At 36.0% G+C, this 72089-nt stretch overlaps 1 long non-coding RNA gene across 1 annotated transcript; it reads right to left on the bottom strand.

Moving 5' to 3' along the window:
- Nucleotides 1-37991: 37991 nt before the first annotated feature.
- LOC119625805 (uncharacterized) lies at nucleotides 37992-53472 on the bottom strand. Its single transcript, XR_005241948.2, has 3 exons — nucleotides 53340-53472; nucleotides 42726-42763; nucleotides 37992-38098 (listed from the first exon to the last, which is right to left on the bottom strand). It is a non-coding gene; the product is annotated as an uncharacterized lncRNA (long non-coding RNA).
- Between the last annotated feature and the right edge of the window lie 18617 nt (nucleotides 53473-72089).

The raw sequence follows: 72089 nt of genomic DNA, 5'->3' as shown, positions 1-72089 counted from the left end.
ATTAATTTTCGTATAAGGAGTAAGGAAAGGATCCAGTTTCAGTTTTCTACTTATGGTTAGCCAACTTTCCCAGCACCATTTATTAAATAGGGAATCCTTTCCCCATTTCTTGTTTTTGTCAGGTTTGTCAAAGATCAGATGGTTGTAGATGTGTGGTATTATTTCTGAGGACTCTGGTATGTTCCATTGGTCTATATCTCTGTTTTGGTACCAGTACCATGCTGTTTTGGTTACTGTAGCCTTGTAGTATAGTTTGAAGTCAGGTAGCGTGATCCCTCCAGCTTTGTTCTTTTGACTTAGGATTGTCTTGGCAATGCACGCTCTATTTTGGTTCCATATGAACTTTAAAACAGTTTTTTCCAATTCTGTGAAGAAAGTCATTGGTAGCTTGATGGGGATGGCATTGAATCTATAAATTACCTTGGGCAGTATGTTTAATATAACATAACTGTTGACATTATCCTTAAAATCTATCCAATCTGACTATTGTTCATTATCCCAATTTCTATCACTCTAGTCTAAGTCACTAGTATATCTACTTTGATCCCTGTCATGCCTATCATTCCTGTCTCTGCTTGTATTGTGCTAAGTTGCATACCACACATAGGAGCTAAAATGATCCATTTAAAACATAAATCATGTCATGTTGCTTTCCTGCATAGACTTCAATGACATTTCACTGAACTTAGAATAAGGTGCAAACAATTATCATGGTCTACGAGAGACTATATAGTCAGACAACTACTCAAGACATTGCCTTTCTCTACTTCCACTCTTCTCTCATTCATTTGACTTCATTAGTACTGGACATGTTGGTATTCCTTGGAAATAACAATTCTGTCCTGGCTAAGGCCTTTTTGTGCTTGGTGTTTCTTCATCCTGGAGTATCCTTTGCCCACACCTTGGTCTGAATTGCTGCCTTTCTTCATTAAGGGATCTGTCCAAATATCTCAACAGAGAGAGTGTCCCTTAATGATCCTATTTAAAGTGGCATGAGACAAGTAGAAAGTAGTCTGTGTTGTTTAAAGTGCTAGAAAATGTTGAAACTTGGTATTTTGGGGAAAAATCACTGAAGATTTTTGCATGGTACTTTTTCTCATCAGCTAGAAAAGTGGGAGAAAATAATGTATCTTCACAGAGTGCGGCAAAAATCTGAGGAAATATCTGCAGGATAATGGCTCCTTAACTGCATAACACTGTAAATAATTGGGGGCCGTATTTTTTCTGACAGTGCTGATATGGGAAAACCATATACGCAGCACCTATATTTGTATGATGTTTGGATTTTACAGCTTCACAAATATTTGTATAGTTTTCTTCAAAGTCATCCTGTGACAATAAAAAATAGTACTACCTGTATTATCATCATTTATATATGAGAAACTGAGGCCCAAAATAGTGAAATGGCTTGCATTCACAGCCTACAAGTGTTAGATTTTGCACCTTATACCAACTTTTATCACTACAAATTTAGTATTTTTTCATAGCACTATATAACAGAAGGGGTAAATGCCAGAAAAAAATATATAAACCCAAATAGTCAATCTAATTAGACCCATGTTGAAAAATTATCTATTAATTATCTAGTAATTTTGATAAATTATCTATTAATGCATTTAAACAAATAATGAATCATTTCTCTTTGATAAATTATCTATTAACATGTTATACAAATACTAAACCATTTCTGCTTATGCAAGGAAAGATACTTTTTCTATTGCTACAGTTATAAAAGCAAAAAGAAATTACAAAATGGTTGGAGAGAGTTAACAGTAGTTGTTGAGTTCCTGAGTTTGTCACCACAATGGGAGGCTTTCATAGACCTTAAAATTAACTTCCTTCATTGCCAGTTGACCGACTGCACAAGGCAGCCTACAGATCTTCATTAATTGGATTAAACAAGCTTGCTATGTTTTTCTTTCTAGCAACACAAGCTATATAAAAATCTCCAAAGAGAATGCCCCTCTTGACAAGATTTATTCCTGACAAGCTGTCAAAGCAGCATAAAGCCAAGGCTCCAGTGAATGAATATAAATGAAGATCACCACCCTATGTACAATATCCAAGAAGGAGATGTCTCCAGGTCATAGATCCTGGAACTGTATGTTTAAGAAAGTTTTTAATCTGTTAGAATTCTAGGTATGGGAGGCATTGTGTGGCCACTCAAACCTTATTTTACAATTACAGAGGGAGCACCACACTTTAATTATGATGATTCTAGAATATCATTTTCATGACCACTGCTTCAAACTTTAACGTGTTATCATCAGAGAAATCAGCACAGAGCACAAAGCTTTCAGTTTAAAAATGTATGTTGTTTATTGTTTAAATTTTTATTAATTGCTACTATTTTCAATGTTCTGTGTTAAATTCCACAGAAGACACAGAGAAAATTATTGATTTTCTGCCCTATCATGGTTATTGTCTAGAGGATGGATGAGATGTTTATGCAGATGACCAGGGGATGAAGAAGAAAGTAATCATTTCTATAAAAAAATACTAAGTTTGGGAGTTTGGGAAAATGCTTATTCTTATCATAGAGTCTGGGTTTCAGAGCTGGGTAGTTAGAGATTGTTTAGTCTATTCTTCTCTTTTTATATATGAGGGAATCTAAGCTCTGGTTGGAAAAATTAGTTTTTTAGTTCATGTACCTACTTGGTAACAGATTCAGGAGCAAAATAAGCTATCTGAGTTCCCAGTCTTCTAATATTTATAGGAATGGACGCACACAATAGTTAAGAATAATAGTTAGCCTTGGAACTCAGGAGAATTGAACACCTGGATGTATTTTATACCAGGCAGCCAACTGGTGGCCACATTCACCATTTAGAATCCTGGCTAGCTTCTCACGCCATATCCAACTATGACTTTTCCAGTGAGAGCTCTTCAGGGAAATGGGCCAGGGCTTTAAGAAAAGAAACAAACAAACAACAACAACAACAACAACAAACAAGTCTAGCCTTCAACAATCTGTACAACATCTAACTCTTAAATTGCTCAAGATTCTGCCTCATCACAACTCTCTCTACAAGCTTTAACACCAGTGCCTTCAACTACTGTCACTGACACAATATCCTGACCGGTCTTCATCCAGAACCCAGGTTCATACTGCCTATTGGACAGTTACACCTTAATATCTAAATAACATATCTAAATGGAAATATAACTGTAATAAAATGGGAAATCTCTAAAGCTGAGGTCCTTACCTCTGTTGCTGTGGTGTATTTCTCCTGTTCTATGCTCCCTCTCTCCGTGCAATTAAACCTGCAAAATTTTAAAATCATTTGTCAATTGCGTTTCCACATTCATAAGTCATTTTCTTTCTTGCCTCCTGCTCTCTAAAAGCTTCCCTGGCTTTTCTTTTCTCTGTGCTCTACCGCTTACTAGAGCTGACAAATTTCTTAAAATCCCTGGGGGTTAGCATTTGCAATTGTAAAAGAAGGATGGTCATTTCAGTTACCTTAAAAAAGATTATTATGCTGGGATCATGGGGGTTATTGGATGACTTTTTCTGCTTATTTTTCTTTTGTGTTACTTTCTACATTTTCTGTAAAGAGCATTATTTACTTTAATAATAGCCAAATAAATGCACAAAATTAAAGCAAAAAAAAATGAATTTTTTGTGCCACTTTTGCATTTTTATTTGAAAATGATATTTTCCTCTTTTAAATTCAAACAATAATAACTAATTATACAATGAAAAATCCCTTCATCTGTGGCAAAAACTGGTAACTATCGAGCAAAATTTTTTGCCTCTTACCATGGCACGCAACCAAATTGCCGCATTGTCAGACTCACTGGCGCTTAGGTGTCACCACGTGATAGATTCCTAGCCAACAAGTAAAAGTAGTAATGTGCAACCTCCAAGCCTTCCCATAAAAATCTCCATCTGCAATTCTCCATGCTCCTTCTCCTTCTTCCAAATGAATTTTGCTATCTATGAGAACTTTGGAAGTCAGTGGGAAAAAATGTTACAAAGTCGGTCATCCTGGGTGACAACTGTACGACATAAGACACCCCCACCCTCATCATTACAATTAATGTAGAATCTCAACGAAGCGATATGTGAGCAAAAAGAGACTTCTATTGAATTGGAGCCATTATGTAATTTGGACTGTATATGTTACAGCAGTAAGCCAATTTTAAATATATTTGACTTCCCAAATTGACCACTTACAACAATCAGAATAGACTAGGTTTACTTGGTGGGAAACAAAACCCAAAATTCACAACAGTTTAAAACAGTAAAAGTTTATTTCTTGTTTCTGCAAACTTCTTGATAGTCCTGGTGACTGTCAGCCAGTTGTCCTTGTATATGAGTCAGCCATTCAAGCTGCTTTTACCCTGTGGCTCTACATTTTCAACACAAGACCCTGTGCATGCATACTGGCAGAATTTAAAAAGGGCTTTTCGTTTTTGTCAGCTCAAAAGTCAGTCGCACTCATTGTATTTGCCAGACCTAGTTTCCTGGCTTCAGTTAACTGCAAGAAGTATGGGAACTATAATCTTCTGTATGTCCAGGGAGAGAACTAGCTGTTAGTGAACACAGTCATGTCTACTACACAACTGTTATCTATTTCTAGAGAAATGAGGGTCTACTATATAGACAGTGTTTGAACTTTTGCTTTTTCATTTAACATATTTTGCAGATTAATATATAAATTATTCCTTTCTAATGGCAGAATTTATTCAATATGTCACTCATTGTCGGAAATTTGACTTATTTCCAGATATTATCTATTGCAAACAGTATTGCTGTGAACATTATTTGAGTATATACTAGAATATCTATGAGATAAATTCCTAAAAATAAAATTTCTAGGTCATATTTGCATTTTTAATTTTGATATATAGTTTTATGATACATATATGTAATTTTATCCAATGAGTTTGCATGAATTTACATCATTGGCAACAATTTAAAAAGGAAGTTGCTTCCTTTCAAGTTTGCAATGACAGTATATTATCAAAATCATGTGAGGGTATTAGGTGTAATCTGCATAGCAGCCTATCACATTCAGTCATGCGTTATTTAACAATAGGGGTGCCTTCTGCCAAATGTGTCCTTAGGTGATTTCCTCATTGTGTGAACATCACAGAGTATACACTTACACAAATGTAGATGGTCTAGTCTACTATGCAATTAGGCTAGAGGGCATAGCCTAGATGCTACAAAACTGTATAGCACATTATTGTGCTGAATAGTGTAGGCAGCTGTTGCACAATGTAAGCATCTGTGTATGTGATCGTAGAAAATGAACAGTAAAAATACAGTGTTATACTCTTATTGGCCTGTATATGTCACCTGTCTTGACTGAAACATCCTTATGTGGTACATGATTATATTTATATTTAACAGAGTAAACGTTACTGAATATTGATTTTGTTTCTAATACTCAAATTACATAAAACATTACACATAAATATGTACCCATATTTTAATTATGTTATTAGATTTTCCTTTTAGAAGTGGAATTACCATATCTACAAGTGTGAACTATTTTAATTTTCTTGATATTTTATCCAATTGCTTAACAAAAAGGTTTTACCAATTGATACTTCCTCCAGAGTTACGTGAAGGCCCCTCTCACTTCACCTCCACCAATATTAGGTTTTATCATTTTTTAATCTTTGTAAACTAGTAAGCTGCATAAGGGCAATACCGGAAATTGACAACGCCACCTCTGTAACAACTAACTTATGGGACATTAGCATGGCAAATTCCATTATCAAGAATATTCTAAGGGGTACGTTTTCGTTTTCTTAGCGTTGCATTTTTTTACAATGTAGCATCTTTTGAGAGGTAGAGTCACTATTTCCCAGTGGCATGTGGTTTTTGTGAACATTTCAGTCATGTTATCTTGTTACAGGAATTCTCTATTCCCCTGTTCCAACAAATATCCTAAGCTGTGCCAATTCAAGACCTTCCTTAATATTAATCTACAGAACCTGGAATAAATAAGCTGTTGCCCTTTAAGGGAAAGGGCAGTGTTGCTAAACTGAGAGGAAATACTACTGGAATGGCCAGGGGCTGTATCTTATTTAAAATATGAAGAAGGAAGCTAAGCACAGATAACAAAAGAGAGAGATAATATTTTAGCAATTCTGAGTGCATAATTCCTGCCCTAGGTGCTTTGTTTTTCTATATCTCTTGCTTTCAACTTTAAGCTGTTCTTTTCTTCCCAGTCAGTGAGTTTCTTTTGTATGAACTAATTTGAGCTGAATTCTTACCTTTTGCAACTGAAATAATTCCTACTAATACACACACTAAAGCAGTACCTTTACATACTTCTCTGCTACTTTGCATTCTGATAACCAGAATGTTAGTCATCATAGACAATGTAAATCTTATTAAATTTCATAAAGAAAGCAGTATTAGATCCACAAGTGTCTCCCAAATATTCAAAGATATTTTTCAGAACTTGATATAATTTTAATATTACTGTATTGATTTGATTACAATATATTATTATAAACTGGAGATCCTTTTCTCGATATGTAATAGATGAGTCCAAAACCTATTAGCTTCCAACCCTGCTGAGTACCTGTTACAGAATTTTACTCTTTCGTGTCCCTTGAAATAGGAGTCAAAGGCTATATTTTGGAGTAAGAGGCAGGTGCTTACATCTGGACATCTAGCCAACCTTTAAAGCTGAACTAATCTAGAGTAGCTAGTCTTACAAAATTGAATAGATTGTTTTAGTTCAGTTTCCTCACCTATAATAACCTCATTTGAATGACTGCTAGAATCCCTCCTTGTTCTCACATTCTAATGAATTTTATAGTAAAAATGAATCAATTTTATAGTAAATTTAACTTCAAAGTAGCAAGTCTGATCTTAATCCAGTCCAGTTTATGTTGAATAAATAAAACATTGCTTTCATTTATTCTCCTGTTGACGTAAAAATGAACTAGACACTTTACAAATCTTCTGCTTTTATTTCTTTTATACAGTCACAATGACTTAGGTGTTTCTGAATCAATTAGCCTAGATCAATTAAAGCATTATATATCATTTGACATTTCAAAATCATTAGTTAAAAAAAGTTACATTTCTGGTGGATTGATTATTCTGTGATTATATGAGGTCTATAAAATTTGTTCCTAGTTATATTAATAAATAATTATATTTGTAGGTTTATCATAAGAACTGTAGTTCTAAATACCTTTTATTTAAATAAACTCATGATTTTTCTGAATGGCAGTTAAATAGATATGGACATCTTTTTAGAAAACAATTAAATCAAGGTTCCCTTTGGGCATGCAATTGCTTGGCCTTGATATGGATTTTTAAGTAAGCATGCTAAAACTGTGGGATTCTCTTTCTTTTCTTTATTTTTTATCAAATCAAGAACCCGCGAAATGAAATGATGTTACAGCAGAAACTACATTTGGTAAATAGAATGAGAGTAACAGCTCCAATTTTTACTGTTTTTTTTTTCTTCCACATTAACACAATTCCATGAAGAATATCTACAGAGAATTTCTAGTGTGCAAGACCATACATCAGATATTGCAGAAGATAAAAGAAATGAAACAGAAGTAACTCTATTCGAAGGTGTATGCCTTCTCCAGCAAAATGAATAAAATGCACACATACAAAAAATTATCATCGTTACATATTTATTGGGCATCTTTTGTCTCCAGGAAACTTACATTTTAATGAGAGAGACATACATAAAATAACTTTAAATACTGCTATGAAGAAAGTAAAACATCACAATAAAATAGACAGTAACTGGGAAGTTACTTTACGTTAGATGATCAGAGAGCTTTCTGCAGCAGTAGAATATAAACTAAGACCTGGATAACAAGAAAAAGCCAGTCAGAAAGATCTGAAGAAAGTATTTCAGGATGAGTGAATAGTTCAAGGCCTTAAGGCATTAATATAACATATTACTAACAAAGGAGGCTTATGCTGAGGACAAGAGGCCAAGAGAATTCAGAGGTGTAAGAACATAAGTAAAAGCAGATATAGGAGATTTGTGAGAAACAAATTAAACCTACCTCAAATTTGAGCGGGTTTCATTAAATGGACATGTCAAGGTCAAGGAAGAGAACCCAAGATACGAGGAAAAGCATAAACTAGGAATTTCTAAGACACAGTTACAGTCTTAGATTATGTAGTGAGGTTTAATATTCACCAAAATGAAAGAGGAGCAGCAGGAGGTCTTTAGTGGACTTTTCCAAAACTATCATGAAAAAACAGATACTGACTTCTTTTAGAATCTCAGAGCAAATACTTCCCCATAATCCAAGGTATTAATACTTTAGGAAATAAATCTGATTTTAATTATTAAAACTTGAAATTACGTATTTTATTCTCCTGTCCTGTGATTTTTTAAATATTCATTTACAAAAATCCTTCTCTCAGAATTTTCCAGGGAATAATTATAATTGTTTGAGAAATGATCTGTATAGAAACTTTAAAGCTCAACTAACCCAAAACTCTAAACTTACAGATGAAGAAGAGATCCAGAGAAGTAAATCTTGCCCATTGTCACAAAAATAATTGAAGAGATAATCAAGATTTGAACCTAATTCTGCATTGATTCCCAATCCAATACTTTTTATTGTTTCCTTATTTTTCATTATGAGCATAATTACTTGTATAAACTTATAACAGTAAAATTGTATATATAATGTAAAACATAATATGTGTTACAATGTGTGTGTGGGATAATTAAATCAAGCTATTTAACATATATTTTTATGGTGTGAAGGTTGTTGGTCAAAGGACACAAAATTAGTCAAAGGGTACAAAGTCTCAGTGATGCAAGATAAGTAAGTCCTAGAGATTTACTATACAGTATAGTGCCTATAGTTTATTTTACATTGTATACTTTCCAATTTGCTAAAGGGTGTACCTTCTGTTATCCCTTCTTATGACAGAAAAGTAACAATAAATAAAGAGGGCAGGAGGAAACTTCTGGAGGTAATGGATATGTTTATGGCATATGTTGTGGTGATGATTTCCTGGGTGTACACTTATCTCCAAAATCTTCAAGTCATATGGATTAAATAGGGATAGCTTTTTTGTATGGTCAATCATATCTCAATAAAGTAACTTTTACAATATCTGAGAAAACTCAGGCAACTAAAACAGAGTAAGATATGAGGTATATCAGATATAATCTGCTTAAATGAAAATTTTAAATATCATGTCTTTGGATGCCTTTAATATTTTACAACTAGAGATGATCCAAGTTTTTTTTCTTTAATGTCACAATCCTTCACTTGCATGCAGGTATGATTTCTAAAGAGGTCAAAGGAAAGGGTGGAATTTGTAAGATATCTTTTTTTTTTTTTTTTGAGACAGTCTCGCTCTGTCGCCCAGGCTGGAGTGCAGTGGCTCGGTCTCGGCTCACTGCAAGCTCCGCCTCCCGGGTTCCCGCCATTCTCCTGCCTCAGTCTCCCGAGTAGCTGGGACTACAGGCGCCGCCACCTCCCCCGGCTACTTTTTTGTATTTTTAGCAGAGACGGGGTTTCACCGTGTTAGCCAGGATGGTCTCGATCTCCTGACCTCATGATCCACCCGCCTTGGCCTCCCAAAGTGCTGGGATTACAGGCGTGAGCCACCGTGCCCGGCCAAATTTGTAAGATTTCTTGACAGAAAGATTTCAATCTATCTGAAATATCACACTGTCCTATCACTCACTCAGCATTTTTGAAATTGAGCCTTCTTTTTATCTAAAACCACAATGTGAAAATTTGTTGATGCAGCTTCTGAATATTTTATACCAAATCCCTAAGTATTGTTCAGGAATTAGAGAAGAAACTGTAAGACCCTTGTATTTATCTTTACTAGATTAAGGATGATTACAGGCCAGGAGCAGTGGCTCACACCTGTAATCCCAGCACTTTGGGAGGCTGAGGCGGGCGAATCACCTGAGGTCAGAAGTTCGAGACCAGCCTGCCCAACATGATGAAACCCCATCTCTACTAAAAATACAAAAAATTAGCCAGGCATGGTGGTGCATGCCTGTAGTTCCAGCTACTTGGTAGTCTGAAGCTGGAGAATTGCTTGAACTCGGGAGGCGAAAGTTTCAGTCAGCTAGATCATGCCATTGCACTCCAGGCTGGGCAACAGGAGTGAAACTCCATCTCAAAACAAAAAAACAAAAAACAAAAAAACCAATGGTTTTTAATTAACTTTTAAATATAAAAATGTTTACATGAAAACACAGCAGGTGTATTCTCAAAAAAGGTTAAACTCTGTTTTTTTTTTAAAGTCTCTCTCTTAATGCTATTTGCATATGAAACTTGTACTCAGCTGCCTAATTTTTATCTTATTAAATGCAAAATAGATCTGTAAAATCCTACTGAAACTCAAAATGGACACACTGCATATACATACTTTTTAAAAACTCAATGTATTAGTTACCTTACAAACTGCAGTGTGTGTGTGAATCATCTCATTCATCACTTAACAATCAGTTATTTTTGGATAGAATGCCTAAGCCCAATAGTGACAACAACATCACAATCCAATTTAATGAGAATGGCTATTTCTGAGTGAAACAGAGAAAAGTGAGAACAGGAACAACATGACTAGTTCCTAAGAATGCATATAACTTCCAATTATGCCGGCTAATGGATTTTTAAAGATTGTCCTAGATCTTTCCTTTAATTCCATTGATTTGATTTTCCATTTCTTTCTCTGTTCTCTGTCAGATTCATTTTTGTTGTGAGCACAATCATAGCAGCACTCAAAGCCAAAAATGTTTTCTAGCAAGTTGGGCTAGGCTTCGATTGGCGCTGGTTGCTCAAATATAAAAAACAAATGAGAAGATGAGAGGTATATTAGTGAAGTGCAATAGCACCAAATGGGAAAAGGATAGACTTGTTGAATATGAAGGAGACACGTTAATTCTCTAACGTTCATTTGGCACAACTGTAAAAGTAGAATATTAGATTTACCCTTTATCCTCCAATATGGTTTTGATCTTATTACTACTGTATTAACTTTTAGAATTAGATGATCTCTAAGTTAACTTTAGCGATCACGTAAAGTAGTCCATACATCATTTGAGTTGGATGAAAACCTTCGTGCATTTATTTCTATGGAGTGGCTCCTTAGAAGTTTCTGGCAAATCAAAGAAATGTCCTGAATCACTCCTAATCTTTCAAGGGTTGGGAAATTCAGGACCTCATAAGAAACCTGACTTCTCTACTTCACATGCTCAGCATCAGTAATTGAGAAAACCTCACAACCTCAATCATAGGCTAATATTTTTTTATTTGACATCAGATGATATTTAGTTTTTCAACTAAAATTGTTGATAATACTCAGACTCTTCAATTCAATGTGGTTCAATGTCCCGGCACAGGATTTCTGGAAGATTTTGGGGGAAAAAAAAAACAAAAAACAAACAAACAAAAAATCTTATTATTAACTCAGCCTGTTTTCTCTCAGCACAGGTAATTTACTGGAGCTCAGAATAACAGTATTCTGAAACAGCTCGTATAGATGATATATGACTGCTGATGCTTCTGTCAGTAGCATTCCTTCCATACTTTCCCTGTACCCAGGTATCTGCCTACCTAATTATTTAACCAACAATAAACCCCAATATGTACAGTGAAGGTGAATTTTGAATGGTCTTGTGATTCTGAATTCAGTTTAAGTGAGGTTCTCACCAGCATGGAAGCTTGTCCTTAACATAATTTCCACGAAAATGTACAATATTAAACAGCTTTCTCTGTCTCTCCTTTACCTACTCACTAAGCTCTCTTGTGGATCAGACATAGTCACAAATTACTCACAAATTGTTCTGATTTATAAATATCTAACAGTTTTGCTTTATCAATCTTAATTAACTTGCTTTAGAAGTACTAACCAGAAAGGAGAAGCAAAGGGAAAGCGATTAGGAAAGAAGCTTATGTTGAATTTTAAAGAATGCATTGCTGGGAGGTCAAAATTAATACTGTATTCCTTTCAAATATGCTATTCCTCATGGGCATGAAAACACATTAGTAGTTAACACACACTCTCCTCAAGATAAAATAAAAGTTTCAAAAATCAAAATATTGATGACATTGTCCCAATAGTTTGTTTTTAAAGACAGGAAACAGTTTTCTAGTGACTTGGGCTAAGCTTGGGTTAGCACTGGTTGCTCAAATACAAAGAACAAATGAGAAGATGAGAGGTATATTAGTGAAGTGCAATAGCCCCAGATGGGAAAAGGATAGGCTTGTTGAATATGAAGGAGACACCTTAATTCTCTAACGTTCAGTTGGCACAACTGGAAAATTAGAATATTAGATTTACCCTTTATCTTCTAATATTGTTTTGATCTTATTACTGCTGTATAAACTTTTAGAATTAGATGATCTCTAAGTTAACTTAGGACAACTAACTTATCATCTGGGATCCATGGACCCACAGTAATCTATACATCATGTGAGTGGGATGAAAACCTTTGTGCATTTATTTATTTGGAGTAGCTCCTTAGATGTTTCTACCAAATACAAAGAAATTTCCAGAATCACTCCTAATCTTTCTATGGTTGGGAAATTCAGGACCACATAAGAAACATGACTTCTCTACTTCACATATTCAGCATCAGCCGTTGGAAACCTCATACCCTTAATCACAGGCTAATATTCTTTATTTGATATCAGACGTCTGTCAACTAAAACTGTTTCTTGATAATATTCAGACTCTTCAACTTCAATTCCGTGTGGTTCAATGTCCCAGCACAAGATTTCTGGCAGATTTTGGATAAAACAAAAACAAAAACAAAACACCCTTCTTATTATTAACTCAGCCCAGACGGTGATGTCTCACACATTGTCCTTGCTGGATTCAATAAATCTGACACTCGTCCTGCTGAGCTGATGTAATCCACATCTCGTCTCTCTTCAATTCGTTTGTATTTCTTTGATCACAATTGCCATGTATTCTGATGCTTTTATTCATATCTAAGCAAAACATTTTGGATACTGCCTTTGGCTTTCTTCCAAAAAGCCAACAAGATGACACCTTTTAATTCAACAGCCGACCCCTCTGTAGCCTAACCATTTCGAGTACATTCTAACATTGATTTTTATATATTTTTCCATTGATAATGATTTTCTATCTTTAAAAATAGGTACTCTCTTATTTCTTGCAATCAACTTGCCTGTCTTTTACTGTGCTTGTAATAAAGCAAGGTGGTCTAAAGCCAAGAAAGCCAAAGTAGCACTTCAGTCACACCGCATTGACCTACGAGATGCATTACCCTAAAACATGACTTTAGAAGATCCAGATAGCTCAGTTGAGGTCTTGGGGGGAATCTCCTACACCTCTTCTGTTCAGGCCGCAAGTTTTCTCTTAACTTTGTTCTTAATCTTTTAGATAGATATAGGGCCTTGAGATTCTGTAAGTTTCCTAGCTCTTGTTATTGAGAGAAAGATGTCTTCATAAATCTCTCACAGATAGATATGGAAGATTAAGCTGTCAGAACTGGAAATTGTGTGCTGCAAGTGATTTCTTGTATGACATTAGGTAAACTTCTTCACTTTTCTCGTTCTCATCTATTTTTTGTGTTTGTTTTGTTTATGTAGTGAATGTCAATTACACTTATGTTTTCCATTCTTTCACAGAACATATGACTGGGACAACATGAGAGAAACAGCTTTGTGGGTTTTTGCATACTACAATACTGTGACTATTAAAAAGGAAAATGCAATAGAAACATTAGAAATAACAAGTAGAACCTAAATGGTCTTCAACAGAGGTGCTAAACAATTTGACTGCAGTAATTGGACAGGCTTTAGCTAAGCGTAATGCGACTGATTATCAGCTTTAACACAAAACATTTTCAGGCTTTTCTTAGTTGATGTGACTGCATCAAGGTGGGCACCACCAACGTTAGCTCACAAAAGTTTTCACTGGCCGGGTGCAGTCACTCACACCTGTAATCCCAGCACTTTGGGAGGCCGAGGCGGGCAGATCACCTGAGGTCAGGAGTTCGAAACAAGCCTGGCCAACATGGCGAAAACCCATCTCTACTAAAAAAAAATATAAAAATTAGTTGAGGGAGGTGACAGGCACCTGTAATCCCAGCTACTAAATAGGCTAAGGCAGGAGAATTGCTTGAACCCGGGAGGCAGAGGTTGCAGTGAGCTGAGATCGCGCCATTGCACTCTGGCCCAGGTAACCAGAGCGAGATTCTGCATCAAAACAAACAAACAAAAAATACAGTTTTCATTTAGCATACATGGTTATTGTTTCTGCCTCGGGAATCATCATGTTCCAGGAAAATAAATAAGCCAGGTCTAAATATATCCTAAGAAATTTTGATAAGAAATAAGTAGCATCCTTAGTTCTGCTATGAAGATATTATTAATCTTATACTATATTTAATGAATAAAGTTATATATGAAGTTTTTGTGCCCTAGCATTGGTAGCATTGGTTGTGTTAATAATCAGAATAATTATTAGTGATAATTATCAAGATAATATGCCAGGAACATTTCTGAATTTTTTTAGTTTACTTTGAAAATAAAGGTGAATAAAGGACAAAACGGCCATTGTCATTGTGAAGAAATTTAGTAATGGTTTTCTCCGTCTGTAAAACGCACTAACCTGCATTTTATTGTACTAATTTCTTTAATAATTATATAAAAATTATATAACTTACATTTATATGATAGCACATAATATCTGACTTTGGTTGGTTAAAACAACCTATCCAAAGTCAGATGTTATGTGCCATTGTATAAATGTTTTTATCTAACTGTTACTACTTGTGTTGGTTATCCTTAAATACCACATATAGAGTATGCTCAACAATTTAAAAACTAAACATAGAAAAATACAAAGACTTCCATTATTTTGCAATATGGCAAACTAAACATTAATGGAATCACTTCCCATAACCATACAACTAATTTTGATGAATAAAATGTGAAAACAACAAAAATCCTATGTACAGAATAGGAGAGAATTCTGTGAGTGCTGGAGCTTACATTAACCTGGAGTCAACTGTCCATCACTGATAGCCTAAAGCCTCTATTACAATCAGTCAACTGCACTGGAGAGAGGAGGACAGTGACTATAGTGCTAGCAGAATGGCAGCTCAGTTAAGAAAAATTTGGAGAAAAACAAGGCTTCTGTACAATCATAAGTTAAAGTCAGTTAAAACCTGACTGGTGAGAGTTAGCAGAGATATGTTTAGCAGTCTCTGATTCCAAGTGAAGCTGAACAAAAAAGAAAATGTTTACTATGAAAATTCTTTAAGTATTATTTTGTTTATAATTGACACACGATAATTGCACATATTTATGTGGTGCAGTTCGATGTTTCATTGCATTATACATTGTATAATAAACAAATAAAGATAATTAGTATATGTGTCACTTTAATTTATCATTTCTTTATGGTGATAGTATTCAAAATCCTCTCTTCTAGTTACCTTGAAATATACAATACACTATTAGCTATAGTCACTCTACTGTGTAATAGAACACCATAACTTATTCTTCCTGTCTAACTGCAACTCTACACACTGAGCAACTGCCCCCTCTTCCCGCCAACCCTCTATCTCTGATAGCCTCTATTCTACTGTCTATACTTTGTTTTGTTTTGTTTTGTTTTTTGAGACAGAGTCTTGCTCAGTCACCCAGGTTGGAGTGCAATGGTGCGATCTCAGCTCACTTCAACCTCCCTGTCCCGGATTCAAGCGATTCTCCTGCCTCAGCCTCCCAAGTAGCTGGGATTTCAGGCATGCCCCACCGGGCCCACCTAATTTTTGTGTTCTTATTAGAGACGGGGTGTCACCATGTTAGCCAGGCTGCTTTCCAACTGCGGACCTCAGGTGATCCACCCGCCTCGACCTTCCAAAGTGCTGGAATTGCAGGAGTGAGCCACCGCGCCCGGCCTCTACTGTCTACACTTCTATGACAGTAACTTTTTTAGGTTCCACATATGAGTAATTTCATGCAGTGTTTTTGTCTATCCGGGCCTGGGTTATTTCGTTTAACATAATGTCCTCCAGTTACATTCATGTTGCTGCAAATTTCTTTGAGGATTCTTAACAGCAAGTTTGCATTTATATGAGTCTGGGGACAGATTTACCACCACCTTTGGGACAAAAATCTCCAAGCTGAAAATTTCTTTTAGAGTGGTTCTAGGTTGGTTTTACCCTCAGACTCCCAGAAAAGGTTAAAAAAAAAAATCCAGAAGAATGTGTATTTTCAAAACAAGTCTCAAAGAATTCACATAAAATTCTAAGTTGTATGATAAGCCTAAAATTAACATATATATACAAATAAGAGGAAAATATTTAAACATTTCCCTCCATATGAATTAGCAGAAAATAATGAAATGTTAAACCCATAAAGTCTGCAAGTATTAGAATTATCAGACAAGAATATAATGTCGATATGTTGAACATGATTTTTTTAAATGCTTTGAAAAGTAAGGCCAAGTAAATCTGAAAAATAATAAAATGTAAAATGCAGACATTAATGTAATAACAGGATTTAGAAACTCAATGCACAAAACATACAGTACAGTAGAAACATCAGATGTATCCTCCATGAATAAAATGGTGAATAGTAGTAAAGTAATTAAACCAACTGCAGAACAGAAACTACATGAAAAACAGGAGAGATTGGAAGATATATTGAATAAGGTAAGAAGATTTAACATAATCTATTTTTAGAGTACCTCTTGCTTTAGGAGGCTTAGGAAGGAGAATCCCTTGAGGCCAGGAGTGTGGAACCAGCCTGAGAAATATAGCGAGACCCTGTGTCTGCAAAAAGAAAAATAAAACATTCAGCAAGACATGGCACACACCTACATTTCCAGCTACTCAGGAAGCCGAGGCTGGAGGATCCCTTGAACCCAGAAATTTGAGGTTGTGTTGAGCTATGATTGCACCACTGCACCATTCCAGCTTGGGTGACAGAGCAAGGCCCTGTCTTTGGAAAAGAAAAAAAAGGTTGGGGGGAGTGGTGAGAATAAGTAATAATTAAAAAACATAGCAGAGAGTTTGAATACTGATGGAAAAAAATTATTCCTCAAATTGGTAACATAAATAATTCAAAAAGTAAATATTTTTAAAAAATCCAAATGAGAACATAGTAAAATACCAAAGACAAAATTAAAAGCAATCAGTGACAAAATATAGACTAACTGTAAAAGGTCTATGATTAGATATTGGCAACAATAAAATTTAGAATATAATGTAACTACATCATTACAGTGATTAGCTAAAAATATTTTAAAATAATCTTGGAAAATCTATGCCCAGTGAAATTATCTTTCAGTAATGAGGATAAAATAAGAGTATTTTTAGGCACACACAAAGTAAAAACATATTCTACCAATAAACTCTAAAAGAACTTCTAGAGAAATTCTTTATTTAAGAAAATCAATTCCAAAGGAAGGTCTGAGGTTCAAGAAAAAATACTGAACGAAGAAAATGATATTATATCAGTAAAACTAAAGGCAAAAATTAATTAAACAACAGTAATAGTTTAAAAATTAATCAATTAACATATATATAAATCCTGACCAAAAAGTAAAATAGTGGCAAGTGAGAGGAATTCTTATAGGAATAGATTCAATATAATTCTTCCTGTTAGCTTTAGAATTTATTAAAATGTATATATTAATTTTAAAAATTATAGAAAAATGACTAAAATATAGATTTGATATAAATTCTAAACCAGTAGGTGGAAAAATTGCAATGACTGAAAAAAAAGAGAAAGAAAAAATACCCTCAAATGGACGGACAGAATTTATAAACGAATCATAATCAACGTAGGGCTGAAGTAAATATTGTATTAAAATAAAAATAAAAATTGTCACACTGTATTTTAAGAATATATTTTTAAAAGTATTTCTATAAAGAAGAGAAAAAACACGAGGCAAATTCAAGCAAAATAAATATATTGGATGTGTCTATATTAATATCAGATAAAAGGTACTTTAAATCAAAATACAAATAAACAGAGTAATCAGACATTGAGAAAAGATTCAATTCACCAGAAAGATTATAAAATTGAATGCAATTAACAACAAAGTTTCAAAACTTATAAAAAAGAAAAATGGAATCCCAGGAAAATGAAAAATTTATCATCATGAGAGGTTTTAACATATCTCTGTCAGATATAATATCTCTGTCAGATATTAATGAAAAAATAAGAGATTAAATTAATAAGTGGAGGATCTGAAAAATTCAGTAGAATTTTCTGTGTCTTTTTTCCCCCCACTCCCTCTAGAAATCCAGTTACAATGATTCTAACAGAATAAATGGAATTAACCTATCACCCGAAAATAATGGGAGACATTACCTATAGTGGATGAGTTAATTTAACACATTTATGGAAGACAGAATGTGAAAGTGATAGGAGAGACAGAATCACAGAAGTAACAGACTAAACTATACATAAGGGAAAATGTAAAGGGAGAAAGGAGATCATTTTCCAGACAGAAACCCAAAGATGCCCTAGCATAAAAGTTCACAGGTACAGAGAAAGTCTAACAGAAAACAGGAAGTTACAGACTCTCTAAAAACCTGCCTCTGACTTAAAAATAAATTAAAAGTCTTTCATTATACTTTTGTAACTATAAATTTTCTCCATTTTTAGAAACAGTTCACCTAAAAAAGATATGCAGGAAAAGCATACTGTGAACAACATAATGATAATTTTTAAAAAGCATTTCATGAAAATAGAAAAAAAAGATACTGCTCACAAAACTGTAGCTCATACAACTGTCCTTTACCCTTTTGCTAGCTAGATATGCTGAGGCATAAAATTACAAATCCACATTTCCTTGCAACTAGTTATGTGAATATAAAATGGAATCTGTGAGCATTCTTTTTTCTGTGTGTCTTTAAAGTAATACTGCAGCCAGTGGCATCTTCTTGATCAGTTGTGGTTTTAGAAATAGTACTCCTATGTACTATCTTTTCAAAACTCAGAACAGTTTTGCCTTGTTCTGAGTGACAGCCCTGAAGGCCTAATCTACAACCTAAACCGGCAGTACTTTTAGTGATTTTCTGACTTGCCATATCCTTTAATCAAATTCCTTTCTTCTTAAAGTACTTGCAGAATTTTCTGTTCACTATATAGTTATTCCTGACTGATAAAGGTATCCACTATCATTGCTTCTCACTAACTTTTTTTATTTGAATAACTTAGCCAATACAATAAGATCAGAGAAAAGAAATAAAAAAATGAGTAACAGAAAGGAAGTAAACTATTAGGTGCAAATAATATGATTGTGTATATCTATGTCCATTAAACAACAACAGAGTGAGACTCCATCTCAAACTGAATAGACAACAACAAAACAACACTTTGTTTTTAATTGTCTGAGCTTTTTTTTTTTTTTTTTTTTGAGATGGAGTCTTGCTCAGTCTCGAAGGCTCGAGTGTATTGGTGCCATCTCTGCTCACTGCAACCTCTGCCTCCTGGGTGCAAGTGATTCTCCTGCCCCAGCCTCCCGAGTAGCTGGGATTACAGGAACCCGCCACAACATCTGGCTAATTTTTGTATTTTTGGTAGAGACGGAGTTTCACCATGTTGGCCAGGCTGGTCACAAACTCCTAACCTCAAGTGATCCACCCGCCTCAGCCTCCCAAAGTACTGGAATTACGGATCTGAGACACTGCTACTGGACTGTCTGAATATAAAAATTGGTCTTGGTACACCATTTTGATTTTTTTTTTTCTCAACATTTTGAAAATGTTATTCTATGTTTGGGTTTCCATTGTTTCTATTAAGAAGTCAACTAGCAGTCTATTATTTGTTAATAGCAATTTTTTTTTTCTCTCATAAGTCTTTTATGAACATTGCCTTTTTAATTATTTAGTTTTATTACAGTGTGACAATAGGAATTATATTTTATGTATCTTACTACGATTCATTTGGTTTCCTGAGTCTAATGATTGGTGTGTTGTAAAAAGTTATGGCAAATTTTTAGGCATCATTTGTTCAAATATAGCTCTCTTCATTTCTTCAATTTTTAAAATTCAGGTGATTCAATTACGTTAGATTTTCTGATTCTCTTCTTTATGTTTCCTAATGTTTCATGCTTTGTATTTCTTTGTTTTTCTGTTATATAGTCTGATTAAGTTCCTGAATATATTTTCCAGTGCATTCTTTCCTCAATTGAATTGAAACTACTGATAATGCCACATATTGAATTATTTAAATGATTTTATTTTTCACTTTCAGAAATCTTATTTAATATTTTTTCAAAGACATTTTGTCATTTTCATTGTCATATATTACTTTATGTTTTTAAACTGCATTAACAAATTTGATTTTATGTCTATCAAATATTGAAAATGTTTTCTCTTTCTATCCAATGTCAAGTTGAGACAGAAATTCCTCATACCTATTCTGGATATGAAATTTGTCCGTTGTCCTCTCTACTTCTTGAGGTCATTAAAATCTAAGCTCAGATGTCTTTGGTTTGGCAAATACCCTGAAGTAACCACCTGTTTCAGTTCTCTGCTTATAACTCTGAGTTTCTACTTTCAATTATTTTTTGGCATCTAAAAATTTCTGTCTTTCTTGCAAGATTGTCTGTGTTTTGAGAGGAATGGGTTTGTAAAAATATTTTATCTAGCAATTGCAATTGATTTCAACAAGAGTTTGTTCAGTTACTGAACTGTTTGTTCATACCATCTGAAACAAGAATTGATTTTTTCTTGTTTATTACTTATTTCCCCAAATGGAATGAGGTAAAAGGAAAGTCTGGTACTTGGCCTGTCTTAATCAGCATTATATCTTGTGCATATAAAACAGTTTCTGATATGTATTAATATTTATTGAGTAAATACAAATTATGAGTACCTCTAGTTCATTTATTTTAATATTTATTTGCATTTTATGATTTCAATAAAATACAGAAAATTATTAACAATTACTAAAACCTCTAAGTGTATTTACAATACTTTTATGTATTTCCTCATTTTTCAACTGTGAGTATGCATTAGTTTTTAGTAAGAAGATATTTTTTAAGAATGTTTAAATATGTCATATGATAAATACATTTTAAAATTGCTAACTACCCAAAGAAAAAAAGTTACAGGTAATAAAACTACAAGTTAACAGTAGCTATCTATGGGTGGTAAAGTATAGGTTGTTTGTTTTTTAAAATTTATTCCATCTTTAAAATGTTCTATAATTATATATTGTTTTCAATAAACAAAATGTTTATTTTAATTCAATAGACACTCTAGATGGCCTAGAGGCAATTATTTTCTTTAAAATTCTATGTAAAATTTAAACATCTATTTTTAAACTGAAATATATTAATTGATGAATATATGTCTGACTAATGCTAAGTACCTTATGTATATTGTATCCATTTTTACAAGCCAATAAAATCTTTTATGCATAATGAAATTAAACACAGTTAAGGAACTTTCCATGGACATACATGTGTGTAAAAGATTGTAATAGCAGATAAACGACAACTGCCAGGGAAGACATAGAGCTGAAACCCTTTGTCTGTGACTTTTATGGAATGTCAAAGCCATGTCTTTAAATATTGGCCTAAACTTCCTCACCCCCGGTGAAGAAGTAGTATTCCCATCTATGAAACATCAATGGAATTTCATTAAAGAAGCAGTACTCTGGCTGTATTAGTTTGCTAGGGCTGCTATAACAAACACAGGCGGGGTAACATAAGCAACAGAAATTTATGTCCTCACAGTTCTGGAGATTAGAAGTCTGAGCCCAAGGTGTAAGCAGGGTTGGTTTCTTCTGAGGCCTGTCTCCTTGGCTTGTAGATGGCCACCTTCTTGCTGTATCCTCACATGGTATTTCTTTTGCGATCATCATGCACCACAGCTGTCTCCCCGTTTGTCACTCTCCTCTAATAAGGACATCAGTCATAGTGAATTAGGACCTACCAGAATCACCTCATTTTAACTTAGTTACATGTGTAAAGCTCGTGTCTCCAAATATAGTCATATTTTGAGATACTGGGGGCTAGGACTTCAACATATAAATATTTAGAGTAAGATAATTCAGCCTATAACACAGCCATACTGAAAGAAGTGGGCAAAAATGTAGTTCTATGTTAATAATAGTGCTCTATAATAACTTGAAGCTAAAAAAGACAAAATCCTTGCAACTCTGTAGAATAGTCTCTGATTAATACATACGGATATTTCTGGCTTGATTATGTTAGCATTTTCCCAATATATGGTTATAATTTGTTGTCATGAACATTTGTTATAATTTAGTTAAATTCAACAAGGAGCTATTGTGTTCCAAGTACCATGGGACATTTCTAGTAAGAATCCTTGATGCAACACCAAAGAGGCTTACGATATTACCAGTGTGGGAAGAGGAACCAAAAAAGATGTATATTAACTATTGTAATAGCAGAGAAAGCACTCAATAAATGACAGCTGTCAAGTAAATTATATAGGAGAGATACACAGTACATTGGATTTTAAAAGAATAGATTTCATTTTAGGGGCAATATAATATCAGTATGCTTATTATTTTAATTGTGTGGTGGTTTGTGTGGACCCTTTTCCTCTTTGATTTAAGCATATGAGGTAAACATCAGCACAGCTTTTGGGAAGACCATTGTTTTGTTCAGACATTATTAAAATGTATTTGAAAACATTTAATGTTTTTGTGGTATCTGATCATGTGACAAAGAAGGAGATGCTTTATAAATTAATCTTATAGACTAGAGTAAGATTTCTTTTAGTATCTCTTGAAAAAAATAAATAAGAAGGAAAATTATTTCAGTCACATAAATAATATATCAATGCAAACAATTCAAGGGTAAGATGTTACGGTTTTTAGAGATACAAAAAAGCAACAAAAGCTAGATAAGTAAGTGCAAGACACGATATAAAAATAGAAGGGAAGGATTACAGATTAGTGTTTTAAACCAGGGTAATATTGTCTCTCAAAATTTGTCTCAAATGGTGTGCTTGACAATGTCTTAATCGCATAAATATCACACTAGTGCAATGCTAAAGCAATCGAAGATGCCAATAAATTCTAAATCTCAGGGAAATTTCTGAGATGCTGCCAGTGGAACTCTCATAATAAGGATAATCTATCTGAGATTTAGTCGGTTGACAGAAATCAACTGATATAGAGTGGTCTATTTTATTATACCTATATGCCTGCTTTCCTACCTTATGTCCTCCTTTGATTAATGCTATTGTGATTCTTATGCTTTAGAACAAAACAGAAGAAATCTATGTGTTTTTTTGTACTTTAAAAGCAGTGGTTCTTAAACTGAGTAAAAGTCCCCTTTAGGAATTTAACAAAAGCTTAGACTTAGAAATATTTATTCATTGACTTATTCCTTCAATACACATGTTGAATTCCTATTATGTGTTAGGTATTATTTGAAGTATTATGAATACAGCAACGAATTGAAAAGATAAGATATATTATAGTAATAGGAACAAGGCCAGTCAAAAATAAAATAAAAAGATTATTGCAGGTTGTAATAATGTAATGAAAGAAATAAGCAGAGTAATCAGAGATGAGACTAACTGCAGGATAACTGTTGTAGCTAGTGCTTCAAGGAAGCTAGTGCATGTCTGAGAATTTTATCTTTGAGCTGAAACCTGAAAGGTGAGGAGAACTCCAGGCAGAGGGAAGAACAACTTCAAGCACCCGGGGGTGAGAAGGACTGGATATATTCAAGAAACAGAAAAGACAGCTGCAGTCATAGAATAACAGGTAGAAGAAAAAGTACAGGTATGGAGCTTAAGTAGGGACCATAGTGTTTCAAGTCTTGAAGACAGCAGTAAGTAACCTGGGTTTCAACTAAAGCTTAATGAGGTGCTTCTGACAGTGTATAGGCATAATCCTATTAACATTTCAAAAACATAGCTCTCTTTGTTGTGTTGAGGGTCAATAGAAGCACCAAGAAGATCATTAAGTAAATGATTTTAACCCATCAGACACGGGAGGATTGTAGCTGGGGGGTAAAGTGGTGGCTGTAAAAATAAATATAACTATAAATAGAACTGGAAAGATTTAGAATAGCAGAGATAACCAGGTGATTTTCTGGATTTATTTGGAAGGTGAGACAAAGGAGTGATCAAGATAATGTCTAGTTTTTAGTCTGTAGCAAATATGTGATAGTGATGGTAGTTCCATATATAAAGATAAAACAACCTGGTAGAAAAGAGAATCAGGGATTTCTGTTTTGCATTTATTGAGACATATGGATACATAATAATATGTATGTACAAAAAAACCTCAATAGGTCTACAAAACAACTGCTAGAACTAATGAGTGAGTCTAACAAGGTTACAGGATAAAGGGTTAATATTAAAAATGCTTTGTACTTGTATATGTTGGCAGTAAATAACTAGAAAATAATAATTGTTCAAAATCCATTCACAATAGCACTAAAATTCATAAAATACTTAGACAAATACAACAGAAAAAATAAAGATCTCACACTAAATATAAATATTCTTGTGAGAAATTGAAGGTCTAAATAAATGGGATGATAAATTACATTCAAGAATTGAAAGTCTCAATATTGTTAAATGTCAATTACTCAAAAATTGTCTATGCTTTCAATGCAGTTCCAATCAAAATCCCACAGGTTTTTTTGGCAAACTCTATAAGCTGATTCTACAATTTATATGGAAGTTCAAAGAACTTAGCATTACCTTGCTAAGCACTTTCTTTAACAGAAGAACAAATTTAGAATAATTACCATACTTGATTTCAACACAAAATAAAGCTTACAGAAATCAAGACACGTTAGGAGTGGCAAAAGTTTAAAGATACAGAGGGATGAGACAAAGTCACAAGTTCAGAAATAGACCCACACATATTTAATTGATTTTTTTACAAAGGCGCTAAGACAATTCAATAATCAAAGAAAATACTTTTCAATAAATATGACTAGAACAATTAAATTTCTAAACGGAAGTAAGATAAGAGATTCGTATCTCATGCCATAAAATGGAAATTGATTACAGACTTAGATGTAAATCCTAAAGTTATAAAATTCCTGGAGAGGTTAAGAAATGTTTTCTTAGAACACGAATATTATTAACCATTACAAAAACATTAATCAATTGTTTAATCCAAATTTTTGCTCCTTGGAAGCACAGGTAACAAAATCAAAAGGCAACCCACAGACTGGGAGATAATATTCACAACACATATACCAGATGATCTAGAGGACCCTTAAAATTCAAAAATGAAAAATGGAAACACTGTATAAGAGGTTCTGTCAATTGAAATATGGAAAGTAAAAGCAATAAAACATACAAAGTTAGGAAATAGGAAGTAAAACTCTCCCTTAGGGAGATAAAACTTTGCATATGCAAAACATAAACCCAATAAGTTTACATATTCACCAACGCTTGATTTTTTTTCAGTCTTTAATCCTAGCCATTCTGAAAATGCATAGCGCCATTCATTATGGCTTTAATTTGCATTTCACTGATGACTAATGATGTTCAGAATCCTTTCAAGTGCTTAGTGGCCATTTGTATATCTTCTTGTCTGATGTGTCTGTTCAAATCTTTTGCCCTCTAATACACTGCTAGTGAGAATTACAGGTAATTGTAAAGGTGGGGTCACTGTAGAAAGAGAAAGTGTTCGAAGCATCCAGGGTTATTTTTCACAAAACAAAACCAAAAACAAAATTAAAACAGGTTAAGAAAAAAGAAATTCCTTTATACCCCAGCTCAAATATAATCTTTGTTTTCATTTCTTTGCCACTCATCTTTTCTGCAAAATTACAAAGTGCATTCCCTGTTCTATCTTTTAAATACCTACTATGTGTCATCATCTTGCTAATCAACATAGTTAAAAGCAGTAGCCAAGACAGTAGGTCCTGGCTGATTTGGGACTTAGAATCTGTATGTTTTCAAAATACATAGTTGATATTTCTATTAGAGCATATGTATGGTATTTTACATTTAGCATTTGTCTGTCTTCCCCATGAGGTTGCTCGTTGACTACTGAAAGGTTATATGTTAACTTGTTTTATTCTACAACACCCAGCATAGTTCTTTGCACACACTAGGTACAGGGAAAGAAGAAGGAGGAAGGAAGGGAGGGAAGAGGAAAGAGGAAAATGATAATCCATTTGGTTTACTCTTTTATTTATTTGAATACTTCTCAGAATCTGAGATAAACAATGTTTCTATAAGATTACGAAGCCAGCACTGTTTAAAGAAAAATGAATCTCCCCAAAATCTACTGTTGGACATTGAGTTCATATTGAGGTATAATTATCCAGTTAATTTGACATTTATCTGGAAGACTGGCTACCCAGCTGAAAGCCAGTTTAGACAATATTCGCAGCTATTTCATGGAGATTTGCACAAGTGCTCATTTGTGCCTGCATGTGTGAAATTCCTGCTGTGAAGCTGACTTCAGGACCAGATTTCAAGATCAATCTGTTCCATGTGCAACATCCCAGCTAGAGTACTGTCTTCTGAAGTCAGCCTTTCAGCCAAGTGCTTAAGTGAAGCAGGCTGACTGCTTTAGGTTGAATACCTGGCTTAGGCCCCTCTCAGCCTACAAAACCAGAGCTAGCAACATGGACTGCCTGTGAATTCCATACCATGATTACACACAAAACCCAACGCCTGAGTCTGCTTTGTGAACCCTTCTTAATATTCCCAGAAATATTCTCTTTCGAGGTGATACAGTTTGAGTATTTGCCCTGTCAAAATCTCATGTTGAAATTTGATCTCAGTATTAGAGGTGGGGCCTAGTGACAGGTGTTTGAGCCATGGGGCACATCCCTGATGAAGGGCTTGGTGTCCAGATCATGAGTTCTTGTTTTATGGGTTCCCCCGAGACCTGATTGTTAAAACAGTTTGGCGACTTTCTCCTCCTGCCTCTTTCTCAGGCTCCATCTCTCAATATGTGACATGCAGGCTCCTCATTTCTTGGGCCATGATTGGAAGTTTCCTGCAGTCCTCAGCAGAGGCAGACGCTGGCACCATGTTTCTTGTACAGGCTGTGGAAGCGTAAGCCAAATACACCTCTTTTATTTATAAATCACCGGCCTTCGGTATTCCTTTATGGTAAGGCAAAACGGACTAAGACATTTGGTGTTCTGGATTTAGTCAGAGAGAGAGGATCTGCTGCAGCACATTCCTGACCCCTGGTATTTGAGAGCTTTACAGTGTTGCCTCAAAATTAGAGTCATAACCGAAACAGAAAGAACCAGGTAGCCACAGCTTCAGAAATCAAAAAATACAGAGAAAATACTACTAATAATAAAAATAACAACAACAATTTTTTTTATTTTATAATGTTCTAATCATTCTATTTTTTATGCAAAGGAAGTGCTGCTAGGAGAGCAGAAAAGCATTTAAATCATAGTAGGGCAGCAGTTCAGAGCTAGAACAATCGTTTTTTTCCCGAGTTTAACTTCATTTTAAAGATGAAGAAGGAAGCTTGAAAGAGATTAGAAATTTTACTGTATTACATAAATCATTAAAAACACGATCTTTACTACAGAAACATTAATAGTGATTTCACCAGTAAAAGGGACAGGCTAAACTAGTTCTGCAGGAGAGGTTAACCTGGGTTATACTTTTTTTTCTCTAAAACCTTTTCCATTGCTGTTTCCTCTGCCTGGAAACATATTTTTTTACATGCGTACATAGCTCAATACCTCACCTCTTTTATGTTCCTGTTCACCAAATGTCACTTCACTGGGAGGACTTCTCTAATCATCTATTGTAAAATTGCAACCCCATCACTTTCTATTCCTTTTCTCCATTTTTCTCACTGTACAATGCCTATCACTTTCTAATATCATACTTTGCATGTATTTCCTTACCTGTTTATTTTCTGTTTCCTCCTCTAGTATGTAAATGTCGATGGCAGGAACTTTGTCTTCCTGGTGCCTTCTAACAGTGCCTGGCATGGATTAAACACTCAGTAATTGCATGGGGGATTGATGGATAGATGAGTTTTCTCAGAAGCTCATCAAAGTCAAGCTTCTCCTTGTACTCTATGACTATCTCCATATTGCCCCATGCAAACACACACACACACAGCACCTACATTAACACACATGCACATGCAACCACCACACACACACAAGAATTTTTGTCTTTACCAAATTCAGCAAGCTGCAAGCCGCAAGATCTCCACTAGGTTCTGCTAATTTGGGTGCAGTATGTTAAGGAAGGAAAATGGGCTCACGATTTGGTCATAGCCTTTAAAGAACCTATTGTCTGGTTATAATGAATTGGAGAAAAGTTCATCTGACACATTGACTGTTTACGATGTTTGAGGACACAGAAATATAAACTACTATATTTTGCTTTATGGCACCTTGAAAGTCTGGAAAGCTTTCAGGAAAAGGGAAATGAGCAGCATTCCAACCAGTAAACAAAGACGTATAAAGGCATTCCAGATAAAAGAATCTATGCAAAAAATGGCGTAAAGGAATGAGAAGGCAAGGCATTTACAGAAACAATGTCCAGCTTCCTAAACGACTGAATACAGCAGGGGCAAGTTCACTGAAAGAACATGTTGGTTCCAGTTTGTGGCATGATTTGAATGCCATTGGTAAACATTTGGAATTTATTCTCTTGGTGATGGGAAGCTATCTATGGTTTTGCTTGGGGGAGAAACGTTAAACAGCGATCTTAAAATCTTTATTTAATATCAGGCATCATGCTAAAATGTAATACTCATAATCTTGCTTAAACCTTGCAATAAGTCAGAGAATAAGATTGTAAAATTGAGGGAACAGATTTTCAAAAAAGATAAATAAAATGAAAAGGTAAAACAGCTTGAAAGTACAAGAAATCGTTTAAAAACAGGTATCCTAATTTTGGGTTCCTGGTTTATTCCAGTTCACCTACCCGATTAAATCTGCTATTTAAAATATTTCTTTGGGACCATTATTTATGAGATACTCTATTGAAACAAAAAATTCAGTTGTAGAGTTCATATAGGAGTTTTCTGCAAAAAAAGAAAAAAAAGAAACATGAAACAACAAGGGCCTGAACTAGAACACGGGATGGAAATAAAAGGGCAGATGGGATAGGTTGTGTGAAGTTATTACACAGACCACTGGACAACTGGGTATTTTCCCTCTGGGCTAGCCTAATTTTGAAGAAGAAAATAAAAACTAAATTGCATTTTATTATTATTTATTTATATGATCAACTAGCTTAAGGGAAGAAAAATTAAAATAGCAGTAGAATATAAAATCAAGTGCCAATAAGGCCTTTTAAAAGAATGGATACTACAATATCATTTCTTCTTTCTTTTCTGAAAACAAACGAGAAACAAAAGCTTTCAATATTTTTAGGTTTTCAAATCCACCCACTTACACCTGTTCAGAAACATCTGTTTTCCTATAAAATAGAGACCAGAAAAAAACAAAAGGCCAAATAGTAACAACATATGGAGAAGAGAAAAAACTTCTTTGTTAGTTTATTTAGTTTTTGTTGTTTGTTTGTTTTTGATTTTTAGAATATATCTTTAAAACTAAACTGCACATGATTGATTAGATATGAATATGGGAATCTCCCCCATTATACTTTGGATTCCTGGCACTCCCTTATTTGTTAATGTCATTAGTGCATCACTTATTTTCATATGGTTTTACAGATATGTGGTTATTCTGGGTATTTCATGGTGTTAATTTACTAAGATTTGGATATATAGAGAATACATTCCATTATCTTAGAATACAGCTAAAACTACTGACATCTTTTATTTTGGAACTGCAATGACCTTAAGCACGTCTGAATTAATTATAATCTAGCACAACAATGAATCTTAGCAAGGTACTGTCTGGCAAAGAAGATGATACATTTGACTTGAGAAATAAATAAAAGAGACAAGCCATACTTAAGATAGGGAAGAGACTATTCCAGACAAAGTTAACAATAAGGGAGAAGATTCTGAAACCAAAACAAGCCTGGAATTTTCAATGAATAGAAAAAAGTCCAGTGTGTCTGAAGCCAGAGAAGATGAAAGAAACAGGGAAAGAGGAGCTTGAAAAGAAGGCAGAAACAAGATCAGGTTTGCTTTGGAGGCCACGAAGAAAATATTCTTTCTATTTACAATGGGAATTCATTGGAGTGTTTTAATTAAGAGAGTAACAGATCCAATTTACATTTTAAAAAGTTTACACTGATGTCTCTAGATAATGAAAGTGGGAGTGCAGGGATTGAAGCAAGGACACCAGTTAAGCAACTTTAACAAATCCAGATAAGAAATAATTGAAGTCTTGGGCTGGAGCATTGGAGATGATAGGAAGTGTTCATAGTTGGGATACAGAGTAGAAGAATAACAGATTTGGGTATAAATGAGCACGGAGTTTATGTCACTGAATTTATATTCAATTAGTCTATGTTGTGTAGAATTTATTTTTAAAATCACAAAGAATAATCGATGATATTTTTAACAATGATTAAATGAATAAAGCTAAAAATTAGAATTTCTCTATTTGGTACACAATGGTTTTTAGAATCAGGCTATTAAGCCATTTAATTTAATTTAATTTAATTTAATTTAATTTTTTGAGACAGGGTCTTACTCTGTCACCCAGGCTAGAGTGCAGTGGCACAATCACGGCTCACTGCAGCTTTGACTTCCCAGGCTCAGGTGATTCTCCCACCTCAGCCCCAAGTAGCTGGGACTACAGGCATGTGCCACCACATCCAGCTAATTTTTATATTATTTGTAGGGTTAGGGTTTTGCCATGTTGCCCAGGCTGGAATAAAGCCATTTTAATTCATAAAAGGACACTGACAATATACCATTTATACCAAACACAATTGTTTATTCACATGATTTATTTTTTATAAAACTTCTGAATATCTTACTGTGTCATTTATCTGCTCTTAAACTTGTTAAATTATGTTATTACAGCAGAGGTGTTATTTAAGGAACGTGTCATACATAAAAATTTCAAGAAAAATAGGTAATTATGCAAAGAAATGTGTAAGAGTTAATTTTCAGTGTTTATGAGACTTTGGTTTTTCTGTACACTAGTAAAATATAACTGAATCATTTAATAGTAAACATGGCCAATACTTCCAAGCCTAATTTCAACCAGAGAAATGCCTATTTGGTTGGAATTGTGTGAACAGTTTACATTTTCTGCTAAAATATGTTCAAACTCAAGTAGTGTTTGTATAATGAGATAGTCTTCCTTAAGCACTAATAATGGTTTGCTGCATGATCATCATACTAACAATGTGTTGTCATTCATCACACCTGCCACTGACGGAACTCTAAGAATTTCACAAACAGCCCCTCATTAATCTATTCATCTAGCTCCTTTCTCCTTCAAAGCTTCTAAGCTATTTAAGAAATAATGTAGCAACTATGGGAAAGAGATTTTGGAACATTCAATGAAAAAGAAAGGACTGAAACAGGGTTTCAGGGTTGCAAAGATGTAAATTCCATGTGAAACAATCGGGAGAACTGACACAATTATATATAATTATATATTATATAAGATATATTATATAAATAAGATATATATAAGCTATATATTATATATAAGATATATATAGGCTATATACATATAATATATGTATATATTAATATATTATATATAAGATTATATATTATATATATAAATTCAGTGACATAAACTCCCTGCTCATTTATACCCAAATATATATATGTATATAATCAATTTCTGTTTTTTTAATGGGAAACACTCTAAATATTTAGATCAAGTTCTTCATTTTAAAAATTGAGCATCTCTGTCTAGTTTCTTACTTATCTGTTTTCCCTGGCAGTTTGGAGCTTACTGAAGACCTGGGGGTCTGTCACACTAAAACAAATTATGTATTGCACCAGTACTATATAATTATAGCTAAAGATTGTTTCCCATGAAACTAAATTTGATGCTATATTCATATACAATATACTCAGTATTCTAAAATATTCTGAAATATTATTTATACTGTTGAATAATAAAGCATAAAGTATACTCTGAATATCTTAAATAGGTATAAGTTCTGATTGCTTGGCATAAAATGTTAGACTAGTTAGAATGTTAGTAATTGTTCTTTAATTTTATAAGCTCTTTATGGATCTATTTATAACATTAGATTATTTATTTTTTAAGCACTTACAGAAGACCCTCATTTGATAGCTGTTATATAATTTTCCCAAAATACTAAACCTTAAGCAAATATTTTTTATAGATAATAAATAACGCTGAAAAATATTCTGCTGATAAAATGAGTTAACAGTCACCTGAATTTAAGGAATTGAAAAGTTTTAGAAAGATAATAGAGAGATAATTTATATTTACAAAGATTAATTCCCACAACAAAAAGATACTTCACTTTATAAAAACATTCACATTAGGATGTGTATAGACATCCCTTTAGATATCCCTGTGTAAACTGTATATTTTATGTTAAAATATTATTTAAAGCTCATACGATGGAAAACTATTTATACTGGGAAAATATTTAGGTTCTTAAAAGGTAATAGGTTTGGATATAGTTGAGAAGCTGCAAAGGTTCATGAGAATGTAGTAGCGAGAAAACCCACCCAATTAATTGTGTAAATGTTAAATCAAGCATTCATCTATAGGTGAAATAGGCAAGTCAAGATAAAACGTCTTCTTAATTAGAAAATGGCAGTCATATTTCCAAGTAGCATATATAGATGTAAATCTCCTTCTGAATAAATGGAATCAGGGTACCTAATTGGACTGAAAAATAATGTCACTTAAACCTGTCTCAGCTTAAGCACAAACCATGCCTTCCTTATTTTTAATGAAAATCAGAATTACCTGCGGAAGAAAGACTAAAAAAATGACTCAAAACTTAGTAATTATTGGTACTGGCTAGAAACCTGGGGATGTTTGATCCCAATTAATCTTAATTGTAGAAGGAATATTACAACAAACACCTATGTAGACACTGTCTCTGTTAAAATTCAGCCACTTTATCATTATGTTATCAAAAACTAATTTTTAAGTGTTACAAAATATATAGGTGGGGTTGAAGCCTCTCATGCTCATCTTGCATTCTATGACCCATCTGAAAAGTTATGAAATATGCTTAATTTTGCATTTTTTCAAAACCATTCATGGTTGTATATATTTACCTCCTATATTTGTCTTTATAGAGTAGGAACATTATTATTTTGTATGCTTTAGGCTTTATATAAGTGCTATGTCCTATACATATTTTTCTGCAACTTGCTTTTTGCCATGATCTTACATTCTTTAATATTTATCTTTGTTGATATGTATAAATATAGTCGATTCATTTAAAGTACCCTGTAGTATATCACATTATGGATATATTATAATTTATTCATCTATTCACCTGTTAATGAATATTCAGATTTTCTTCTATCATAATATAGCAATGTTCTCTTCTATTTATGTCTTTTTTTTTTTTTTTTTTTTTTTTTTTTTTTTTTTTTTTTTTTGAGACTGAGTCTTATTCTGTAGCCCAGCCTGGAGTGGTGCAGTGGCACGATCTCTGCTCACTGCCACCTCCGCCTCCCAGGTTCTCCTGCCTCAGCCCCCCAAGTAGCTGGGATTACAGGTGTATACCACTACGCCTGGCTAATTTTTTTGTATTTTTAGTAGAGACGGGGTTTCACTATGTTGGCCAGACTGGTCTCGAACTCCTGACCTCGTGATCCACACACCTCAGCCTCCCAAAGTGCTAGGATTACAAGCATGAGCCACTGCGCCCAGCCTATGTCTTTTTAATCACATGCATGTTTCTCTGAAAATTATTTTCACATCTTTAATTTTACTAGGTATCATCAAATTGATCTAATTGTATTTACCATTATCTGCTCCATCAAAGAGCAATCATTAGTGGTTTCATTCATAACTATACATATTATTGCCAGGGGTTTAATTTTTGTATCATATTGGTGATGTATTATTTTATAAAATATAAATGATCCTATTTCCTAGGAGGCATGAGCATCTTTCAGTGTTACCTGACCATTTATCTCCATTTTGTGCTGCTATGACAGAACACCACAGACTGGGTAATTTATAACAAACAAACAGAAATTTACTGGCTTATGTTTTTGGAGGCTGAAAAGTCAAAGATCAAGGGGCTGGAATCTGGTGAGGGTCTTCTTGCTGCACCATCCCATGGCAAAAGAGCAAAGAAAGGGCAAGAGTGAAAGACAGAGAGAGACAAAAGGGTGCCGAATCTGTCTTTTTATGAAAAACCCAATACCAAGATAACTAGCCCATTCTCATGATAATGATAATCCATTCACAAGGGCAGAGCTGATAGGGTTTGGCTGTGTCCCCACCCAAATCTCATCTTGAATTGTAATCCCCATAATCCCCTTATGTGAAGGGAGAGACCCAGTGGGAGGTGATTGGATCATGGGGGCAGTTTCCCCCATGCTGTTCTCATGATAGTGAGTGAGTTCTCATAACATTTGATGGCTTTATAAGTGTTTGACAGTTCCTCTTATATATACTCTTCTCTCTTTCCTAACAATATTCCTGCTTCCCCTTGCACCATGATTGTAAGTTTCCTGAGGCCTCCCCATCCAGCCATGTGGAGCTGTGAGTCAATTAAACCTCTTTTCTTTATAAATTACCCAGTTTTGGGTATTTCTTTATAACAGTGTGAAAACAGACTCATACACAAGAGCCTTCATAGCCTTATCACTGCTTAAATGTCCCATCTCCCAACAGTGCTACATTGGGGATCAAGCTTCTAGCACATAAACTTTGGGGGACACATTCAAACCACAGCACCATTTATTTATCCTCTGATATGAACCTTACCCATTTTATTTGAGATTGTTTTTAAATTTTAAAGATGTTTTAGTTAAGGATATGAATAATCACATCACAGAGAAAGATAATTAAGTAGTCAAGTAACATGTCAAAAAATGTTCATTCTAAAGAATGTTCCAGGATATAAAACCCATCTTCTTGGTATTTGGTATGAGTGTCTGTTTGGGTTTATTCCTGGTTACATATATTATTATTAAATTTTTATCTTTTACTTAAATTATATCCTGTTTAGTGAGCAGAAGCATCATTCAATTTTCATGAAACCCTAAAAGTTAAGAATAATAATATGACATTTCATTGACTTAGATCTGGAAAAGTCCATCAACTGGCTCAAATTCACCCAGTCAGAAATGAAAAATGTCATGTTTGAAACTGAGGGGTATGGTTCTATGCTGTTATTTGTTTAACCATTCCACTAATCCTTCTTTATCTTTTACTTCCAGACTCGTTAAGAAGATGATATAATGTTAATAGAAGCTCTGGTATTAAGAATATTAAGAAATTTTTATCTATTCCTACCTTTAAATGAAACACAATTAACATATCAGTTTTAGTAATAACATTTGTTTTTAAATTGATAGAGTAGCTCTATAGCATAGTGATTAAAGACAGTAGGACTAGAGCCAAACCACCTAAGATGCAAATCCAAGTGATATGGTTTGGCTGTGTCCCACCCAAATCTCAACTTGAATTGTAATAATCCCCACATGTCAAGGGCAGGGCCAGGTGGAGATAATTGAATCATGGGGGCAGTTTTCCCCATAATGTTCTCCTGATAGTGAATAAGTCTCACAAGATCTGATGGTTGTATCAATGGGAGATCCCCTGCACAAGCTCTCTTGCCTGCCACAATAGGAGCAGATAGGAAAAAACAGGCTGTTACCCAGGCACTTACCCACCCTCCATCCATTGACAAGAATAAAGTTTTCTTTTCCACATTGTGTGCTCTGGCCTGGGTTTTATTAGCTCCCACTGTAAAATAAAGGGGATGAAGTAGATAATTTATGGATCTTTCTAAAACAACATGTACATAGCAATTGATAAATGAAAGAGGCAGAAAAACCAGTCAGAAAGAAAATAGTTTTCTAATCAAATACTGATTCTGAATCAACTGACTCCCCCTAAGAAAAAACAAATATTTGCTATTTTACACTGTATACAACATAAATTTCAAAGTAAAATCTTGAAAAATAAAGCCTTAAAATTTTAAAGGAAAATATTTTGTATTACCTTAGTATACAAAAATAAATTTAAAAACAGGAATTGGAAAGTATAAAACTTAAAGAAAAATAGAATTAGAATTGACTATCTTAAAATTACGTATATGAAATACTAAAATATGAATATGTAAACATTAAAGTACAATTAAAATATATAAAATGTTAATACATACATTTACTCATAGTTATCCATAACATATATATAAATTATATAGATACATACACAACAAAGTGAAAACAATGTCTGTGATGAGCAGAATATAACTATACTAGTATCAGTAAGTTAAAGACAAAAAAAAAGAATGCAGAATGGGAGATTTTTGGTAGACTTTAAAAGACAAGTAGAATTTTCCACATGAAAATTATTTTAGGTCAGGCATATTGACTCATGCCTACAAATCCTAGCACTTTGGGAGGCTGAGGCAGGAGGATCATTTGAGCACAGGAGTTTGAGACCAGCCTGGGCAACATTGTGAAACCACATCTCTACAAGAAAAAAAAAAATAGCCAGGCATAGTAGTGCACGCCCATAGTCCCGGCTGCTTGGGAGGCTGAGCCCAGAAGATTGAGGCTGCAGTAAGCCATGGTCATGCCACTGCACTCCAGCCTGGGCAACAGAGTGAGACCTTATCTCAAAATTATACAATATTCTTTAAAATTCAAAGATGATAAGCAGTTACTCTGTTTAATTTCCTTCTGGGGTAACAAAAACATATTAGAGCTAGGTAGAGGTGGTTGTTGGACAATATTGTCAGTGTGCTAAATGCCACTGAACTGTTAACTTTAAAACGATTAATTTTTTGTTACATAACTTTTACCTTAATAAAATCAAAGACATTAGGTAAAAGGAATCTTGTTAATTTGATCACAGAACTTAAAATTAAGTTATTATGGTTCTCTTAAATTAAATTATATCATTAAACAGAGAACAATTTGATATATTTAAATATAGAATGTGGTTATTTTAATGTACTAAATATGGAATAAAAAGTTATGATTCTAAATTCCTGACAATATGAAGGACAAAGAAAAGTTAGAACACATCCTCTTTGCCAGATGTCTAGCACAGTAAGCCAAGGTGTTGCTTGAAACAATATTTTGCACACTGCAGAAAATGTTTTTGACTTTCACTGAGACTTATCAAACTGACTTATTCGTTCTCTGATGGCTGCATGTTCAAGGGGCAAAAATTATTCCCATTTTCTCTTCTTTTAATTCTTTTCCTTTCCTTTTAACATCAATTTACCAGTTTACAATTCCTAAGCCACAGATAACTACACGGATATTCCCATTATCTTATTTCTACTTCCTCCAGAGGACTAGCTGACACGGGAGTAAATCTGAGATCAGATTGTTCAGGATGAACGTCATTTAGAGAGTTGGTCTGGGAGTGGAAAAACACGATGGTTAGAATATGCTCTCAAGGTGCCAGACCCCCTGGCTTTAAATCACAGCTGGTAATTGATGCGGACTCCCCACATCAACTATGTGACCTTGGAGAGGTGACTTAAATCCCATGCACATTAGTTGCCTGACTTGTAAAATAAAAATGACGATAGTAATAGTACCTACCTCCAAGGGTATTTTTTTAAGAGTTAATATAGAACATTTAGAACAGTTTCTGTCACATGGTAAGAGCACAGTAAATTTTAGCTATTGTTATGATCATCATTAGTAGTACAGCTTGAAAGCAAAGTTTGTTTCTCATTAGGGCATCAAATTCTGCTCATAAGGAGTCTAATGGTTTTTGAATTATGAATCAATGAGTATTAAGAGAAGAAACTGCAGCACTAGGAGTCACACACCAACACTCCCTCTTTGATTGACTATAAGTATTTGATGGTATACAACTGTGGGAGCTGATTAAAAATACATGTAAGGCTGCTGTCCTTGTGTCTGGTACTGAGGCTGAGCTCAGAAAGGGAAATGAAGCAACAATAATATGCTTGTTACATGCAGTGGGGCGGGGGGTTAGACAGGGGTCCTACGCACTGTTGCAACATGCTCACATTGTCACTGGTAGCTGACTTACCTTGTTAGTGTGAGGTAGTAGACAGGCCAGTTGTTACTGAGGTTCCAACCAGATTCTTTTTTAGTTACTTTGATTTTTGTCACAAGTGCCATTTACAACTCTGATGAAGGACTCCAGCATTTCCTGCAGGACAACCAAGTCATTCAAGTTGGAGACTTGAACATATTGAAAGATCAATGTGAGTCTCAGTTCATCAGGGATCCAGACATTGATTATGGGTTTGTCCTCACTCTCACCACTGTATACCCATCTTACATATCTGACTGCCTTTTGACTCAGCAGACATTTCAAAGTTCATGCCAAACTCCTTTTGTTCCAAGTTTCTTCCAGTAACTTGGAACTCTTCAGTGAAGGGGTTTCTTAGAAATGTAGCCCCAGATTTGCTATTGAGAGAATACAAACCCATCACAGTCCACCCCTTTTTTAGCTGGCTTCCAATTACACCTCTTTGAGCCATACTGAATTTCTGAATAAAGACAGTAGCAAACCCATACCTTCACCTAACATAAGGCAATTATCCCTCACAAAACCAAAAACTTGCTAGCCCTCTCCCCAAAAGACTATATGAATTTTCTTCATCTATTTCAAACTGATGTTCATTTATCTTCTAGTTGAGTCACATTCCCCTTTTGATATGCTGAAATGTAAGTACTAAAATATGAAATTGACTGCTATTAATACACTGTATTGTAGACAGTAAGGAACTGGGAGAAGTAATGATAAAAAAATGCTACTATATACACAAATCTATTCATATCAAAGTAAGGAAGGTTTTGCATGACCAATGCAGTATTCATTTCTACAACTGGTTGTGTCAACTTAATTAGGATTTATTACTACTTTTTCCACCGCCCATTCTATAACCCCTTTACCCTCAGCAAATACCTCAGCTGGTTATGGTTTCTTGTTGTATAGAATGTCCCACATCATCATTCTTGAAGGATCTGGACCATTATCAGGTCTGCTTACTTCAGGCCATTGTAATTTTTTAAATTGATTTTAATATTGGGATATGTGAGTCGTGGGAGGCATTCCACGGGATCTCCCTAGATTATTACAGAAACATTTTCCCTATGATTTTGTATTGTATTTTCTATATGTATTATATTAAATGCATACATATGTATTTATATTTACATATATATCAAACAGGGTATTTAGTATAGATGTTTGACCTAATGCCATTGTGTGAGCTGTTTGTTTAGTCTCTGTGAAGCTGTTATATACAGCCTGAATTCCACAGACCAGTAAGTATAAAAGGGAAGATGGGTATGAAGTTGGTAAGAGCTAAGACAGACTGGAACTCACAACCACACGGTGGAACCCCTGAGGACAGAGAGGAACCCCCATCAGTCTTTACCACCTCTAAGCCTCCAACTTTGATGCTGCAAGTGTTCTGCAAGACATGCTGATGCCTTTCAACAAAGAGCTAAAAATGTGCCTCCCTGGAAGTCAGATAAGTCAAATAAAGTTTCAGATGAGCTACATTAACTAGGAATTATGCGTGGAAGGCATTCTGAAAAACACACTTTTAGCCTACCTAAATTGGTGCAACAGGGTACCACAATATATTCCAAGTCAGGCAAACAAACAAACACTCTGTATTAGAACGCAAGAGGTTTCTAATCTTCTAGAACTCATCCCCAGTGGTACTTTTGTTTGTTTTGTTTTGTTTTTTTCAAAATCAGAGATTAAGTTCTTACGTTAAAAATAAGAAACACTCTCCTAGAAGTTAATGTTCTACATTCCAGACTTGGTTTTGTAACTCAGTAAGTTTGTGACATTCAGGAACTTACTTTTCTAAACTAAGGCTTTGCCTCCCCACCTATAATTGGAACAAATAACCCAGCCTCTTCTTATTCAGCTATTCGTTGATATAAACAAAGGAAATAATGGATGTTGAAATGTTCTGTAGCTTATAAAAAGTAATATACAGACTACTAACAGAATTATTAAATTTGTTTTTGCTTTCGTGAACAACAAGACAAATGATGTCATCAACTATGGAGAATATAATTGATCTCGATTCCTTATGTGGCCTCAGCCCAGGTCCTTATGACAGTTTTTTCAACATTTCAACAAGCTGCCTGCTTTATGTGTGAGGCATTTTCCTTCCATGTGGCCAGCAGCAGGAAACGAAATCCATTACAGCCCCATGTAGGTGGTTAATTTGTTTGAATTTTCATTTAGCTAGATCTTCAGTATCTTCCTAATGATCTCCCTGGTGCAATGCAGTGTGAATCTTCCATGTTACTTGTCATCAAAGCAGCTGTTTTCAAAGACGCTATTTGCTTTTATTTTATGGATTAGTATCCTTTTTTACTTTAATGACAAACACATTATTATATACAGGGTACTTGGCCAAGCACTGGAGAGGAAGTTTGGGGAGGGGGTGATTTTTTTTTTTTTTTTTTTTTTTGAGACAGAGTCTCACTCTGTCACCCAGGCTGGAGTGCAATGGCATGATCTCAGCTCACTGTAACCTCCATCTCCTGGGTTCAAGCAATTCTCCTGCCTCAGCCTCCCAAGTAGCTGGGATTACAGGTGTATGTCACCATGTTCGGCTAATTTTTGTATTTTTTTTTTTTTTAGTGGAGATGAGGTTTCTCCATGTTGGCCACACTGATCTTGAACTCCTGACCTCAGGTGATCCACCTGCCTCGGCCTCCCAAAGTGCTGGGATTACAGGCGTGAGCCACCGTACCTGGCCACAAATCATTTTTCTACCTATAAAAATCTCCACCTACTCTAAAAGAAAGACCACATATAAGATGATAGAGAGAAATTTCTATTGGAGTCAAAAGAATGAGAGTTTGATTCAACTGAGGACAATTAGAATAATATCTTGAAGATTCATTGGAACCAGGCCTCAAACAATACTCCAGATTTCCTTACTTAGAGAGGGGTGTGTGCTTTTCGGAGGTATGGCAGAGGGAAAACTAGAGAGAAATGATTACGTCTGTAAGAAAAAGTTGTCATGAACCTGGTGAGTATAAAGTTGAATAACATAAGAAAATGATTTGTCCATGTCCCAGATAGCAAAGGCTACCTAATCAGTTAGAACCTACCCCAGGAGCAAAAGTAAGCCATGTGAATGGGCTCGTGATACAACCAGAGAAGTGCTTAGAGGGTTGCTCTGTTTTTCCACCTATAAAAACATAAATCTGGACTCAGAGTCGAAGTCTTGGAAAATACTTGGCTTATTTTTGTATTAGTGCTTGTATGGGGAAAAGATTCAATGAGGATAGAGATTTGGTTGAAAAAAAGAAAGGATATGAAATGCAGACAAAAAAATAATAAAGACATTGTGTTGTATCAAATCTCTGTCACTTAAAATTATTACCTTCTCTCCTTTGAAGTAAGACATTCTTTCTTCACACACAAAAAGTTATGGTGACAGGATTATCTAACACAACAACATATTTTGAAATAACACTACTGGAAAAAATCTTATAGGCAATCATGAGAGAATTAGGATTCTTCAAATTCCCCTATGACCCTTCTCCCCATCATTTCAGCTCTAAAAGATTTGGAGGATCACTTTGGGATACAGAGGTAATAATTGAATGCAGCTGTGCTCAGGGAATGGCTTCAGATTCTCCATGGGTGCGTTGGGCCATCAGCTCACCTCTACAGTCAACAGTAAACCTGGTGGCTTAATTGAAAGTGGAATAATTCACATTCCTTCCCCAAAACACAACATACAAAGATGTACTCACTGATGCGCATCATCGACTTTTCTAGCATCAGGTGAATGCAGCACAGGTGGCCAAAGGCCAGCTCCCGTTTTACCCCTATCACTTGCTTCTTCCATCACATGTTTATCTTTTTAATTTTGCAAACATCCATGCTGTATTAATTATGCATAATCTTGCACATGTCACATGCTTTTCTCTTTGCCTCGAGTACTGGAATCCTCCATTCACCCTGTCTGAACAGGGTGAATACTTTCTTACTCAGAAATTCAAGAAAAAATATCACTCTCTCTCTAACACTAAAAGTTTTGAGAAATATTTATTTACTCTCTTATCTGTTAAAATTGTACCATGTGCATGCCTCTAGTGTTACATTTAATCACACACTGAATTACATCAGTTCATATATAGTATATCCCTCAGCATGTATATACAGTTCCATAGCCTGCATTTTATGCAATAACCTATATCTAGCTGTATTTTATTGCCCTGTTCTTGATTATCCTTCCCCATAACTTTCTTACCTACTTCTAGCTTCTATTATTGTATAGTATACGGGGTTTTATAGATTACCTAAGTCATATTTGGTGCAAGATGAGGTATATATAAATGCATAAATGTGTGAATAAACAAAACAATAATCTCTCCTCGCTTACTGGCCTGTTCAATCCTTGAGGCATCCATTGCCTTTGGGGTGACCTTTGATGTTTCTGAAGGTGGCAGAATAAATGGCATTCAACAAGTGCTCACTGGAGTTTGGTTAAAGAAGCAAACGGTAACTTTAAACAAGTGAATTAGCATTTCCACCATAACTGATACTTTTGCTGAAAGAAAATGTGCATGCTTTAAAATGTGAATAAAAGGTTATTCTTGTTATGTGGATTAGTAAGATTTTTTTTTCAAGTGTCTTTCTCAGTGGCATCTACAGACCAACTTTAGGCATTCTATATAACAAGTCTATTATAGATCTACATGCTAAAGACAAAGGGTAAGAAAATCTGTCAGAGTCATTTTGTGTTAATCTAAACTGACTGCTTCCCGCTTTAATCACTTACTTGCATCCTGCTCATCTCGTGGCTTCACCTTTTTGACACTAAAAGAGAGGGGGAAAAAACAAATTTATTTGCATTGAAATACATAGAACACTGAAGTTAGATAAAGTGTAATTTTTTTTAACTGACTACTTGGCTTAACTAGGTTTTATTAGTTTTTTATAACTGGCTCCTTGTGCAAATGTATTTGATGGACTAAACAGTATATACCTGTACGAATGTGCATGGGAACTTTAAGAATGGTGGTAGATTAGATATTCATAAGGTTTAGTCACATTGTACACAGCTTTTAAATAAAATAACTTTAGTAATAACAGTTAAAATAAAGTAACTGTTTAATAGTCTAGTGAAGTTGGTAATCTACAAATGAACATGTAATAGATATGTAACAATGATATGATAAAGAATAAATTAATGTAAGGGAATGGAGTGAGCTGTTGCACTGCTGTAGATTTTTGTTGGCCAAGAAAAAGAGATCTCCCTGAAGAGGTAACACAGGAGAAGGGGAACATCTGGGAGGCAGGCTTATCTGGCAATGGAAAGGGCACTTTTACAATGCTGGACCAAAGATTCTCTGCAATCTATCTCAACTCAGTTGAATGGCAAAAATCGTCAAGAGTTGGTTGACAATACAGATAGCCTCCTCAACTTGTGAGAATCTCAATGTTCCTGAAAGAAATTCCTGCTTTTTACTAGTTTGTTGTAGCTGTTATTGTTTCTGTTAAATTAAAAGTCCCCAATGAGATGTTTGTTGAGATCAGTAATTTTATATTGTATGAGATTTGAAGATAGTAAATGCTTCTTTTTCGACATCTTGTTTACTTAGTCAGTTGGCATCATTTTCAATGAGAAAACAGGCGAAAGTAAAAGTGTAAATAGAATGACATGACAAAGTATGAAAGAATCAAATGCAATATGACGAAAAAGTTAGTGTTGGCCCCAAGCACTGATTACTGAAAGTTTTGAATGAGCAAGTATTTAAATGAGAAGTGAAACCAGTGAGTGGAAGTCAGACTACGAGTTATACGTCAGAATCAAGCCCCTCTGCCTACCTCCAGAGTCTGGCGAGCCTCATCTGTAACAGCTGATTCTAAAGGGGTCAGTGCTGAAAAAGGATTTATTGTTTGTGATGATGACTGTGAGGTTAAAGTAATGGAGAAATTCAAAGTTGCTTGCTTAATGGAAAAATATGCAGAATTGCAACTTAAAAAAAATACAACTGCCACCATATTAGGACAAACTGGAACCAAAATCATTTCAGAGATTGATGACATGTCATTACAAGCTTGAAATATCCATCTTATTCCTTTAAATTCATATTTTTATCAACCACTTAGGTCAGTGATATAATACAATCTATTAACCTCAGTTATTTTGTCCTCTAAGTAACATTGGATAGTGCAAGAACAGTATTAAAATTGAATGGATTTCTTTCTGCACTATAAGATATGCTGTTTGACCTTTTATGTTTTTCACAGAAATGCTTAGTTATTCTAAAAAGTGGTTTGATACACTATTATATTGGCCATAAAATATTTCTTCCTGTAATGTCTCTTTTGTCCTTTATTTCATATTAGCATCTATTTTATTCTTTTAGTTCAATGCCTGAGATCATTTCAATGGTGAAAGACTTCTAGACCATTTGTAAATTGAAATATTACACCCAGGACAAATGCATTGATAAGAAAAACATTTAAAAGCTTGAAACATCTTTTTATTGATCTTTCCTAGGCTCCAGATACAGATATAAATAATAAGAGAGATAGGAAAGGAAAAAGCTTTTGAGCCAGAGGGAAAACCTTGCTGAATGCCCAGTGAGTACAGAGGACAGTGAGAAGAGAGTCCTGGCAGGCACAGCTCAGCTTCAAGGGAAGAGGAAGTGAGTGAGGAGGCCAGAGTGCGCAAGAGGCAGGCAGCAGGGGCTGCTGTCCTTTTGAACGCTGTGAGCCTTCTGTGTATGTCTTACCAACTTAATAATGCCACGGTCAAATCAATTGATATGGCTTGGCTGTGTCCCTACCCAAATCACATCTTGAATTGTACCTCCCACAATTCCCATATGTTGTAGGAGAAACCTGGTGGGAGGTGATTGAATCACGGGGGTGGGTCTTTCCCATGCTATTCTTGTGATAGTGAATGAGTCTCATGAGATCTGATGTTTTTAAAAATGAGAGTTTTCCCTGCATAAGCTCTCTCTTTGCCTACTGCCACCCACGTAAGACATGATTTGCTCCTCCTTGCCTTCTGTCATGATTGTGAGGCCTCCCCAGCCACGTGAAACTGTAAATCCATTAAACCTCTTTTTTTTTTTTCCAGTCTCAGGTATGTCTTTATCAGCAGCATGAAAACAGACTAATACAGTAAATTGGTGCCAGCACAGTGGCGCACTGCTGAGAAGATACCCGAAAATGTGGAAGCAACTTTAGAACTGGGTAACAGGCAGAGGGTGGAACAGTTTGGAGGGTTCAGAAGAAGACAGGAAAATGTGGGACAGTTTGGAACTCCTCGGAGACTTGAATGAGGTTTGACCAATATGCTGATAATGATATGAACAATAAGGTCCAGGCTGAGGTGGTCTCAGATGGAGATGAGGAACTTGCTGGGAACTGGAGCAAAGGTGACTCTTGTTATGTTTTAGCAAAGTGACTGGTGGCATTTTGCCCCAGCCCTAGAGATTTGTGGAACTTTGAACTTGAGAGAGATGATTTAGGGTATGTGGTGGGAGACATTTCCAATCTGCAAAGCATTTAAGACATGACTTGGGTGCTGTTAAAAGCATTCAGTTTTAAAAGGGAAACAGCATGAAAGTTTGGAAAATTTGCAGCCTGACAATGTGGTAGAAAAGAAAATCCTATTTTCTGAGGAGAAATTCAAGCTATTTTTCTGGCTGCAGAAATTCGCATAAGTAACGAGGAGCTGAATGTTAAACCCCAAAACAACGGGGAAAATGTCTCCAGGGCATGACAGCCCCTCCCATCATAGGCCTGGAGCCTTAGGAAGAAAAAATGGTTTTGTGGGCCAGGCCCAGGGTCCCTGTGCTGTGTGCAGTCTAGGGACTTGGTGCCTGCATCTCAGCTACTCCGTGCCTGTACCCCAACTACTCCAGCTATGAGAAGAGTAGACCAAAGTGTAGCTCAGGCTATGGCTTCAAAGAGTGCAAGCCCCAAGCCCTGGCAGCTTCCACGTGGTGTCAAGCCTGCCGGCGCACAGAAGTGAAGAATTGAGGTTTGGGAACCTTCTCCTAGATTTCAGAGGATCTATAGAAACCCTTGGACATCCAGGCAGGAGTTTCCCGCAGGGGTGGGGCTCTCATGAAGAATCTCTGCTAGGCAGTGTGCAATGAAAATGTGGGATTGGAGCCCCCCCATACAGAATCCCTACTGGGGCACCGTCTAGTGGAGCTGTGAGAAGAGGGCCACCGTCCTCCAGACTCCAGAATGGTGGATCCACCAACAGCTTGCACCGTGCACCTGGAAAAGCCACAGACACTCAATGCCATCCCATCAAAGCAGCTGGGAGGGAGCCTGTACCCTGCAAAGCAACAGGGGTGGAGCTGCCCAGGACCATGGGATCCCACCTCTTGCATTAGTGTGACCTGGATGTGAGACATGAAGTCAAAGGAGATAATTTTAGAACTTTAAGATTTGACTGCCCTGCTGGATTTCAGACTTGCATGGGGGCTGTAGTCCCTTTTTGTGGCCAATATCTCCCATTTGGAATGGCTGTATTTACCCAATGCCTGCACTGTCATTGTATCTAGGAAGTAACTAACTTGCTTTTAATTTTATGGGCTCATAGGCAGAAGGGACTTGCCTTATCTCAGATGAGACACTGAATTGTAGACTTTTGAGTTAATGCTGACATGAGTTAAGATTTTGGGGGACTGTTGGGAAGGTATGAATGGTTTTGAAATTTGAGGACATGAGATTTGGGAGTGACCAGGGCCAGAATGATATGATTTGGCCATGTCCCTGCCCATATTTCATCTTGAATTGTACCTCCCACAATTCCCATATGTTGTGGGAGAAACCTGGTAGGAGGTGATTGAATCACGGGGGCAGTTCTTTTCCATGCTATTCTTGTGATAGTGAATGAGTCTCATGAGATCTGATGTTTTTAAAAATGAGAGTTTGCCCTGCACAAGCTCTTCCTTTGCCTGCTGCCATCCATGTAAGACATGACTTGCTCCTCCTTGCCTTCTGCCGTGATTGTGAGGCCTCCCCGGTCATGTGGAATTGTAAGTCCATTAAACTTCTTTTTCTTCCCAGCCTTAGGTATGTGTTTATCAGTAGTGTGAAAACAGACAAATACATAAGTGGATAATGGAAAATATGGCATATGTAAGATGTAATGTTACTCAGCCTCACAAAAGAAGGAGATTCGGCCATGTGCAACAACATGGATAGACCCTGAGGACATTACACTAAGAAAAATAAGCTAAACTTTTTTAAAACTACAGTAAAATACTGTATGATCTTACTTACATGAGGAATCTAAAATAGTCAAACTCATAGAAGCAGAGACTGGAATAGTGATTGCCAGGGGCTGGGGGAAAGAGAAATATGGCCAGGTGACAGTTAAAGGGTACAAAGTTTCACTTATGCAAGATAAGTTCTGAAGATCTATTCTACAGCATAATGCCTGTAGCTAATGTTATGTTAATAATATACTTACAAGTTTCTGAAAAGGTAGGTCTTATGTTAAGTGTTCTTCACACACACACACACACACACACACACACAAATAATAAGAGAAAGGGTGAGAAGGAACTTTGGGAGATTATGGGTATGTCTAAGGCCTTGAGGGTGATGATGGTTTTATGTATGTATACACATCCCCGAGCTCACTGAGTTGTATACATTAAAGATGTACAGCTTTTTACCTGTCAATCATACCTCAATAAAGTGGGTAAATAAATTATTTTTATTAAAAAATAATAGTCATGGCATCATATTACGTTGAAATAAAATTTTAAGTGTTTATGTTATGGGAAAATGAAGGATTTTTCTCTATCACCTTGGTACCTACACTAAAAGTTACTTCCGAAAGCAGGAGATCAACTTATGGGCCTTGAAAGCTATCAAATGTTATAAGAAGGAGAGAAATCAGTTTCTAACTAGTTCAAGAAACAAATGCCAAAGCCCTGAACAAAGGCAAAGATGAAGGAAAAGAAAAAAGTAAGACTGAAAAACCTTGGGTACATGCAGATAAAAAGTTTTAGAAAAAGCATCAGAAACTGAAGGTACTACTGGGAGCAGGAAGGTCACATGTATTGTGAGGGTGGCCTGGTGAACACACATCTCATCAAAACCTTCAGCTGATGGCTCCATTCAGAGACAGGGCAAAAGAAGTCAGAAAACTAAGGTTTATTTTAAAACTCCCCATTTTTTTTTTTTTTTTTTTTTTTTTTTTTGAGACGGAGTCTCGCTCTGTCGCCCAGGCTGGAGTGCAGAAAAACTCCCCATTTTTATAATGTTGACATTTTTCAAATCAATTTAAAATATTAGGTAGCCAAATTGAAATGGACCTGATGGTCACATCTGACTATGTTTTTGACTTCTGAGTTAAAGTCATATGAAAACAACTGAATTGCAAAGCTCTGCATAACTGTGAACTGACAGCTAACATGAGCTGTGCAGGTTAACATAAAGACAACTCAGGAAAATTCTTGAAAAAATTCCAGCATTTGGACTGACTGGCAGATAGAATTGTGTCCAATTAATTGGGTGCATCAGATTAAGTCAATTCATAACACTTATTTTGAAGGACTTTTTTTATATGTGGAAAGATGTTCATAGTGGTTTTATACATATGAACACAGAAATAAATTATATCATTATTTATGTGCGAATACAGCCAGCATTAAAGCTCAAAATAGAACTAAATCATGTGTATATATGTGTGTGTGTAGTGTATCTGTTATTAGGAGCATTGAATCAAAAGTTAGAATGCCTGTAATAGAGTAACAATTACACATTGAACGACCATGGAATCCAAGTTATTTCACTTTTTAAATCATTACTGCAATAAGGATCCAGTTATACTACTGATTAAAGTGTTTCATCAAATATCATAATGTTCTAAATAAGCCTCAACATTTAGAAAAGTCACTTTTTATTATTCAAATAATTTGTTCTTGAAAAAAGTGGAAATATAAGACCTATAATAGCTGGCAAAACTAATCAGCCTCTTAGCAACAAACCACAGCAGATAGGACATTGCTATACAACCTAACCTTACCAGCTTGTTGACGTGAAAGTTAACTGGCTGTGTTTACTCACAAATACATCAGTATCATTTGCTTACTGAAAGAAAGCAACTAAAACAATTCACTGATAGGGGCTTGGAACAGTTTCGTCTTACGTGATTCCGAAAGAACATCCTGCAAATCAGCTATCCTTTATGTGGGATTCTTAAACATAAAATACAGCCTGCAGTGATGCAATATTACATAATTATCCTAGTTGAATAGCCTCCTTCTAAAAGCACAGCTTTAAGGAGAAACTCAGCATGAATTTATATGAAACTCATTATTCAGTGGTGTCAACTCTATGGTCCACCTTCTCCAGAATATAGTCACAACAGAGAGAAAGCTCCATTAGCCTTGGGCGTCATGGGAACTTGTCCCTCCACCTCTCACAATTCATTGGGTGGGACACCATAATAACACTTAAAATTTTATCCACAGCTGTATAACTAACCATTATTGATATAGGATCAGACCCCTGTATTTGCAAATTTCATGCTTTCACAACAACAAGGATTAAAACAGAATTACCAGTTGGGGAATGTCAAGAAAACTGGATATTTAATTCCATTAAGACTATCTTTAAACTGTCATGTGAGCTTGGACAATCTAACTCCTCACTTTAGTTTCCTTATCTATAAAATTAGAAAGTTAGACTAGGTGATCTCTAAGTCTCTATCAAATTATAACATCCTACTATTTATGTGGTTTATTAAATAATTCCATTTGGAATTGAAGAACAAAAGTTGATATCGAGTGTGTGTCAGAGTTAGGTACATGGCAAAGATCCTTGCAATGCCCACATAGAAATGTATAAACTTTGACTGGCTTAACAATACCAAAAACTGCAGAGTCAGGTAATAACTTATGACAATCAACTGAAGTGATGTGATTTTTTATTTAATGTGGAACTTCTTCATAAATAATGTCTTAGAGGAAGGCATTGTTTAAAAATAACAAACACCCAGCCAGGCACAGTGGCTCAAATCCCAGCACTTTGGGCTAGGGACGGTGACGGCCACCTGTAATCCCAGCTACTTTGGGAGACTGAGGCCGGAGAATCACTTGAACCCAGGAGGCAGAGGTCGCAGTGAGCTGACATCGTGCCACTGCACTCCAGCCTGGATGACAAGAGCGAAACTCTTGTCTCAAAAAAACAAAACAAAACAAACAAACAAAAAACTATGTCATTTGTTTATGTATGTATTTCCACATGGAGGAGAATAGACAGCTTGTCAAACAACTTCATAATACATTATTACTCTATAAAACTAAAATTTATAGCCACATTGTTCTATACCTTTCAAAAATAGTTAAGAAATTAAGTTTAAAATCCTTCCTACGAGATGGTTAAGATTGCTTATAAGCTACAATTATTGGTTGAATATATTTTACCTTTTTAGAAGAGTCTGATAGGAGGAGGAATACGAAATGTAAGACAAGTCCTGTCCCCTTCATGTGCCTGGGAAGACACAGCATTGCACATGCAAGTGTACTCACACACATACACATTTACACACACACAGAACTACAAAGTGCTCAGCTGTATGAAATTATCCATGTAGTAAGAAGTTAGAAGAGGAAAATATTGAAAGATAGTCACCAAGGAAATCTCCTTTGCAACGAGTAGGACTTGAACTAGAGCATGAAAGATGGCTAGGATTTGGAAAGGCAGAAAAGAGAGTGGAAGGAAATTCTCCGGATATAAAAGGAGGCTATGCTTTGACCATCTGGGGACCAGCCCTCACAAGGAGTTAGAAAAGAGAGGAACTATCAGGAAAATTGTTTCTAAAGTTTTAAAGATAAAATATAGTAATGCCATGAAAGATGAACTAACCCCAAAAAACAGGTAGGGGCCAGGAGATCAGTTAGGAGGCTCTTAAAAAAATTGCAGCACAAAGAGAAGAGGGTCCAAAATGAGCCTAGAGAAAATTGGCAAAATATAGCATTGAAATGCAGAATTGCTACATGGAGTAAAGGAGCAGTTTACATACAAAGGTACCTACCTATATTCCAAGGCATGTGCCTCATGACTGAGGTAAAAGAAGCATTATAAAGAGAAATAAAGTCTTTAGGAAAAAGAACCCAATTGGGATAGATGTTGAGATAGAAGACATTAAAGAATTATAAGCTGGAAGTTTGAATCTTAATGCAGCAAATATAGAAATGGGGTATAGAACTAAATTTGGATATGATGAATGTATTTGGAAACTATCAATGTGGAACCATGAAAGTAGATATATTCTGTCTGAAAATAAATATAATGGTGGTTTGTAATACTTTTAAAGTTGCAGACATTTGGAGAATACAACAAAAATTATAATTCTCCCAAAGTAAAATACACGTTTATACTGACATTTACATAATTTTGTACATATTTTCAGAAAGTATGTGGGCCCCATTTACCTTACCTAAATCCCAGGATGGCAAGACTTATTTTGAATAACCAAACACAAGAGGAAATGACAATTGAAAAAAAGATAATATCTACTATGAATTTGGTATTTATTATATGTCAGATTTGTTTTAGTATCTTACACATTCCATTTTTATAAAGTTTATTTTAATCTCCAAAATAATCAGTAAGATAGGAATTCTTTTCTTCTTCTGCAGAAAAAATTCACAAATAGCAGAAAGAAAATAGTGAATTGATTGCTCCTATGTCTTGCCTTTAAACATGTTCAGATTTGCTAGAAAGAAATTATTATGATATTCCTTAAAATGGTAAGAAAGGTTTTATTCAAGACTATTGCAATAGAGGAGAGACTATTGAAACACAGCAAAGAGATTGAACTCAACTCCAAATACAGCAAACACCACTGGGATTTATGGCCAACAAGCATAACGAAAAGTCAAGGATAAAAAGTTACTAAGAAAAACTTGATCAAATACCAAGGGCAGGGGGTATTCTTGTTAAGGCAGGACAATGTAATCAAATATCTAGAGTGGGAGGATTCTTAATAACAAGACTCTTAGCTAAAACTGGGTACAGCAGGTCAACAGCAGGTCCCAAATATGAGACATAGTCAAAAAGAGATGGCCCAGATAAGCTTGACTAAAGTTTGGAGGGAGCCTTTGTTACCCTCTTTACTTTGCATTCATGTCTTAAAAATATTTATTGAGTTCTAATTATATGACAAGCACTGTGTTCAGTATCCTGATATCAATTATACAGGTCTGTCCCTGTACTTTTGGAGCTTGGATAATTGCTACTCCTTCTTTATGTTTCAGCTCAGAGGGCTACTCCCTTGTGAAGACCTCCCTGAGTTCACCTCACCTTGATCTACGTCTACCGACATAGGCTTACCTCTATAGGCTGTAACCTCCTATTTACATGTCTATGTAACCTTTTATATCACAAGTTCTATGAGATTATGGGCTATGACATCCTTGTTCACTCATCCCCAGTAAACTAGCACTAAAACCGCCCAAGTAGTAGCTCAGTAAATATTTGACAAAATTTGTAGAATAGAGATAATAAAGTCAGAAGCCAACAAGTGATGCCAAATGCTAGTCAAGAAAGAAGCCAAGGATGCATCATTTCTTAGATACAAGAAATTTAGAAAAACCCAAATGCGTAAGGAATTGAAAAGATGCTATCAAAAGGAGGACTCTAAGAACCTTTTGAGCTACCCAAGATTTGCTGTTCTCAGCAGGCCAAACAGCTAAGAGCATGAGATTTCAGATACAATTCATTAGAGCACTGAATATGGACTTGATCCCACGGCAAATGACTCTTGACCCTGGAAGAAACTATAATACTTCTAGCTGATAGAAGCTCCCATAGGTCAGTTTAAGTCATGGTTTAGCACATTTCTTTCTGTGGACCTCATTTTCACCATTAGTGAAATCTGGGGGCCGGGGGACAAAGAGTGGGATGTCTGAATACACAAAGAAATACATATGAGTGATAATTCTAAGAGGCTGTGACTCCATGGCCTACAAGTGTGTTTTTGAGACAGTAGATGCTTATCAAAGAAGTTCATTAAAGAGACGGTGACATATGGGTCATGGTAAACAGGCCGTCTAATTCATGGCATGTCATATTTCCCTTTGTTCAGTCAATTCCAGGCACAACTATTATTTCTTATTTGTAACTGAATATCAAATTATAAAAGAGTTTTAAATCAGACAGTAAGAATAGTTTTTTTACTGAACAGCAGTGGACCCTAAAGATCATAGTGGACTCTGAAGATGAACTGCCTGGACTTGAGTCTGAGCTCTGTCATCTTTAGTTAAGTGGCTATAGGCAAGTACTTAAACTGTCTATACTCTAATTTCCTCATGAGATAAATGGGAATGACAGTACCCTCCTCATGCAGTTTTTATAAATATCACACAAACACATTCCTGTGAAGGGCAATTGTTACCTGGGACATAATAAAAGTTCCACAATTGCAGGCCGGGCGTAGTGGCTCATGCCTGTAATCCCAGCACTTTGGGAGTCTGAGGCAGATGGATCACGAGGTCAAAAGTATGAGATCAGCCTGGCCAATATGGTGAAACCTCATCTCTACTAAAAAAAAAAGAAAGCAAAAATTAGCCAGGTATGGTGGCGTGTCCCTGTAGTCCCAGCTACTCCGGAGACTGAGGCAGGAGAATTGCTGGAACCTGCGGGGGTGATGTGGGGGAAGTTCCACAATTGCTTGACATTACTAAAGTGGAAGAAAACCAAGATGGTTGCCTAATAAATGTCACACAAAATGTCAGGCATTTTACGTAAATTATATTGTTTGATTCCAGCTATTACAAAAACTATAGATCAGAAGTCTAACAGTCAAGCCTTTCCTCATATCTCTGTGTCTGAGTATATTGGTGAATCCAGTCATCTGAGTATGTGGGACTGTACTTGGTATCACCCCAATTCTGGGTATCATATGAATCTTATGATTCATACTATGAGAAAAGGAGCAAGTTAAAAACAAAAGACATTAAGAAGTCTGCTCATCACAAATCTGTATAGTTTTTGCCATGTTTTGTTTTGTTTATCTCTAAATTCAATACCATGGGTGACTTTTTTATGCCTAATTAACCTAGTTGAAATGACAACTCAGTGCACAATCATATTATAAAGATCAAGAACATGCTTTTATTCTGCTTAGTATCTCTGAGAGACCAGAATGATATCTCAATGTTAAAGTTATAATGTTTGCTATTAATAATTCTGATTCCCGATGGATTTCCTATTTAGTCTAAGTTCATAAACAACTTAAGACACATTTCTAACCCATCTATTCAGCACAAATAACACAAATTTAATCTTGTTAACCCATGTCTGCATAATGACTTTCACTTTTTATGAATAATGACACAATGATAATTTATACCCAAATAAAACCATCTTGAGTGGTATAAAAAATAAAGTAGGCCGGGGTCGGTGGCTCAAGCCTGTAATCCCAGCACTTTGGGAGGCCCAGACGGGTGGATCACGAGGTCAGGAGATGGAGACCATCCTGGCTAACACCGTGAAACCCCGTCTCTACTAAAAATACAAAAAAATCAGCCAGGCATGGTGGCGGGCGCCTGTAGTCCCAGCTACTCAGGAGGCTGAGGCAGGAGAATGGAGTGAACCCGAGAGGCAGAGCTTGCAGTGAGCCGAGATCGCACCACTGCACTCCAGCCTGGGCGACAGAGTGAGACTCCATCTCATAAAAAAAATAAAAATAAAAATAAATTAAAAAAAATAAAGTAAGGCTGGATCAGGATGGAAATTTTTTAGACTTTTCTCCCATCTCTGATTTCCTCCCAAATGATCATTTCATGTTAAGGATTGTTCATCAAATTTCAAACAGTTTTAAGTACCAGTATCAAGCACCTGCACACTTGAGAGCAATGATTACAGGGGAAAAAAATGATTGAACAACATCAGTGTTATTTATCATCACTCCTAGGGTACTAAATATAATGTTCCTTTAATTTTTGGCATTTGTATTGCACATTTAAGCTTACAACAAAGTGATGATACATATTATGTCCTCACACAACCCTATACATAGTTGCCATTTTTCCCCCATTTGATATGCCATGAAACTGAGATGCACGAAAGTGTGTCAATAATAGAACAAGGGCAAAAACTTCTGAGTTCCCTCCCATCTCACCACCATCCCCACTGCCGGATCATGTTCTCCTAATTCAAATACCACTTTCTTTACACAAGTCTACAGTGATTTTATACTAATTTTCTGGGTTTTCAGTGAGAATATCTGTAGTCGCGTATTCACAATGCAGACCTGTAAGGGATCGCTGAACTCAAGTGCACTGACTTTCAACAAAATAATAGGATCCTCTCTTCACAGGTATTTATTTTTGAAAACCATTTATTTCAGAAAACAAAATAAATCCATTTTATCTCTTCACTTCTAAACTAAAGAAACAGCTGCCCTTGTTTGCATTGATACTGCAGGATTTGTAGCCTGATCAGCTACATACAGGTTGTTAAATTTCAGTAATTTGACAATGGAATAGTATGTGCACCTGGCTCTTAAACAGCTTTAAAGGCTTAGACTTCCTCTGAAATTATCTCTTCAGACAGCACAGAAGAAATTTTTTTAAAAATCTGAAATCTCTCCAGGTAAGGAATTCTGAACTTTACTGCACATTAGAATCACCTGGGGAGTTTTTGAAACATGCCTAACCCAGGTTCCTCCCCTAGAAAGTCTTATTTAATTGATCTGCCATGCTGTCTGAGCAGGTGTAGTTTTAAAACCTCCCTGAGTGATTCGAATATGCATTCAGGGTTGGGAAACATCAACTTAAGACACAACCCAGAGCGGTGCTCTCAGCACTGGCCATGCATTGGAATTGTGGGCGGGGGGGAGGGGAACTTTTTAAAATACTGATACCAATAGTCGATTAAATCCGAATCTAAATATCTGAATAGGCTCCAACGTTGGTGACTTTTAAAGCTCTATAAGTGATTCTGACGTGCAGTCAAGTTTGGAAATCATTTATCTAAAAACAATTACAATTTAGTATGTCGTCTACAAATGAGCAAAACCAAACAAGCAAACAACAACAAAAAACAACTAGAATCTGAAAACTTGCTAGAATTGAAGAGTTTCAGACTGCCCTCCAGAGGTACTCAGTCAGAATCTGCCTTTTACCAAGGATTCCAGGTACTGAGTATGCACAATAAAGTATGAGCAGCTCTGTTCTCGACTGCTTTTCTAAAGACCTGAGGACAGTGTTAACTTCCATTTCTTCTTCTCCCATTTCTTCTTCTCATTTGATGCTTCTCTCAAGTTTGAGTGAGTATGTTCTACTGATAGGGACCATTGGGATAAATTGCTACTATGTATTCCTAATGGCCACACAGCACAAACATGATTAATTATAGCTAATTATCACTAATTAGCTATCTACTAAGCTAACTGCTGAGCCTGGAATTCAAGACCCTTCAGAATCTAAACAGATTTATTTCTTGCCTTTTCCGATTTATTCCCACCCTACACTCTACCCAAATATAGAGTGCTCTGTTCCACGTATGATCCACACCTTCTAGCCTCTTTACTTATATATCCATCTCTCCCTAACATGCTTTCCTTCCATGTTCAAGTATATCGGCTAACGTTCAGTTAATGCTATTGTACTGTGAAGATTTCTAATTCCACCCCATATCCAGCCGGTAATAATTTGTCCCAGCACAGAATACTCATAGCATCCTATCTGTATCTCTCTTCCGGCCCATTTAACAATCTTCTTCATGTTTTCTAAACTTATTTTATATCCTCTATCAGATGATAAGTTATGTTAGAAAAGGATTCATGCTGATACAGTTTGGAGGTGTGTCCCCACCCAAATCTCATTTTGAAATCTAATCCCCAGTGTTGGAGGTGGGGCTTAGTGGGAGGTGATTGGATCATGGGGGTGGATTTCCCATAAATGGTTTAGCACCATCCACCTTAGAACTGTCCTCATGTGAGTGAGTGAGTGAGTTCTCTTGAGAGCTGGTCATTTAAAAGTGTGTAGCATCTCCCCTCTCTCTCTCTTGCTCCTGCTCTGGCCAAATGACATGCCAGCTCCCCGCTTCACCTTCCATGATGATTGTAAGGCCTTCACAGAAGTTGAGCAGATGTCCCACCATTATTCCTGTACAGCCTGCAGATTCATGAGCCAATTAAACCTCTTTACTCTGTAAATTACCCAGTCTCAGGTATTTCTTAATAGCAATGCAAGAATGGACTAATATACATGTATAATTCACTTCTGTAATATTCACACAAGCCTTATCAGAGCTGTGTGTATAGTATGTAATTTTTTTTGTCTTTCTTCTCACAATTTCTTATGCTTAACCAGGTCAAGTCAGTACTCTTAGTATAGTCAGTATGTTTATACCCTGTCTGCTTTTGATAGATTTAGATCAGATTTTCACAAACAGTAGTCTTTGCAGAATGTGAATTATGAATCTCTAAAGAAGATATTGTATGGAGAAGTTTGGAAACTTTACATGCCCAAGTAGCTTTTTAAAAGCTCTTCTTACAGGTATCATTTGCTCTGCATGTCACACTTTGGGATATTTTTAATAATAGGAAGGGATAAGTAACTCAAGATAAATTTAGGACAATTCATGCTTTCAGTGCCTACCTAGATAAATCATCAACATTTCTTCCTTTTCAATGGGAACACAAGAATCCTAGACAAAAGAGACAGAACACCACAATGGTATTATTTTGTGGCTGGATAGGTGAAAATCTAGAACCAAACATCATCATAAAAAGAAAAATAAACAAAACAAAACACTGTGCTGTTATTGCTAAGGAAACTCCTGTTTTATAGGTTGACTAACTAGGGATCTTTAACATACTGTCAGTTATGTCTGAGAAATAAGGAAGCACCTGTTAAGTTCAAACTAGTCTAAGAAAACTTGCTTTAGTGATCGTCTTGGATGTAGTGTATTCTATTCTACTTCCTTGAAAAATATGAAATAAAATGGGGTGAGCAAGTAGAAAAGTACTTTTATTATTTCCTGAAGTCTTAGAAGCATTTATAATTTTGAGAAACAACAAAGAAAGCCACAGAATCCACTATAACAGATGGTTCTAATTAGCATGTTAGAATTCATTGAAAACTATGTCAAAGTTGATTGGCTATTTGTGAAAATATTTCTGACCAATTGTTCTTAAACTATTTCCATAAATATATTGGGACATCTTATATCACTTTATTAATGTTGAGAAATCCAAAAGAATAAGACATGGTCATGTAGACACTATTTTCTTATGATATCCCAGCAATGTTGGTTTTCTGTCAAAGTCAATGATAAAGCATCCCTCTATTTCCTACTGGATGACATTAGAATAGAACGGAAGAGAAAAGTAATCTTTATGGCCAAAGACTTAAAAGAAGATGGCAGGTATATTTATTTCATGCATTTCTGACATGTATCTATCAACATTTATCTGACATGTTGACTCCATATTCCAATCTCTATGACTACATCTTTCATTGTCTGCTTCCTACCAAAGGACAAAAATATATTTCTAGAGTATTTCTTATTAATGGTTCCAGAAATATATGGACTAGAATTTTAGGATCCTTGGAACAGAAAAGTTTCATAATGACTTACTTTATGGTTTTTCAAATGTTGTTTAAATATTGGTTACAGTGATCGAACAATCTCACCTTTAACACAACTTTCCCCAGTCATAAGTTTTATATTTAAATTGTTTTAAATTTTCATAAATGTCTTTGCCAATTAAATTGTCAGATAATTTGACAACACTTTTGCTATCATTCAGACCCGTGATTTCTCAATGTAGCTATATGCTGAAATTACCTGGACACATAAAAATATTGATGTCTGGGGCCCACTTTCAGAGATGCATATGTAATTCATTTTGTATGTGGCCTGGGGATCAGCATTTTTAAAATCTTTCTACATAATTCTAAGATGCAGACAAGGTTGGAAAACAAGTATTTTGACCAAATTTTTCAACGATGGGTTTTAATAACCCTTTTAAACTTAGATGTACTAATGGCATGAATCCTAGTCTCCATTTTTCCATTTTATTTCAGATTTTTCTTGTTGGAAACTCTCCAAGTTCATGAAATCCTTCTGAAAATGAGACTTTAAATCTGGACACAGATGACCTGTTTAATGAGGCATTGATAAATAATAGTAAATGACCTGCAAAAGCCCTTTCCAGGAAGAGCAGGAAACGGAAATGCCCAGTTACCACCATCCAGAGATACTAGTCCCATTATCTCTCATAGCCATCTAAAATGTTGATCATTTGCTCCCATCCACTATGAATATAGCTACACTTTTCCTTCATTGTTTTTAGACACTCCAACTCTTCTTATAATATACTAAGATTGAATACACATTTTCTACTTTCTTGCTTTTTATATTTCTATGGAAGTCATAACAAACGATTTTAGATAGCTAAGTGATAGCTATCTAAAGGCATGAATTTGCAAATCAAATTATAAAACCTGTTTAGAAGTCTAATGCATAAAAACTTATGTATAAAAATGTAAATTGAGGCAAAAATCAATTAGCTCAACGTGACATTCATGTGGCTTCTCTTTCTGGACTCCATGTTCTCTCCAGTGAAACACTGACTATATTATATGCAACAAGGAAAATAGCCAAGGTGGATGGCCCTATAAGATACAGTTACAGCTGCCAGAAAATAACTCTCAATTGTTGAAAAACAGCTCAAAAGGTGAAAAAAAAAACATTCATCTTGGATAGGCTCAATACCAAAAAGGGGACATAATTATGAGCTATAGTATTTACTGGTACATAGATATATTCTCCACTCACATGCTAAATTATTCCCTCTTTCAAACTGTAGAGATGTTCTTTTGAACTGTCCTCAGCCTATTTGTCATGCCCAAGCCCAAGATCTTTTGGTAGGGAACGGTAGTTGCTAAAGAAGTTAAGAGTTTGGTTAGCTCTCATCAACAACCTTGTTACCAAGTCATAAAGAGAGCAAATCTCAGACAAATTTGCCTACACAGTGACATTTATTAATTACACATTTATTAGCAAGTTAGCACAATATAAATTATGCAATCTGTATTAGGACTTTAAAAAATACAGACTTCTCATTCTTCCAGCGATTAAAATGCCATAGGACAAGAACAATTCACTGGATATAACCATATCAAGATTCCAGAAGCAGGATTCTGTTGCCCTTAGAGTTGTTACCCCTACAGTTTTCATGGGGCTTGCAGAAATCAGAGTTTCCAGCTAACTAATAGATCTTTGGGGGTTTCTTTGATTAAGAATGGTGGCCTTGGGCTGGGCGCAGTGGCTCACGTCTGTTATCGCAGTACTTTGCGAGGCCAAGGAGGGTTGATCGTCTGAGCTCAGGGGTTTGAGACCAGCCTGACTAACAGGCAGTGAAACCCGGTCTCTACTAAAAATAGAAAAATTAGCTGGGTGTGGTGGTGGGTGCCTGTAATCTCAGCTACTTGGGAGACTGAGGGAGGAGAATTGCTTGAACCCAGAAGTTGGAGGTTGCACTGAGCCAATATCGTGCCATTGCACTCCAGTCCTGGCGAAAGCAGAGACTTAGTCTCAAAAAAAACAGTGGTCTTGCTAGATTCTTAGACACGGGTCATGTGTGGATCTGAAGTGTCTCTTAAATATACTTGACAATCAATTTCGTTTAGAAAACTATAATTTTACCAATACAGGACTCCTTCTAATATTCATCTACTAATCATATTAACTAAGAGTACACCAAATTCACCAGGAAAACCCATTTCTGGCATTCAGCATGAAAACTAGCAAAGCTTTGGTTGTAGCCCAAGTTCTACATAACTGCCTATGGAGGAGAGGCTTACTGATGAGAATGATTGCTATCCCTTGTGTATCCTTGATTAGGATTCGAGATGTAAGTGGGGGCTGCTTAATTACAAAAATATTTATTTGCTGTTCATATATATAAACAAACTAATACATATTATCTCTGTATAATCACATTGTCTTTAAATGGCTACTCGTTATAACAAAGCTGCTCTGACTCTATCCTGGAAGTTGTTTCCTTTCTGTGTTTTCATTATTTTTTACATGTCTGCTTCCCTTACAGAACAAAAAATTCCTTGAATTCAGAAATATGTTGTATAATTGTTACCTCCACCTCCACATTTTTAGCATGAAACTTCACATAAAATATGTTTAATAAGTATTTTGAATAAACTATTTTCTAAAAATTTCTTTTTTTTTTTTTTTTTTTTTTTTTGAGACGGAGTCTCGCTCTGCCGCCCAGGCTGGAGTGCAGTGGCCGGATCTCAGCTCACTGCAAGCTCCGCCTCCCGGGTTCACACCATTCTCCCGCCTCAGCCTCCCGAGTAGCTGGGACTACAGGCGCCCGCCACCTCGCCCGGCTAGTTTTTTGTATTTTTTAGTAGAAACATTTGCCTCTCTACACATCATATTCTTTGAAATCATGTCTGGAGATTTGTATCTGAAACAAAGGGTATCTAGGGAGAATTGCTTATTTTATTTGAAAAAGAAAGGAATCTAGGCAAAAATAGCTTTGTGGCCATTAGACTTCAGAAATTAAATTATCACTCTTTGTCATTTTTAGGGGGAAAAAAAGAACCGCAAGTGGCTTCACATGACTCAACATCTCAGGAGAGAACACATTTTCCAAACCAAGCCCATACAGTTGTCATCACTAACAAACAGCCCCACAGTAATCTCAAACTCCAGCATTTATTTTGTGAGAGAGAAGATAAATTGGAAAGATGCACTCATCATTACTCATCTACCTTGCTGGGGTTTCCATCTTTTTTGCTCCCATTTCTGCCTCACAGGCACGCTGGAAGATAGATGTTAGACAGTTTGCCAGATTCATTTTGAGAAATCACGGACTGGGAGATTCAAACTGACATTTATTTTTGCTTCTATAATGGCTGAGTTTTGAGATACCTAAGCATTAAGTACTTTAAGAGTGAGTAACTCTTAAAAGCGCCTGACAATTTGTGAGGCTAATTGTATCTCCCATGGTTTTATCCATAATCTGACCTTGGCAGATTTTCCTCTCAGCAGAGAGCCTGTTCCTCAGAAACAATATAGATGGGTACAATGAGTAGATCATTAAATTCTTCTCCGTGATCATCAGAGCGTATCTGTAGGCCAGGATTATTACACTAGAGAACGAAGACCCTTGTTCCTAATGCTGCAGCTACTGCGGTCTCCAGATGCACTCACTGCATCCAAGAAATTGGAGCCATTTTTTTCAGAGCTGAATTTCAAAGTCACCTTCTCTGGAGATGTACATTGTTTAGTTGTCCCCAAAGAAGCATGCACCAAAAACAGTAAGAAATATCATTTTCTGGCTCAGTTCCTGTATTGTTCTATCTTTCCAAGCACCTCGCAATTAGAGTTACCAGATGTGTCCCTGAAAGTAGAACGAGGCAGTTTCCACTGTGACTAAGTAAATAGACATCATCAAGGCTGAAGAAGTTGACAAATTTTGCTAAAATTCTGAATCTTTCTGAAGTTTCTTTATTGTTGCTCTGAACTAAATAGAAATACTACAGCTCAGTTTTATAGAGGGAACAATACATATGCCTGTATGTGAGTCTCTGGTGAATTCTCGCATGGTCTGATTTAACTTCCATGATGCTCTTCCATCTGTTGACTTAAATACTGTAAATATAAAGGGTATTGTGTAAGAGACCGTGAGAGACAAATGTATAAACTAAATAGGTTTTTCTTCTGGGAAAATGAAAATGAACAAGAGTTGACTGATTTAAGCAATTATAATGACATGTAGAAAATACATAAAAATGAAAATAGGTATTGTAAAAATTTGGAATTACCTGAAGTGTGTTAACTATACAGAAAACAACCTCAGATATGATTATAAGAATAAAAATTGTAAAAGGAAAGAAATGTTATTGGATAATCAAAACACTAAAAAGATAATAGAAATTAAGGAACTGAAAATCCTCCTCACTTAGGTCAAATAAAGTTGATCTCTGAAAAACAGAAATTATTAAAACCTCTTTCAACTACTGAGTCATGGCACATGTTCATGATTTGCATCAGTTGTGGAGTATATTACAAATAATTGGGGTACAGTAATAGCTAAAGCGTGAGAAGTCTTTTTTTTTTTTAATGCTGTGTCTTTCCTTTATAAATTGGAACAGATATAAAGCTTCCCTTTTAATAACTTCAGTCACACTTTCTTGCCTTTCCGTTTACTATCTTATAAGGGAGACAAAGTTAGAGCAACTCCTTAGGTGTTGCACAACCTCATCTATCAGATGTGCCAGAGCAAAACGCAAGAAGCAAACAAACCAATGAACCAACAGGAAAGGTTGAGAACTTCTCTATAATCGATATTCACTCAGACAGAGACTGGCCTTGGTAGAGGGTAATTAACAAGTGCTCGCTCTATATAACATGTGCTTACAATTCAGGAATCTACTCTCTATGGAAACCATGTTGGTATTATTTCTTAACTTCTCTGGCTTTATAGTGCAGAAATAGATTAATACGGAGAAGTTCACTCTCTAGAGGCTGAAATTTAATAAAAGAGATGATGAAAGTTTACGCTGCTACAATTTACTGAGCACTTATTCTTTTTCAGACTTGTGCTAAACACTTTACATATATTATCTCACATAATCCTCATAAGAACATATGAGTTTGGTATGATTGTCTCTATTTTATTAATGACAAATATGAGGCTTTAAGAATTTAAGAAAACTAATCTGTTATGTAAATATTGGTCAGAGAATTGGAATTTCATACCAAATCAATCTAATATCAAAGTCAATGATTATTATTTTATATTGCCTCAAATAACAATAATGGAAGTCAGAAGATGACAAGTGCCATGAGAAGATAGTAAATTAAGAACTGTTGGATTGGGAAAAGAGAGAGAGAGAGACTTCTCTGAGATAGAAGCATAGAAAAAGCTTTAAAATTCAGGTAGTATATAAGAAAATTGTAAAGTCCCTCAGTATACTCAGGGAATTGGTTCCAGGACCACCTACATAGACTCAAATCTGCACACACTCAAAGCCCCACAGTTGGCCCTCCGGATCCTGTGTGAATGAAAAGTTGGCCTTCCATAGGCATGGATTTTGCATCCCTAGAATATAGTATTTTGGATCCACATTTGATTGGAAAAACCTCTGCCAATAAGTCGAACCATGCAGTTCAAACTTGTGATGGTTAATATTGAGTGTCAACTTGATTGAATTGAAGGATGCAAAGTATCGTTCCTGGGTGTGTCTGTGAGGGTGTCACCAAAGGAGATTAATATTTGAGTCAGTGAACTGGGAGATGCAAACCCACCCTCAATCTGGGTGGGCACCATCTAATCCGCTGCCAGTGCAGCTAGGATAAAAGCAGGCGAAGAACGTGGAAGGACTAGACTGGATAAGCCTTCTGGCCTCCATCTTTCTCCTGTGCTCTATGCTTCCTGCCCTCAAACATCAGACTCCTAGTATTTCAACTTTTGGACTCTTGGACCTACACCAGTGGTTTGATAGGGGCTCTCAGACCTTTGGCCACAGACCAGGCTGCACTGTTGACTTCCCTACTTTTGAGGTTCTGGGACTCAGACTGGCTTCCTTGCTCCTCAGCTTGCAGATGGCCTATTGTGGGGCTTCATTTTGTGATGGTGTGAGTCAATACTCCTTAAAAAACTCCCTTTTATATATACATCTGACCTATTAGTCCTGTTCCTCTAGAGAACCCTGAGTAATACAAAACTCATATTGTTCAAGGGTCAACTGTATTAGTCATGATTCTCTAGAGAAACAGAACAAATAGGAGATTATCTATCTATCATCTATGTATCTATGTATCTATGTATCTATCTATCTGCTTGTCTGTCTATACACACATACATACACACACACACACACACACAGAGAGAGAGAGAGAGAGAGAGAGAGAGAGAGAGAGAGAGATTAATTGATTTCTTAGAAGGAACTGATTTATGTGATCATAGTGGTTGAAAAGTTCCACCATCTGCCATCTGCAAGTTGGATACCCAGGAAAGCCAGGCTGAGTCCAGAGGCCTGGGGACCATGACTGCTGACGGTCTAAGTCTCAGACTGAGGGCAAGAGGAGATATCCCAGTTCAGTAGTTAGACTGAGAGAGGAAATTATTCCTTCCTCCATCTTTCTGTTCTATCCAGGCCTTCAAAGGATTGATGACACCACCCATGTTGGTGAGGGGGAGCTGCTGTACATAGTCTTCTGATTCAGATGCTGATCTCATCTGAAACACCCTCAGAGACACACCCAGAAATAATATTTAACCAAATATTTGGGAACCCCATTGACCAGTCCAGTTAGCAAAATGAACCATCACAGAGGAGAATCAAAGTAGCCTAAAGGCATAATTCAATCCCTGTGTCTTAAGGGATTTTGTTCAATCCCTTTGGCCTCTCTCTCCCTTGAGCCAGGCAAGTTACCAACCGAATTATGAATATGGCACTGCCTTTGGGACTTATTTACAGAGAAGATACAAACTTAATGGAGGACTTGCTATCCCCTCATTTTCTCCAAGAACTGCAAAAATCTGCAAATTTTATCTGAAACTCAGGAAATCATTTATAATGAGTTATTTTCCTACTCCAGGGCTTGAAGGAACACTATATTTGCATTATTGATTGAACTGTAATTTAAATTGCCTCTGTTCTAAGGTAGCTTGTGAGTTGAAATTTTTTTTTTAAAGAATGTCTTGGAAAATGGCCATAATGTCCATGTCTCATTAGCATGATCAAATAACAAGACAGTTAATGTGGCCTCGTCCATCTTCAGACTATAATCTGGTTTGCTATGGGTTGATGGAATAGGGATAGATAGAGCTCCCAAACCTGCATTCTTTATTAGGGCACCTGGGTAGCCTCAGATCCACACCAAGAATCTTAGAGCTTCTTCAAGCCTGAAGCAATTCCAAAACTCTTATGTTTTTAACAGTTTTCTTTTAAACAGAGATTACTATTCATTTAATGATCAAAGTAAAACCCAATCCTGTTTTTCTTTCATTCTTAGTTCCCAGAGGGCAAAGCCATTTTAAAGTTTATTTATCACATAAACATAATAATTACATGAGGAAAAACCTACCATAATTTTATTACTTGGATTTTGTCAATCATAGCAGAAGCATTTTCATGTCAATACATATTCTTCAGTGTTTGTCAAAGTGAAATAGAATATTCAATTTTATAACCATTGTATCCCAGGATTTTTGAGTAATTATTGTTGTGTTTTTTTCTCTGTATGACTTCTAAATCTGTATTGCTATCTATTTATGTTATTTATATGCCCTATTTTAAGTATTCTCAAATTATTCCTGAAAGTATGAGAAATGTACCTAATTAGATGAGATAAGCAAATGAACATATCCTAAAGATCACATGCTTGGATTTTGTTCTGGGTGAGGGATGAGGGAGGTAGCAGGCAAAAATGGAGAGGGGATCAGTATTTTTACTATGAAGTCTTCATCTTATTGGTGTTAGATCTCTCACTCTCATTTTATCCTGGTGACAGGTCTTGGCTTTCAGAATATAGTGCAAAGGACAACAGCCTTTTTTTTTTTTTTTTTTCTGAGACGGAGTCTCGCTCTGTCGCCCAGGCTGGAGTGCAGTGGCTGGATCTCAGCTCACTGCAAGCTCCGCCTCCCGGGTTCCCGCCATTCTCCTGCCTCAGCCTCCCGAGTAGCTGGGACTACAGGCGCCGTCACCTCGCCCGGCTAGTTTTTCTGTATTTTTCTTAGTAGAGACGGGGTTTCACCGTGTTCGCCAGGATGGTCTCGGTCTCCTGACCTCGTGATCCTCCTGTCTCGGCCTCCCAAAGTGCTGGGATTACAGGCGTGAGCCACCGCGCCCGGCCAACAACAGCTTTTAAAAGGGTTATTTTCTAATCATGAAATTTCCATCAAGTTTACTTCACAGAGAAATACTTTTAAGGACTTTCTTCAACCACTGAAATGTGGTTAAAACTTTGTCCCGGTTACTTTTCTGGCATTTTGGAGTGGGTTGGGAAAGTTTTCATCGTCGTGACATCTTCCAGGCATTTCTCAAACTACAATTCTCGGGTCTATTCTGCTCTGGGTCCCATCACATTGAGGACCCATTCCCACCACAAGGTGAAGTACTTGTTTACCCTATTGAGTCCTAGAATTTCCATTGGTTCTATATTATAGCTTTTATTTCTCCACTATTATGTCCTATCTTTCATTTATTATGAGCGCATTTTCCTATATCTCATTAAGCATAGTGTATTAACTGCCTCGAAGTATTTATCTGCTTCTTCTAATATTTGGGCCATCTCAGGTTTAGCCTCCATTGTTTGTTTATTCTCTTAAGAATAGGTCAGATTTATTCTTCAAAAGAATGTTAATATTCTTCTATGGTAGGTGATTACTTGGTTGGCCATAAACTGCAAACTTTGTCTCCTAAACAGTAGCTCAACTTAACCCAGTTTTTGTTTTTTGTTTTGTTTTGTTTTGGCTCAGCAGGGCTTATAGTCTGCCCACACATGTGTGATTCAGAGGTTAACTAGGAAATGTGAGCAAAGTTTCTACACTGAGTTAGAGGTCTCCTCTCTGTCTTTGTATTTTCTGGGATTCTACCCTCACTCTCCAGATTTGTAAATATGCTAAACTCTATCCTCTGATTGTTCAGGTCAGAAAGTCTGAAGTTTTTGGGGTTGTAGTCTTTACGCATGGCACTGCCTTCAGGCTGAAATACTGGAACACTTGCTCTGTGAACGCCCCTTTCTCCAACTTTCAGTTCCCCTCATGTTCACTCTCCAGATCTCTTACATAGTTACTTTTCATATTTTGCCCAGAGTTTATATTTGTTATCTATGGGAAAGTAAGTCTGGTATGAGCTCATTTGGCCATTAGAAGAAGCAGAATCTTGACTTATAAATCTCTTTATAAATCTCTATATAGACAAAGGAAATAAATTTGAATACCCTAAAAGAGTCAAAACTGAACCAATCACATGAAGATCTCTCAATTTATGCTCAACTTGGGCCTGAGGAATTTCTTTATGAATGAAGAGCAAACTCCTTCAAGTAAACCTTATGACCTTTCAGGAGGCACCTACCTGTAGCCTGACCATGCCAAGAGTTCTAGAACAATACAAATACAGACCTCATACACGCAAGCCTGGACTTTGCAGTTGCTTTCTAAATTCTCCCTTATAGCTTATCTCTCCTTTCAATCTAGGCTGAACATTAGTTTTGGGCATCTCTCTGTTCAAACATTTTAATTGGTTATTATTTACCTAATTAATTCTAAATTTCTGTATCTGATCCTTTTTTTCACTTTTCACTTTATAACTGGTAAGTTTTTAAAAATATACACAACATGGACTGAGAAAATCAGTGCATAACTCCACATTCTATAATGTATGTGAGCTCAGAGAAGTAATTTCTATAAGGAAGCAGTGAAGTCATCTAAGCTGGTTCGAGTCTAAGCTTTATGCTTGGTAATTGTGTAAGTATGGATACGTATTTTAACCTCGGTAGCTCAGTTCCCTACCAGTAAAGTGGGTTTAATATAATGCAACTTCATGGGGTTGTTTTACAGATTAACTAAGAGAACACTTGAAGGCATCTTAAGATAGTGCCTGGCACCTGATGCCCCAGTAACTGTTAGCTAGTATCATTATCTGTGTCTTCGTTGCATTCTCCACAAAATATGGGACATAATTCTGTTTGAAAGATTAATGGTTTGCACGCAATGAATGTTAAAAAATTGAAAACACTGTTCCAATGTGAAGGCGTAGAACTCAGCTTTAGCCGTACAGACCTACCTGTCACTTCTTGCTCTGTATAATATGCAGTTTATACCTTCCCACATCAAGATGATTTTCATGTGTGAAAAGACCATCTTACATTTCTATCTGTTGAAATTCTTGCCTTTCTTTATGGCTAAGCAAACATAACACCAACCCACCCTAAAATCGTGTATGATCTCATCCAACTAATGATCTCTTCTTCCTCCAACCTTCCAGAGAGGCACAGCTTACGTTTCTTATGTAGATTTTCCATCCATGCCATGTTCTTTGCTCCGGACTGTGGACTACCTGACAATAGTCACTTTATCTATCATTGCATCTGTAGCTATACCTCTACATAATGTCAATAAATATCTGTTGAATTGAACTAAAACACAGTACTCAAACATTACACGACCACTGGGAGGCTGAGGCAGGAGAATCGTTTGAGTTTAGGAGTTCAAGACTAGCCTGGACAACAAAGTGAGACTCTGTCTCTAGCAAAAATGTAAAAATTAGTCGGGCATGGTGGTGTGCACCCGTTGTCCCAGCTACTCAGGAGGCTGAAGCTGTCTGGAGGGTTACTTGAGCCCAGGAGGTCCCACTACAATGTGGGCCCATCCCCACCACAAGATGAAGTACACATTTACCCTATTTAGTCCTAGAATTTCCACTGGTTCTTTTTTTTTTGGATAGAGTTTCACTCTTGTTGCCCAGGCTGGAGTGCAGTGGCACGATCTCGGCTCACTGCAACCTTTGCCTCCCAGGCTCAAGCGATTCTCCTGCCTCAGCCTCCCAAGTAGTAGGGATGACAAGCTTCCACCACCATGCCCATCTAATTTTTGTAGTTTTGGTAGAGACGGGGTTTTGCCATGTTGGCCAGGCTTGTCTCAAAGTCCTGACCTCAGGTGATCCACCCGCCTTGGCCTCCCAAAGTGCTGGGATTACAGCTGTGAGCCACCGTGCCCGCCCCACTGATTCTATTTCATAGCTTCTACTCAGCAAGGCTGCAGTGAGCCATGTTGCACCACTGCACTCCAGCCTGGGGGACAGAACAAGACCCTGTCTCAGAAAAATAATAAATTATATTAGCAAATAAAAAAGTACATTTTAAAAATGCCCATGTTTATACTAGGAAAAATAAATTGTCATATTTCTTAAGTGATAACCCAAATTAATAATATCTTTTAAAATGAGAAAATTTCTCTTTGGGGGCATATTTTAGAACTTCAGTTAACAGGCAGTTGAATTTCATGGTATAAGTAATGACGTTATTTCAAATTCCGAAGTCCAGCCACATGGCCCCTTTGGCTCAATGCAATTCACAGCTAGCAAAAACTGCTTAGTGCTGGATTTCACACCTGGTCTCCTGGGACAGGATGGAAGTGCAGTAAATAATATTGGAAAAGATCATAAAGATGCCTAAGAACCATCTGTGCACAGTGGTATAAGTGACAAACCAAAGCATTTCATCTGTCATCCCTAAAGTTAACCTACTACCTAGGGGACTAAGACATAAACAGAAACAGAGTCTCTTTCTGCTGGTCTGACAGAAGCTTCGCCTTTGCATCTAACCGAAAGCAAATGCAAAGTGTGCAGGCAAATAAACCCTGCTCCATTACCGAGTGCTTGTTCTTGCTGCAGTGGTGTGATTCTGTAAGGCTACCCTTTCAAGCTGTTTTTCTGAGATCCATCTGGAATTGTTTACACAAGGGCAAATCTTATTTGTTTACTTCAAAACATCACTACTTGTCCTCTACCTAGCCTACATACTGCTCAGTAGACACATAAAAGGATACTGATAATAAATGCTCCAGATATATAAAAGGAGACTGCTTTAGTGGGTTGAGAAACATCAAATACAGCTTGTATTTTTTTTAGATCCTCAAATGTTAAACTAGAGGTACGCTGAGAGATTGTATATCTCTTTCCTTTTGTTTTATAACTATGAAAATCGGATTCTATGCCACAATAATGCCAAAAGTACAAAACAATGAGAGCCCCACAATGTGGAACGTGTTGCCTGGCTCTCCGTTCCCCCAGCTTTACATGTCAGTGGCTTTACATGTCTCTGTTGGTTTTGTCCTCTGTTAAATAAGCAGATTGTGTTAAGTTGTCGAAGGCCATTCTAGCTCTAATTCCTTAAGTCAAATCACCTACAAGTTTTCTGAACACTATTTAGGTTGTTTACAGAATTCATTTCCTTGGAATTACAGGATTGAAGTTCTCATTTTCCTGTCAATTGTTGGCTAGAAACAGCTCTCAGTTCCTCAGAGGATAAAATGGATTAATTCATAGAGATCAACTTCAGGAGCATCCAGCACCTAGCCAGTGTTCGGTTATTTCTTATGAACAATGATGATGCCTTTGTACCAACCACCTTATTGGTCTCCTTGATAAGTTTTTATAGTTTGAAAACTGCATAAATATGTTCTTTAAAAAGTAACAAACATTGTATTTAGTCCCTTCCAATTCTCAATCAGATTATTATCTTTAATATTGTATGACCTGTTACTTCCATTATAATGTTGAGTTTAAGCAGCTATCATAGATACCTTGTCTTTTTCCTGACTTTAATAATAATCCTTCTAATACTTATCCTTCAATGTAATTTTTGTAAGGATTTCACAGATATATTTTATCAAGTTAAAAAAGTTTTCTTCTGTTTTTATTTTATATTATCTCAAGAAAATAAATCACCAGTTTTCCCTCTTTGCTCTCTGAAACTATGTCTATAAGATCTATTTCTTGAAATTTAAAAGAAAGTCATTTATAAAATTATCTAGACTTGGTATCTTTTTTTCTGGGATGTTATAATAGTATAATTTTGATTACCAATGGAACTTTTAATATTTTCTTGACTTATTCCCTTTTCAAATTTTCTTGAGTCAATGTTTAAATTATTTTCTCTAGGAGTAATTTTACAGATAAGGTAAAAACAGCCCATGTAGTTTCTGCATATTTCTCTTGGGACCCTCACTCAGAAACTTTTGAGCTGCTATTCAAAAAGAAACAGTAAGTTTGAGGTCACCATGAAGAGACGACCTAAAGACTGATGCTTGAGGAGGTCCAGATCTTCCAGCACACAGATGTTGGAGTCCACCCGGCTGTGGTAGGCAGAATTCGAGGACGGCCCCAAAGATTCTCACCCACTGGAGTAGATGCCCTCTGTAACTCCAGCACTACCAGCACGACCTGAGTATTAGCGGGACTATGAATATGATGACTTAACTCCTAGCATTGGATTCTGTTATATGACAAAGGTCAAGAGATTCTACACATGTCAGTAAGGTCCTAAATCAGTTAACTCTGAATTAGCTAAAGGGGAGATTATCCTGCCTAAGCTTGACCTAATCAGGTAAACCCTTAAAAGGAAGAGGACCCTTCCGTAAAAAGTGGTT

The sequence above is a fragment of the Chlorocebus sabaeus genome, chromosome 15 (assembly GCF_047675955.1).
Source record: "Chlorocebus sabaeus isolate Y175 chromosome 15, mChlSab1.0.hap1, whole genome shotgun sequence".
Classification (NCBI taxonomy): domain Eukaryota; kingdom Metazoa; phylum Chordata; class Mammalia; order Primates; family Cercopithecidae; genus Chlorocebus; species Chlorocebus sabaeus.
The sequence above is the reverse complement of the archived record's forward strand: the minus strand, read 5'-3'. Positions and strand labels throughout refer to the sequence as shown.